The sequence below is a fragment of the Protopterus annectens genome, chromosome 11.part0 (assembly GCF_019279795.1).
Source record: "Protopterus annectens isolate FY-2018-M chromosome 11.part0, PAN1.0, whole genome shotgun sequence".
NCBI classification, from domain to species: Eukaryota; Metazoa; Chordata; order Ceratodontiformes; family Protopteridae; genus Protopterus; species Protopterus annectens.
Window position 1 is genome coordinate 1489859684 of NC_056745.1, and position 72089 is coordinate 1489931772.

General features: G+C 39.3%; 1 protein-coding gene across 1 annotated transcript; it reads left to right on the forward strand.

Annotated features, from left to right (window-relative positions):
• Window positions 1–26678: 26678 nt before the first annotated feature.
• Window positions 26679–40946, forward strand: LOC122815931 (secreted frizzled-related protein 2-like). The gene is made up of 4 exons (XM_044088798.1): window positions 26679–26872; window positions 31473–31642; window positions 32343–32435; window positions 40639–40946. Exons 1-4 carry the CDS (start codon window positions 26694–26696, stop codon window positions 40944–40946), a joined length of 750 nt encoding a protein of 249 aa, XP_043944733.1. The 5' UTR covers window positions 26679–26693.
• The last annotated feature ends 31143 nt before the right edge of the window (window positions 40947–72089 follow it).

Consider the following 72089-nt stretch of genomic DNA (forward strand, 5'->3'; position numbering starts at 1 on the left):
TTTAGGGCATGTCATTCTAAGACAGTCCCTAAAATAATGAGAATAATTATGGGTACTTGTGTCTGGTAACTCGGTTTTAGGGCATGTCATTCTAAGACAGTCCCTAAAATAATGAGAATAATTATGGGTACTTGTGTCTGGTAATTCTCAGTTTTAGGGCATGTCATTCTAAGACAGTCCCTAAAATAATGAGAATAATTATGGGTACTTGTGTCTGGTAACTCGGTTTTAGGGCATGTCATTCTAAGACAGTCCCTAAAATAATGAGAATAATTATGGGTACTTGTGTCTGGTAACTCGGTTTTAGGGCATGTCATTCTAAGACAGTCCCTAAAATAATGAGAATAAATATGGGTACTTGTGTCTGGTAATTCTCAGTTTTAGGGCATGTCATTCTAAGACAGTCCCTAAAATAATGAGAATAATTATGGGTACTTGTGTCTGGTAATTCTCAGTTTTAGGGCATGTCATTCTAAGACAGTCCCTAAAATAATGAGAATAATTATGGGTACTTGTGTCTGGTAACTCGGTTTTAGGGCATGTCATTCTAAGACAGTCCCTAAAATAATGAGAATAATTATGGGTACTTGTGTCTGGTAACTCTCAGTTTTAGGGCATGTCATTCTAAGACAGTCCCTAAAATAATGAGAATAATTATGGGTACTTGTGTCTGGTAATTCTCAGTTTTAGGGCATGTCATTCTAAGACAGTCCCTAAAATAATGAGAATAATTATGGGTACTTGTGTCTGGTAATTCTCAGTTTTAGGGCATGTCATTCTAAGACAGTCCCTAAAATAATGAGAATAATTATGGGTACTTGTGTCTGGTAATTCTCAGTTTTAGGGCATGTCATTCTAAGACAGTCCCTAAAATAATGAGAATAATTATGGGTACTTGTGTCTGGTAATTCTCAGTTTTAGGGCATGTCATTCTAAGACAGTCCCTAAAATAATGAGAATAATTATGGGTACTTGTGTCTGGTAATTCAGTTTTAGGGCATGTCATTCTAAGACAGTCCCTAAAATAATGAGAATAATTATGGGTACTTGTGTCTGGTAACTCTCGGTTTTAGGGCATGTCATTCTAAGACAGTCCCTAAAAATAATGAGAATAATTATGGGTACTTGTGTCTGGTAACTCTCGGTTTTAGGGCATGTCATTCTAAGACAGTCCCTAAAATAATGAGAATAATTATGGGTACTTGTGTCTGGTAACTCTCAGTTTTAGGGCATGTCATTCTAAGACAGTCCCTAAAATAATGAGAATAATTATGGGTACTTGTGTCTGGTAATTCTCAGTTTTAGGGCATGTCATTCTAAGACAGTCCCTAAAATAATGAGAATAATTATGGGTACTTGTGTCTGGTAACTCTCAGTTTTAGGGCATGTCATTCTAAGACAGTCCCTAAAATAATGAGAATAATTATGGGTACTTGTGTCTGGTAACTCTCAGTTTTAGGGCATGTCATTCTAAGACAGTCCCTAAAATAATGAGAATAATTATGGGTACTTGTGTCTGGTAATTCTCAGTTTTAGGGCATGTCATTCTAAGACAGTCCCTAAAATAATGAGAATAATTATGGGTACTTGTGTCTGGTAATTCTCAGTTTTAGGGCATGTCATTCTAAGACAGTCCCTAAAAATAATGAGAATAATTATGGGTACTTGTGTCTGGTAACTCTCGGTTTTAGGGCATGTCATTCTAAGACAGTCCCTAAAATAATGAGAATAATTATGGGTACTTGTGTCTGGTAACTCTCGGTTTTAGGGCATGTCATTCTAAGACAGTCCCTAAAATAATGAGAATAATTATGGGTACTTGTGTCTGGTAATTCTCAGTTTTAGGGCATGTCATTCTAAGACAGTCCCTAAAATAATGAGAATAATTATGGGTACTTGTGTCTGGTAACTCTCGGTTTTAGGGCATGTCATTCTAAGACAGTCCCTAAAATAATGAGAATAATTATGGGTACTTGTGTCTGGTAATTCTCGGTTTTAGGGCATGTCATTCTAAGACAGTCCCTAAAATAATGAGAATAATTATGGGTACTTGTGTCTGGTAATTCTCAGTTTTAGGGCATGTCATTCTAAGACAGTCCCTAAAATAATGAGAATAATTATGGGTACTTGTGTCTGGTAATTCTCAGTTTTAGGGCATGTCATTCTAAGACAGTCCCTAAAATAATGAGAATAATTATGGGTACTTGTGTCTGGTAACTCTCGGTTTTAGGGCATGTCATTCTAAGACAGTCCCTAAAATAATGAGAATAATTATGGGTACTTGTGTCTGGTAACTCTCGGTTTTAGGGCATGTCATTCTAAGACAGTCCCTAAAATAATGAGAATAATTATGGGTACTTGTGTCTGGTAACTCTCGGTTTTAGGGCATGTCATTCTAAGACAGTCCCTAAAATAATGAGAATAATTATGGGTACTTGTGTCTGGTAATTCTCAGTTTTAGGGCATGTCATTCTAAGACAGTCCCTAAAATAATGAGAATAATTATGGGTACTTGTGTCTGGTAATTATCAGTTTTAGGGCATGTCATTCGAAGACAGTCCCTAAAATAATGAGAATAATTATGGGTACTTGTGTCTGGTAATTCTCAGTTTTAGGGCATGTCATTCTAAGACAGTCCCTAAAATAATGAGAATAATTATGGGTACTTGTGTCTGGTAATTATCAGTTTTAGGGCATGTCATTCTAAGACAGTCCCTAAAATAATGAGAATAATTATGGGTACTTGTGTCTGGTAATTCTCAGTTTTAGGGCATGTCATTCTAAGACAGTCCCTAAAATAATGAGAATAATTATGGGTACTTGTGTCTGGTAATTCTCAGTTTTAGGGCATGTCATTCTAAGACAGTCCCTAAAATAATGAGAATAATTATGGGTACTTGTGTCTGGTAATTCTCAGTTTTAGGGCATGTCATTCTAAGACAGTCCCTAAAATAATGAGAATAATTATGGGTACTTGTGTCTGGTAACTCTCGGTTTTAGGGCATGTCATTCTAAGACAGTCCCTAAAATAATGAGAATAATTATGGTACTTGTGTCTGGTAACTCTCAGTTTTAGGGCATGTCATTCTAAGACAGTCCCTAAAATAATGAGAATAATTATGGGTACTTGTGTCTGGTAACTCTCGGTTTTAGGGCATGTCATTCTAAGACAGTCCCTAAAATAATGAGAATAATTATGGGTACTTGTGTCTGGTAATTCTCAGTTTTAGGGCATGTCATTCTAAGACAGTCCCTAAAATAATGAGAATAATTATGGGTACTTGTGTCTGGTAACTCTCAGTTTTAGGGCATGTCATTCTAAGACAGTCCCTAAAATAATGAGAATAATTATGGGTACTTGTGTCTGGTAATCTCAGTTTTAGGGCATGTCATTCTAAGACAGTCCCTAAAATAATGAGAATAATTATGGGTACTTGTGTCTGGTAATTATCAGTTTTAGGGCATGTCATTCTAAGACAGTCCCTAAAATAATGAGAATAATTATGGGTACTTGTGTCTGGTAATTCTCAGTTTTAGGGCATGTCATTCTAAGACAGTCCCTAAAATAATGAGAATAATTATGGGTACTTGTGTCTGGTAATTCTCGGTTTTAGGGCATGTCATTCTAAGACAGTCCCTAAAATAATGAGAATAATTATGGGTACTTGTGTCTGGTAATTCTCAGTTTTAGGGCATGTCATTCTAAGACAGTCCCTAAAATAATGAGAATAATTATGGGTACTTGTGTCTGGTAACTCGGTTTTAGGGCATGTTATTCTAAGACAGTCCCTAAAATAATGAGAATAATTATGGGTACTTGTGTCTGGTAACTCTCGGTTTTAGGGCATGTCATTCTAAGACAGTCCCTAAAATAATGAGAATAATTATGGGTACTTGTGTCTGGTAACTCTCGGTTTTAGGGCATGTCATTCTAAGACAGTCCCTAAAATAATGAGAATAATTATGGGTACTTGTGTCTGGTAATTATCAGTTTTAGGGCATGTCATTCGAAGACAGTCCCTAAAATAATGAGAATAATTATGGGTACTTGTGTCTGGTAACTCTCAGTTTTAGGGCATGTCATTCTAAGACAGTCCCTAAAATAATGAGAATAATTATGGGTACTTGTGTCTGGTAATTATCAGTTTTAGGGCATGTCATTCTAAGACAGTCCCTAAAATAATGAGAATAATTATGGGTACTTGTGTCTGGTAATTCTCAGTTTTAGGGCATGTCATTCTAAGACAGTCCCTAAAATAATGAGAATAATTATGGGTACTTGTGTCTGGTAATTCTCAGTTTTAGGGCATGTCATTCTAAGACAGTCCCTAAAATAATGAGAATAATTATGGGTACTTGTGTCTGGTAATTCTCGGTTTTAGGGCATGTCATTCTAAGACAGTCCCTAAAATAATGAGAATAATTATGGGTACTTGTGTCTGGTAATTCTCAGTTTTAGGGCATGTCATTCTAAGACAGTCCCTAAAATAATGAGAATAATTATGCGTACTTGTGTCTGGTAATTCTCACTTTTAGGGCATGTCATTCTAAGACAGTCCCTAAAATAATGAGAATAATTATGGGTACTTGTGTCTGGTAACTCTCGTTTTAGGGCATGTCATTCTAAGACAGTCCCTAAAATAATGAGAATAATTATGGGTACTTGTGTCTGGTAACCTCAGTTTTAGGGCATGTCATTCTAAGACAGTCCCTAAAATAATGAGAATAATTATGGTACTTGTGTCTGGTAACTCTCGGTTTTAGGGCATGTCATTCTAAGACAGTCCCTAAAATAATGAGAATAATTATGGGTACTTGTGTCTGGTAATTCTCAGTTTTAGGGCATGTCATTCTAAGACAGTCCCTAAAATAATGAGAATAATTATGGGTACTTGTGTCTGGTAACTCTCGGTTTTAGGGCATGTCATTCTAAGACAGTCCCTAAAATAATGAGAATAATTATGGGTACTTGTGTCTGGTAACTCAGTTTTAGGGCATGTCATTCTAAGACAGTCCCTAAAATAATGAGAATAATTATGGGTACTTGTGTCTGGTAATTCTCAGTTTTAGGGCATGTCATTCTAAGACAGTCCCTAAAATAATGAGAATAATTATGGGTACTTGTGTCTGGTAATTCTCAGTTTTAGGGCATGTCATTCTAAGACAGTCCCTAAAATAATGAGAATAATTATAGGTACTTGTGTCTGGTAACTCGGTTTTAGGGCATGTCATTCTAAGACAGTCCCTAAAATAATGAGAATAATTATGGGTACTTGTGTCTGGTAATCTCAGTTTTAGGGCATGTCATTCTAAGACAGTCCCTAAAATAATGAGAATAATTATGGGTACTTGTGTCTGGTAACTCTCGGTTTTAGGGCATGTCATTCTAAGACAGTCCCTAAAATAATGAGAATAATTATGGGTACTTGTGTCTGGTAACTCTCGGTTTTAGGGCATGTCATTCTAAGACAGTCCCTAAAATAATGAGAATAATTATGGGTACTTGTGTCTGGTAACTCGGTTTTAGGGCATGTCATTCTAAGACAGTCCCTAAAATAATGAGAATAATTATGGGTACTTGTGTCTGGTAATTCTCAGTTTTAGGGCATGTCATTCTAAGACAGTCCCTAAAATAATGAGAATAATTATGGGTACTTGTGTCTGGTAATTCTCAGTTTTAGGGCATGTCATTCTAAGACAGTCCCTAAAATAATGAGAATAATTATGGGTACTTGTGTCTGGTAACTCTCGGTTTTAGGGCATGTCATTCTAAGACAGTCCCTAAAATAATGAGAATAATTATGGGTACTTGTGTCTGGTAATTATCAGTTTTAGGGCATGTCATTCTAAGACAGTCCCTAAAATAATGAGAATAATTATGGGTACTTGTGTCTGGTAATTCTCAGTTTTAGGGCATGTCATTCTAAGACAGTCCCTAAAATAATGAGAATAATTATGGGTACTTGTGTCTGGTAATTCTCAGTTTTAGGGCATGTCATTCTAAGACAGTCCCTAAAATAATGAGAATAATTATGCGACTTGTGTCTGGTAACTCTCAGTTTTAGGGCATGTCATTCTAAAACAGTCTCTAAAATAATGAGAATAATTATGGGTACTTGTGTTTGGTAATTCTCAGTTTTAGGGCATGTCATTCTAAGACAGTCCCTAAAATAATGAGAATAATTATGGGTACTTGTGTCTGGTAATTATCAGTTTTAGGGCATGTCATTCTAAGACAGTCCCGAAAATAATGAGAATAATTATGGGTACTTGTGTCTGGTAACTCTCGGTTTTAGGGCATGTCATTCTAAGACAGTCCCTAAAATAATGAGAATAATTATGGGTACTTGTGTCAGGTAACTCTCGGTTTTAGGGCATGTCATTCTAAGACAGTCCCTAAAATAATGAGAATAATTATGGGTACTTGTGTCTGGTAATTCTCAGTTTTAGGGCATGTCATTCTAAGACAGTCCCTAAAATAATGAGAATAATTATGGGTACTTGTGTCTGGTAACTCTCGGTTTTAGGGCATGTCATTCTAAGACAGTCCCTAAAATAATGAGAATAATTATGGGTACTTGTGTCTGGTAACTCTCGGTTTTAGGGCATGTCATTCTAAGACAGTCCCTAAAATAATGAGAATAATTATGGGTACTTGCGTCTGGTAACTCTCGGTTTTAGGGCATGTCATTCTAAGACAGTCCCTAAAATAATGAGAATAATTATGGGTACTTGTGTCTGGTAATTATCAGTTTTAGGGCATGTCATTCGAAGACAGTCCCTAAAATAATGAGAATAATTATGGGTACTTGTGTCTGGTAACTCTCGGTTTTAGGGCATGTCATTCTAAGACAGTCCCTAAAATAATGAGAATAATTATGGGTACTTGTGTCTGGTAATTATCAGTTTTAGGGCATGTCATTCTAAGACAGTCCCTAAAATAATGAGAATAATTATGGGTACTTGTGTCTGGTAATTCTCAGTTTTAGGGCATGTCATTCTAAGACAGTCCCTAAAATAATGAGAAAAATTATGGGTACTTTTGTCTGGTAATTCTCAGTTTTAGGGCATGTCATTCTAAGACAGTCCCTAAAACAATGAGAATAATTATGGGTACTAGGTGTCTAATAATTCAGTTTTAGGGCATGTCATTCTAAGACAGTCCCTAAAATAATGAGAATAATTATGGGTACTTGTGTCTGGTAGTTCTCAGTTTTAGGGCATGTCATTCTAAGGCAGTCCCTAAAATAATGAGAATAATTATGGGTACTTGTGTCTGGTAGCTCTCAGTTTTAGGGCATGTCATTCTAAGACAGTCCCTAAAATAATGAGAATAATTATGGGTACGTGTGTCTGGTAACTCTCGGTTTTAGGGCATGTCATTCTAAGACAGTCCCTAAAATAATGAGAATAATTATGGGTAATTGTGTCTGGTAACTCTCAGTTTTAGGGCATGTCATTCTAAGACAGTCGCTAAAATAATGAGAATAATTATGGGTACTTGTGTCTGGTAACTCTCGGTTTTAGGGCATGTCATTCTAAGACAGTCCCTAAAATAATGAGAATAATTATGGGTACTTGTGTCTGGTAATTCTCAGTTTTAGGGCATGTCATTCTAAGACAGTCCCTAAAATAATGAGAATAATTATGGGTACGTGTATTTGGTAACTCTCGGTTTTAGGGCATGTCATTCTAAGACAGTCCCTAAAATAATGAGAATAATTATGGGCACTTGTGTCTGGTAACTCTCGGTTTTAGGGCATGTCATTCTAAGACAGTCCCTAAAATAATGAGAATAATTATGGGTACTTGTGTCTGGTAATTCTCAGTTTTAGGGCATGTCATTCTAAGACAGTCCCTAAAATAATGAGAATAATTATGGGTACTTGTGTCTGGTAATTCTCAGTTTTAGGGCATGTCATTCTAAGACAGTCCCTAAAATAATGAGAATAATTATAGTTACTTGTGTCTGGTAACTCTCGGTTTTAGGGCATGTCATTCTAAGACAGCCCTAAAATAATGAGAATAATTATGGGTACTTGTGTCTGGTAACTCTCGGTTTTAGGGCATGTCATTCTAAGACAGTCCCTAAAATAATGAGAATAATTATGAGTACTTGTGTCTGGTAACTCTCAGTTTTAGGGCATGTCATTCTAAGACAGTCCCTAAAATAATGAGAATAATTATGGGTACTTGTGTCTGGTAACTCTCGGTTTTAGGGCATGTCATTCTAAGACAGTCCCTAAAATAATGAGAATAATTATGGGTACTTGTGTCTGGTAACTCTCAGTTTTAGGGCATGTCATTCTAAGACAGTCCCTAAAATAATGAGAATAATTATGGGTACTTGTGTCTGGTAACTCTCGGTTTTAGGGCATGTCATTCTAAGACAGTCCCTAAAATAATGAGAATAATTATGGGTACTTGTGTCTGGTAATTATCAGTTTTAGGGCATGTCATTCTAAGACAGTCCCTAAAATAATGAGAATAATTATGGGTACTTGTGTCTGGTAACTCTCGGTTTTAGGGCATGTCATTCTAAGACAGTCCCTAAAATAATGAGAATAATTATGGGTACTTATGTCTGGTAATTCTCAGTTTTAAAGCATGTCATTCTAAGACAGTCCCTAAAATAATGAGAATAATTATGGGTACTTGTGTCTGGTAACTCTCGGTTTTAGGGCATGTCATTCTAAGACAGTCCCTAAAATAATGAGAATAATTATGGGTACTTGTGTCTGGTAATTATCAGTTTTAGGGCATGTCATTCTAAGAAAGTCCCTAAAACAATGAGAATAATTATGGGTACTTGTGTCTGGTAATTCTCAGTTTTAGGGCATGTCATTCTAAGACAGTCCCTAAAATAATGAGAATAATTATGCGTACTTGTGTCTGGTAACTCTCAGTTTTAGGGCATGTCATTCTAAAACAGTCTCTAAAATAATGAGAATAATTATGGGTACTTGTGTTTGGTAATTCTCAGTTTTAGGGCATGTCATTCTAAGACAGTCCCTAAAATAATGAGAATAATTATGGGTACTTGTGTCTGGTAATTATCAGTTTTAGGGCATGTCATTCTAAGACAGTCCCTAAAATAATGAGAATAATTATGGGTACTTGTGTCTGGTAACTCTCGGTTTTAGGGCATGTCATTCTAAGACAGTCCCTAAAATAATGAGAATAATTATGGGTACTTGTGTCAGGTAACTCTCGGTTTTAGGGCATGTCATTCTAAGACAGTCCCTAAAATAATGAGAATAATTATGGGTACTTGTGTCTGGTAATTCTCGGTTTTAGGGCATGTCATTCTAAGACAGTCCCTAAAATAATGAGAATAATTATGGGTACTTGTGTCTGGTAACTCTCGGTTTTAGGGCATGTCATTCTAAGACAGTCCCTAAAATAATGAGAATAATTATGGGTACTTGTGCCTGGTAACTCTCGGTTTTAGGGCATGTCATTCTAAGACAGTCCCTAAAATAATGAGAATAATTATGGGTACTTGTGTCTGGTAACTCTCGGTTTTAGGGCATGTCATTCTAAGACAGTCCCTAAAATAATGAGAATAATTATGGGTACTTGGGTCTGGTAATTATCAGTTTTAGGGCATGTCATTCGAAGACAGTCCCTAAAATAATGAGAATAATTATGGGTACTTGTGTCTGGTAACTCTCGGTTTTAGGGCATGTCATTCTAAGACAGTCCCTAAAATAATGAGAATAATTATGGGTACTTGTGTCTGGTAATTATCAGTTTTAGGGCATGTCATTCTAAGACAGTCCCTAAAATAATGAGAATAATTATGGGTACTTGTGTCTGGTAATTCTCAGTTTTAGGGCATGTCATTCTAAGACAGTCCCTAAAATAATGAGAATAATTATGGGTACTTGTGTCTGGTAATTCTCAGTTTTAGGGCATGTCATTCTAAGACAGTCCCTAAAACAATGAGAATAATTATGGGTACTTGTGTCTGGTAATTCTCAGTTTTAGGGCATGTCATTCTAAGACAGTCCCTAAAATAATGAGAATAATTATGGGTACTTGTGTTTGGTAATTCTCGGTTTTAGGGCATGTCATTCTAAGATAGTCCCTAAAATAATGAGAATAATTATGGGTACTTGTGTCTGGTAACTCTCAGTTTTAGGGCATGTCATTCTAAGACAGTCCCTAAAATAATGAGAATAATTATGGGTACTTGTGTCTGGTAACTCTCGGTTTTAAGGCATGTCATTCTAAGACAGTCCCTAAAATAATGAGAATAATTATGGGTAATTGTGTCTGGTAACTCTCAGTTTTAGGGCATGTCATTCTAAGACAGTCCCTAAAATAATGAGAATAATTATGGGTACTTGTGTCTGGTAACTCTCGGTTTTAGGGCATGTCATTCTAAGACAGTCCCTAAAATAATGAGAATAATTATGGGTACTTGTGTCTGGTAACTCTCGGTTTTAGGGCATGTCATTCTAAGACAGTCCCTAAAATAATGAGAATAATTATGGGTACTTGTGTCTGGTAATTCTCAGTTTTAGGGCATGTCATTCTAAGACAGTCCCTAAAATAATGAAAATAATTATGGGTACTTGTATCTGGTAACTCTCGGTTTTAGGGCATGTCATTCTAAGACAGTCCCTAAAATAATGAGAATATTTATGGGTACTTGTGTCTGGTAACTCTCGGTTTTAGGGCATGTCATTCTAAGACAGTCCCTAAAATAATGAGAATAATTATGGGTACTTGTGTCTGGTAATTCTCAGTTTTAGGGCATGTCCTTCTAAGACAGTACCTAAAATAATGAGAATAATTATGGGTACTTGTGTCTGGTAATTCTCAGTTTTAGGGCATGTCATTCTAAGACAGTCCCTAAAATAATGAGAATAATTATAGGTACTTGTGTCTGGTAACTCTCGGTTTTAGGGCATGTCATTCTAAGACAGTCCCTAAAATAATGAGAATAATTATGGGTACTTGTGTCTGGTAACTCGGTTTTAGGGCATGTCATTCTAAGACAGTCCCTAAAATAATGAGAATAATTATGGGTACTTGTGTCTGGTAACTCTCGGTTTTAGGGCATGTCATTCTAAGACAGTCCCTAAAATAAAGAGAATAATTACGGGTACTTGTGTCTGGTAACTCTCAGTTATAGGGCATGTCATTCTAAGACAGTCCCTAAAATAATGAGAATAATTATGGGTACTTGTGTCTGGTAACTCTCGGTTTTAGGGCATGTCATTCTAAGACAGTCCCTAAAATAATGAGAATAATTATGGGTACTTGTGTCTGGTAACTCTCGGTTTTAGGGCATGTCATTCTAAGACAGTCCCTAAAATAATGAGAGTAATTATGGGTACTTATGTCTGGTAACTCTCTGTTTTAGGGCATGTCATTCTAAGACAGTCCCTAAAATAATGAGAATAATTATGGGTACTTGTGTCTGGTAACTCTCGGTTTTAGGGCATGTCATTCTAAGACAGTCCCTAAAATAATGAGAATAATTATGGGTACTTGTGTCTGGTAACTCTCAGTTTTAGGGCATGTCATTCTAAGACAGTCCCTAAAATAATGAGAATAATTATGGGTACTTGTGTCTGGTAATTCTCAGTTTTAGGTTATGTCATTCTAAGACAGTCCCTAAAATAATGAGAATAATTATAGGTACTTGTGTCTGGTAACTCTCGGTTTTAGGGCATGTCATTCTAAGACAGTCCCTAAAATAATGAGAATAATTATGGGTGCTTGTGTCTGGTAACTCTCGGTTTTAGGGCATGTCATTCTAAGACAGTCCCTAAAATAATGAGAATAATTATGGGTACTTGTGTCTGGTAACTCTCGGTTTTAGGGCATGTCATTCTAAGACAGTCCCTAAAATAAAGAGAATAATTATGGGTACTTGTGTCTGGTAACTCTCAGTTTTAGGGCATGTCATTCTAAGACAGTCCCTAAAATAATGAGAATAATTATGGGTACTTGTGTCTGGTAACTCGGTTTTAGGGCATGTCATTCTAAGACAGTCCCTAAAATAATGAGAATAATTATGGGTACTTGTGTCTGGTAACTCTCGGTTTTAGGGCATGTCATTCTAAGACAGTCCCTAAAATAATGAGAGTAATTATGGGTACTTATGTCTGGTAACTCTCTGTTTTAGGGCATGTCATTCTAAGACAGTCCCTAAAATAATGAGAATAATTATGGGTACTTGTGTCTGGTAACTCTCGGTTTTAGGGCATGTCATTCTAAGACAGTCCCTAAAATAATGAGAATAATTATGGGTACTTGTGTCTGGTAACTCAGTTTTAGGGCATGTCATTCTAAGACAGTCCCTAAAATAATGAGAATAATTATGGGTACTTGTGTCTGGTAACTCTCGGTTTTAGGGCATGTCATTCTAAGACAGTCCCTAAAATAATGAGAATAATTATGGGTACTTGTGTCTGGTAACTCTCGGTTTTAGGGCATGTCATTCTAAGACAGTCCCTAAAACAATGAGAATAATTATGGGTACTTGTGTCTGGTAATTCTAGTTTTAGGGCATGTCATTCTAAGACAGTCCCTAAAATAATGAGAATAATTATGGGTACTTGTGTCTGGTAATTCTAGTTTTAGGGCATGTCATTCTAAGACAGTCCCTAAAATAATGAGAATAATTATGGGTACTTGTGTTTGGTAATTCTCAGTTTTAGGGCATGTCATACTAAGACAGTCCCTAAAATAATGAGAATAATTATGGGTACTTGTGTCTGGTAATTCTCAGATTTAGGGCATGTCATTCTAAGACAGTCCCTAAAATAATGAGAATAATTATGGGTACTTGTGTCTGGTAACTCTCAGTTTTAGGGCATGTCATTCTAAGACAGTCCCTAAAATAATGAGAATAATTATGGGTACTTGTGTCTGGTAACTCGGTTTTAGGGCATGTCATTCTAAGACAGTCCCTAAAATAATGAGAATAATTATGGGTACTTGTGTCTGGTAATTCCCAGTTTTAGGGCATGTCATTCTAAGACAGTCCCAAAAATAATGAGAATAATTATGGGTACTTGTGTCTGGTAACTCTCAGTTTTAGGGCATGTCATTCTAAGACAGTCCCTAAAATAATGAGAATAATTATGGGTACTTGTGTCTGGTAACTCTCAGTTTTAGGGCATGTCATTCTAAGACAGTCCCTAAAATAATGAGAATAATTATGGGTACTTGTGTCTGGTAACTCTCGGTTTTAGGGCATGTCATTCTAAGACAGTCCCTAAAATAATGAGAATAATTATGGGTACTTGTGTCTGGTAATTCTCAGTTTTAGGGCATGTCATTCTAAGACAGTCCCTAAAATAATGAGAATAATTATGGGTACTTGTGTCTGGTAATTCTCAGTTTTAGGGCATGTCATTCTAAGACAGTCCCTAAAATAATGAGAATAATTATAGGTACTTGTGTCTGGTAACTCGGTTTTAGGGCATGTCATTCTAAGACAGTCCCTAAAATAATGAGAATAATTATGGGTACTTGTGTCTGGTAACTCTCGGTTTTAGGGCATGTCATTCTAAGACAGTCCCTAAAATAATGAGAATAATTATGGGTACTTGTGTCTGGTAACTCTCGGTTTTAGGGCATGTCATTCTAAGACAGTCCCTAAAATAATGAGAATAATTATGGGTACTTGTGTCTGGTAACTCTCGGTTTTAGGGCATGTCATTCTAAGACAGTCCCTAAAATAATGAGAGTAATTATGGGTACTTATGTCTGGTAACTCTCTGTTTTAGGGCATGTCATTCTAAGACAGTCCCTAAAATAATGAGAATAATTATGGGTACTTGTGTCTGGTAACTCTCGGTTTTAGGGCAAGTCATTCTAAGACAGTCCCTAAAATAATGAGAATAATTATGGGTACTTGTGTCTGGTAACTCTCAGTTTTAGGGCATGTCATTCTAAGACAGTCCCTAAAATAATGAGAATAATTATGGGTACTTGTGTCTGGTAATTCTCAGTTTTAGGGCATGTCATTCTAAGACAGTCCCTAAAATAATGAGAATAATTATAGGTACTTGTGTCTGGTAACTCTCGGTTTTAGGGCATGTCATTCTAAGACAGTCCCTAAAATAATGAGAATAATTATGGGTGCTTGTGTCTGGTAACTCTCGGTTTTAGGGCATGTCATTCTAAGACAGTCCCTAAAATAATGAGAATAATTATGGGTACTTGTGTCTGGTAACTCTCGGTTTTAGGGCATGTCATTCTAAGACAGTCCCTAAAATAAAGAGAATAATTATGGGTACTTGTGTCTGGTAACTCTCAGTTTTAGGGCATGTCATTCTAAGACAGTCCCTAAAATAATGAGAATAATTATGGGTACTTGTGTCTGGTAACTCTCGGTTTTAGGGCATGTCATTCTAAGACAGTCCCTAAAATAATGAGAATAATTATGGGTACTTGTGTCTGGTAACTCTCGGTTTTAGGGCATGTCATTCTAAGACAGTCCCTAAAATAATGAGAGTAATTATGGGTACTTATGTCTGGTAACTCTCTGTTTTAGGGCATGTCATTCTAAGACAGTCCCTAAAATAATGAGAATAATTATGGGTACTTGTGTCTGGTAACTCGGTTTTAGGGCATGTCATTCTAAGACAGTCCCTAAAATAATGAGAATAATTATGGGTACTTGTGTCTGGTAACTCTCAGTTTTAGGGCATGTCATTCTAAGACAGTCCCTAAAATAATGAGAATAATTATGGGTACTTGTGTCTGGTAACTCTCGGTTTTAGGGCATGTCATTCTAAGACAGTCCCTAAAATAATCAGAATAATTATGGGTACTTGTGTCTGGTAACTCTCGGTTTTAGGGCATGTCATTCTAAGACAGTCCCTAAAACAATGAGAATAATTATGGGTACTTGTGTCTGGTAATTCTAGTTTTAGGGCATGTCATTCTAAGACAGTCCCTAAAATAATGAGAATAATTATGGGTACTTGTGTCTGGTAATTCTAGTTTTAGGGCATGTCATTCTAAGACAGTCCCTAAAATAATGAGAATAATTATGGGTACTTGTGTTTGGTAATTCTCAGTTTTAGGGCATGTCATACTAAGACAGTCCCTAAAATAATGAGAATAATTATGGGTACTTGTGTCTGGTAATTCTCAGTTTTAGGGCATGTCATTCTAAGACAGTCCCTAAAATAATGAGAATAATTATGGGTACTTGTGTCTGGTAACTCTCAGTTTTAGGGCATGTCATTCTAAGACAGTCCCTAAAATAATGAGAATAATTATGGGTACTTGTGTCTGGTAACTCTCGGTTTTAGGGCATGTCATTCTAAGACAGTCCCTAAAATAATGAGAATAATTATGGGTACTTGTGTCTGGTAATTCCCAGTTTTAGGGCATGTCATTCTAAGACAGTCCCAAAAATAATGAGAATAATTATGGGTACTTGTGTCTGGTAACTCTCAGTTTTAGGGCATGTCATTCTAAGACAGTCCCTAAAATAATGAGAATAATTATGGGTACTTGTGTCTGGTAACTCTCAGTTTTAGGGCATGTCATTCTAAGACAGTCCCTAAAATAATGAGAATAATTATGGGTACTTGTGTCTGGTAACTCTCGGTTTTAGGGCATGTCATTCTAAGACAGTCCCTAAAATAATGAGAATAATTATGGGTACTTGTGTCTGGTAATTCTCAGTTTTAGGGCATGTCATTCTAAGACAGTCCCTAAAATAATGAGAATAATTATGGGTACTTGTGTCTGGTAATTCTCAGTTTTAGGGCATGTCATTCTAAGACAGTCCCTAAAATAATGAGAATAATTATAGGTACTTGTGTCTGGTAACTCGGTTTTAGGGCATGTCATTCTAAGACAGTCCCTAAAATAATGAGAATAATTATGGGTACTTGTGTCTGGTAACTCTCGGTTTTAGGGCATGTCATTCTAAGACAGTCCCTAAAATAATGAGAATAATTATGGGTACTTGTGTCTGGTAATTCTCAGTTTTAGGGCATCTCATTCTAAGACAGTCCCTAAAATAATGAGAATAATTATGGGTACTTGTGTCTGGTAACTCTCGGTTTTAGGGCATGTCATTCTAAGACAGTCCCTAAAATAATGAGAATAATTATGGGTACTTGTGTCTGGTAATTCTCAGTTTTAGGGCATGTCATTCTAAGACAGTCCCTAAAATAATGAGAATAATTGTGGGTACTTGTGTCTGGTAACTCTCGGTTTTAGTGCATGTCATTCTAAGACAGTCCCTAAAATAATGAGAATAATTATGGGTACTTGTGTCTGGTATCTCTCGGTTTTAGGGCATGTCATTCTAAGACAGTCCCTAAAATAATGAGAATAAATATGGGTACTGGTGTCTGGTAACTCTCGGTTTTAGGGCATGTCATTCTAAGACAGTCCCTAAAATAATGAGAATAAATATGGGTACTTGTGTCTGGTAACTCTCGGTTTTAGGGCATGTCATTCTAAGACAGTCCCTAAAATAATGAGAATAATTATGGGTACTTGTGTCTGGTAACTCTCAGTTTTAGGGCGTGCCATAGACTAACAGAGACAATCACTGATGTAATGGCAAATGTTATGGAGAAGTTGTTTGGAAAGTTATCAGTTTTGGGTCCTGGTAGTCAGTAATGGAAAGAGTCTCTGATACAATGGAAGACTGGTTTGGTTCAGTAATATCAGTTTTGGGGCCAGGCGGTCAGTCGTTAATGGAGGTAGAATCACTGACATAATGGACAGTAATTATAAGGACTTATGTCCACTATTTATCAGCTGTGAATTAGTATGAGAATAATGGCTGTGACTTGCCAACAGTAACCAAAAGTTGTAAACAGTCTTGTGTAAACCGTATGGGGTATATATAAATGTATATGTCTATATATCAAGGGATAGTGACAAAGAACTAAATAGTACAACCAGGGTCTTCAAACCTATCTCCATGTTCCAGTATCTTCTCTGAAAATTATACCTTTAAGCAGTTAGCACAAATGTTAAACTGCACCTGTATGTCCATTGTACTGTATGCTTCCGAGTCATTAAATAAAGCAGCAAACATATGTCTAGATGTCTCACCCCCCACACACATACACATACACACATATTTTCTAAGAATGATCCTACATTTCTAATGAGAAGGATATTTTTCAGTCACTGAACTGATTGTAGGAGTTGCTAAGAAGTATATAATGCACTTCTGCCATTTAGTCAACATTTGCTTAACAGGCAGTTCTTCTGTCCTTCAGTTGTCAATTTGCCATGAGACACTGAATTAAATACTTCACTGAAGTCCAGGTACAAAACACTTACCTGTTCCTTGTAGAAGGTCCTTGAAACTCAAAAATCCATCATGTTGCTGTCACATGACTTTCTTATGCCAAGCTAATATCACCAGCCAACCTAAAGTCCTTTGTTTGTCCTAAGGAAAAGGCACAAGTCTTTATTATATATTTGTGCATATCATGAATAAACTGCCTAGTCTGTAACATTCTGGTTCATCTTTGGAAGGCACATTCTGAAAATGTATCACATCCTCTACCCTTGAGATGTATAACCCCAGAGATATGGTACTAGGAGATGGCAGTCACTCCTGAGCACCTGATATTAATAAGGTTTGACCCCCAAAAGCATTTGTTGTATCTTTGCTGGGCACTGATACCACAGACAATGATATTCAGATGCAAGTGCTGATTATCAATGCATGTATTTAACACAAGCTGCTATTACAAGTGTTTGGTAATTTGGGAAATGCTTAGAAAAGCTCATGATTTGGCTAGAAAGATGAGATTCTGGATAAATACAGAACAAGAACTGAAGAAAAACTCTGGTCTTACTGTAGTCTGCATGTCTAAAACCAATCCCATCGTGCCATTTGCATGGCTTTTAACTTATTTTATCTTTCAGCCAACTTCATGTTTTTAAGTTCTCTGCTACTGCTGGCTCCTGCAAACCAGATAAATCTCAGTACTGCTGTGTTTTACGTAATGTTTCTGCCCACATCATAAAATTTACAGCCTCTCAGCCACTAGGCTGATAACGCTGCAGACTGCATGGAAGTTGAGTAAGGCTGACAGCTCAAGACAGGCTTGACAGATAAATGAATGCTAATTTCTATGTTTTTGAAGTTCCCACATGGTAACAGAAAACCATCAACACTGATTAAGAAGAATGAAAAATGTGACGTCACCACCGCATGCAGCATTCATAATGCAGGACAAACAGAACTTAATACAATTGTGTAGGAAGATATAAACAGTAAGTGTTATTGTAAGCCGTGCATATTCTGAAGCTGACTATTGGGCTCTACCTTATTAACTAAAGTTATACTCCTGTATTTTTTTATTTTTATTATTTCTTTACAAAGTAAATAAATAGGACCCCTTTTCAATCATGACTCAGACCATTTAGGCAAATGCAATGAATAAAAGAGACGTCTGCATAAACAGAATAAGACAATGACTATATGTTAGTGTTTAATTCTGTGCAACACTTCAACAAATGGAGAAAGCAGTAAACCTTGAAATTTATACCAAATGATACTAAATTATATAAAGTAAGTTAAGCAGAAAGTAAAGAAATAGTAAAGACTTAACAGTCTGGCTAGCTCAGTGGTACATAGTGATGGATCCCTGGCTTTGACTCTGGACACCCAGGTTGGAGTATTTGCCCAGTCCCTGCAGAGTCAAGTGGAAGGGAGATAAGCAATATTATGTTGAATTGTCTATCTGGGGGGGTAACACCTAGGGATACAGTCTGCACTGGAGGCTAGAAGATCCAGTCCTACATTAAAGTATGGAGAATGCATCAGCAGATTTTCAATTGACAACCGTTTCACACAGATGTTACAGCTAGCTGAGAATGGGGCAGTGGGACTGAGGGTAGGGTTTAATGAAACGATCCAAATCACCCATGCATAACAGCTCACCTCAGCCTGACTCTCACTCCAGACAGAAATTAAATTTGGCTAAGGTAAATCAATAGGAAAATGAAAGAGTTAACAGTCTGAGGAAGGGACTTGATTGATTGTTAGGATGGGGTGGGCTAAAAAATAGCAAAAAAAATGTCAAGCCCCAACCCTGTCATTTTTAAAATGCTTAATAAACTTTTTGAATAATTATGCAACTTTTTTTTAGTTTTTATGATACACCCCGATTGATGATGTTTCTTTATGATTTTTAAGCCTTGCCCCAATCCAGGAAAGATAAAGGAAGCTTAGCCTCGAACCACGGACATTGTTGTTAATTATAATGCACCCTATATAGAATCAAACAATTCCTAACCAATAACACAAAAGCCACTATCACTAGAACCCACCTACTCACCTACATTCCTTTATGCTTCATCCATACTCACCAATCTAAAGAAAATAAAATTTAGGAAAACTAGAAGCTTGCTACAAAAGAATAACAAAATTCACTACAGATTCTACATGTTGATCCCACCACTGCTTAGCTCTGAAACAGCTCACCTGGTTAGAATTACCTCATCTCTTGTATTATATCCAGCTCACAATGGCTCATAGAATTCTATACCAACCTGAAAAAAACACCCTCCAAAACCTACTACAACCTTATTCCAATAATCATGGCATACATTCCTCTAATAAATCACTATTACAAATAAAACACCCTCCAAAACTTACTACAACATTATTCCAATAATCATGGCATACATTCCTCTAATAAATCACTATTAGAAATATCCAAGGTAATAATACTGCAGGGGGCGTTCTTTACTCAAATCACATAGCCAAAAGCCGGAACACATTCCCTCAGACTATCAGATCTACAACTAACTCTGCCCAGTTTAAAAAAATACTCAAAAGCTGTTTATTCAATAATTGTTTCTGCCCCTGCCACAGCCCTGGCTAGTCATATTAATTCTTCCATACTGCCCTATCTTTCTGTTCTGTTCTATTACTGTTAAAGGCTTTTCCATCTAACCTTTCATTTTTCTACTCTGATACTCTACAAACTGAGATTTGTTATTATTTATTTGTCATTTGTTAACTGGGTTAGTCCAACTGAGTCAAAGGCCCATTTTCAGTGGAGACCCCAGGAGAAAAGCTCAAAAAAATGTGAAACATTACATAAATACAAGACTGTACAAAGCTACATAGAATGCTCTAAAGTACAGAGATAGGTTTAAGTAACAGAAGATGAAATACCTCTGTAAGTCTACAACAACAAGTCAATATCCATGTTGGCATTACAGAAAACCATCTAGAGAGGCAACGTAGCATTGAATTGTTCCTATTTACATATAATAAAATATATGTACAATGAAGCAGCTGATAGCTGATACCTAATAGAAATTTTTCAATCTATATAACTAAAATATATAAGTTTTAAGGTTTGGACTTGATTAAGTATTGTTTTTGCTTGTTGTTTCCCTGAAACGCTAATTCCGCCTAAAACGCGGCTTTTCAGCGCTTCTGTGGATCCCTAGTGATATCTGCATTGCTTACTGTACTTATTTCTTTGTTGCACTTGAAAAAAGTTGCTGTTTATCGTTTTTGCATTTACGTTACCTGTAACACAGTCGCAGGCTACACACTCAAGTGCGCTAGCCTCCTCTGTGTATTTAAAGTAATTTAAGCTCTACATTTCTGTTGTTTCCGAAAAAAAAAAAAAAATTCCTTGTTTTCCTGCCTTTCTGAACTAGTCTGGTCCAGTTTTCTGGCTTTGCTGAATCCAGGACTGTGGTAAAGGTTCCTGTGTTGCCCATATCATACTTCGATAGTTAGGTGCCTTCCTTGTTCACTGTGAGAGAGGGAACTCTGAGCAGCCTATCTGTCCCTGTAGGAGTGGTCCCAGCTCAGAAACGTGTAGCTCATTGGCTATTTTGGGCTAATTTCTATCCTTTTTGATCTCCCTGGTATAAAAACCACTTAGCGCGGTTTTGCACGGGTTTGCGCACCGCGCAGCACTGTTTAGCTGCGGTTAAACTATCCCAGGCTCCACGAAGTCTGCACTTCAGTTTTTCCCTTGAAACTTGAAACACTTCAATCCAGCACTAGAAATAAGGCAATTTAAGACTGGCACTTACTAAAACTAGCACTAGCTTACAGCTTGCACTTCAGCCCTATACTCAGGAAGTATAAGGCTATTTACTCATCCAATCAGCAATACAGTCCCAACCATCTATTCAGGCATGTTCAAGGGACAGCTTCAGGTGTGCTCTCCGGTCCAGCTGATGAATCTGGGCATCATGAGACAATGTTACAATTGCCTCATGTACACAGACACCCCCCTCCTCCTCCCAACCAACACAAACATATGTGAGAGATGCAGCTACACAGCCAAACTGGAGGCTAAGCTCTCTCAACCCACGACTGGATCAACCAGTCACAAGGAGAAGGGCAACACTAGCACCACATTACCAGACTCACATAGACCAGCCATAGCTGCACCAGAAAACAACTCTCAGAAACACGCAAAAACATACTCGGAGGCTCTAAATAAGAACCTGCCTAAACAACAGAGACCTCCTAAGCATACACCCAAGCAACCCAGAAACCAGGTAACACATACGTCACAACATCAGTGTGCCAAGCAAAAACAGCCCCTAAGGCTAAATAACACTCCTAACACACTAGTAATAGGTGATTCTATCATCAGGCACACAGACGTCCCATTCACTAGACTGAACAAGGAGAAGGTTACCGTAAGCTGCCTGTCGGGTGCCAGAATCTGCCACATAACATGTGCACTCAGGTCATTCCACAAGTACAAATATGACTCTGTCATTGTACATGTTGGCGTAAATGACCTGAGACGTACCTCCCTGGACTACATGAGAAGAGACATGGAGGAGCTCTCTGACCATGTAGCCCAGGCTGGTATGACTCTGACTCTGAGTAGCATCCTGCCCTCACCCAAAATGATGCCAGCATACGAAGAAAAAATGATCAGTTTCAACAATTGGTTAAACTACTGGTGTCATTCAAAGGGGATCCAGTACTTGTCAGCCTGGGATGACATGGTTGACAAGCCAGAGATGGCTTGCACCTGTCGCCCCTGGGCTTTTGAATACTGACCAAGACTCTTGCCGCCCCAATACTGCCTTTTTTAGGCAAGGCTCAAAAGACAAACCCGCCTCCATAAACAACAATAATAAACAAAAACTGAGAGTAATGCTGCTCAATGCCAGAAGTCTAAACCTCAAACTGCACGCACTCAAGGCTCTCCTTAGTATGGAAGAAATCAACGTATGTGCAGTGACAGAAACCTGGTTCAAGGCTCCAGAGAGCACCCCAGCACTACCAGGCTATAACTCCTACCATGCCTTTAGGTCCCAAAACCAGGACTGGAACAAAAAAGGAGGGGGTGTGTCCATATTCATCAAGAACACCCACACCTCCAGGTTAGTAGCACAGCACGCGGAATCTGAGACCATCCAAGTGCAACTGACAGTGGGTAAATTGACTGTTCAATTTATAGCTTGCTACAGATCTCCCACCTTGTCTCAGGACCATCATGTAGCATTCCTGAGAACATTAGAAAGTATGAAGATTCTACCCAACACCATGCTACTGGGTGACTTCAACTATCCAAACATTGACTGGGAAAACTACTCAAGCTCAAAAGCCCTAGCCCAATGCCTCCTTGAGTTTATAAACTCAAACGCCCTTGAACAGCTGGTCACCACTCCCACAAGAGATGACAACATACTGGACCTGGTCATCACCAACACGGGGGAACCTATGTTCCACACCTGAGGTAAACTCATCATTGGTAAGATCAGATCACAAACTAATCACACTGGACATCCACATCCGCCCCCCCCCAGTCAAGGAAATCAAGGTAAAAAACTTCTCTAAAGCCAACTTCACACTCCTCAAGACTGAGGTGGGAAGTTTCAAAGCTCCCAATCAAATGGAAAATGATGACCTAACGGCAGAATCCTTTACAAGTGCATTCTATGAACACCTTCAAGAATGCATGGACCGAGCCATCCCAAGTAAAACTAAGACCAACTCCTCAAAAAAGAGGAAGCCAGTCTGGTGGACCCCAGCCATAAATAAACTTTACAACAGAAGGAGGAAACTCCTGCAAGATAGAACAAAATCCCAAAATAAGAAGGCATCTCTGATTAACATCAGTAAAAAACTGCACTCCCTCATTAAATCATCCAAGGCCAACTTCGAAAGAAAAATAGCCAATGACTCTAAGGATAACCACAAGACCTTCTTTAACTATGTCATGAGTTTAGGGGCAAACTCTCAGATATGCTCCGAGCTAGTGCATAATGACTATAAATACACTGAACCAACCGACATTGCCAACACCCTGGCTGACAAGTTCAGTGCAAACTTCACCCCCCACTCCACCAAAGGGGCTAGCACCCATCCCAAAAGAATGTGGCGCTCCAGATATCTCAGACACACAAGTAAAGACAGCCATTGCAAAGGCCAAAAATACAGCATCAATGGGACCAGATGCTATCCCAGGTTGTGTCTTACACAAGCTTCAAAATGAACTAACCCCCCCATCTCAAATCACTATTCAAACTCAGCCTATCTACAAGCTATGTACCCAAAGAATGGCGTACAGCAACATTCGTACCACTCCACAAAGGTGGTGCCACAACTGACCCTGGGAACTATCGCCCTATAAGCTTGACTAGCTTGGTCTGCAAAGCCATGGAACGCATTATCATGGAGCTCGTTAACAGGGATATTGGGAACCTCCAGACACTGGACCCCACCCAGTTCGGCTTTGTTAAAGGCAGATCTTGCCTCCTGAACTTGGTCGACTTCTTCAAAAAAGTTACCAAGACCATAGATGAAGGGAAGGTGGTCCACACAGCATATCTGGACCTTGCTAAGGTGTACGACACCATCCCACACTCAGGAATCATAGACAAACTCACCAGCTTAAATATCAACCCCCATGTCACGAGATAGGTTTCCAATTGGCTCTCAGACGGAACCCACATGGTAAGAGTGGCAGATGCCATGTCTGACTCTAAACCAGTCACAAGTGGAGTCCCACAGGGCTCAGTCCTGGGACCCCTCCTGTTCGGTATATATTTCTCCAAAGTACAGGCAAAGGTGGAGGGACTGTAGCTAACCAAGTTCGCAGATGACTGTAAATTGGGTGCAATAATTGACTCTCAAGCTGACACAGACATCCTGCAAAAGGGTCTCACAGAGACAAACACCTGGTGTCAAAGTCACGGTCTCAAGCTAAATGCCAAAAAATGCATAGTAATCCCATTTGGGAAAAACAAAGTACCTACAAACTACCACATAGATGGGAATCCACTAAGTACAGAAGAAGTAATTAGGGACCTGGGTACCCAAGTAGATAGCATGTTCTCCTTTGATAACCACATAGCCAAAATGGTCAGGAAATCCTTCTATGTGGCACACCTTATCACAAAGGGTTTCTCATCCAGATCCAAGGAGGTGATTGTGCCCCTTTACTCCTCACTCATTAGGCCCATAATAGAGTACAATGCCCCATTTGGGATGTACCTCACTAGACACCTGCAACAACTAGAAAGACCACAGAAATACCTCACTAAGAGGATTAAGGGCCTTAAACAATTACCCTATGAAGCACGACTAAAAAACTCCAGCTCTTCTCAGTCACTTACCGTCTGCTCAGAGGTGACCTATGCCTGACCTATAGGGCCATGTCAAACCCTGAACTAATGGACATGCTTCACCTCAAAAAAACGAGATCCCTCAGAACCACTCGTTCTAGCGACTTGAACCTATGTACAACAATAAACAGGACATGCTGGAGGAATAGATTCCTGTCCCAGCGACTCCCCTCACTCTGGAATAGAATCCCAATCCATATTCGACAGAGCTCCTCCATCTTGATGAGTGGATGGGTAATCGTAAGTTCTACCTGGGATCACTTCAGGAGCCCTGTTGACAGAGGCCCAGGTTACTAATCTAATGGTGGGGGGTGAAAGCCATCACTCTGTGGCTAGGCTTATAAATGCCCATGGGCAGATAGCCTAGTACTTACCTATGAACCTATGAACCTATTAAGGCAGGTAGAATGGGGGGAGAGGTTAGGTAGGAACAGAGCTTCAGTTTGCAAGGTAGTTTTTCAGTTCATTTTTGAAGCTGTTAGTGTATTTAATATTTCAAATATTTGGGGGGAGTTTGTTCCAGGCTTGGGACACAGTGTTTTTTTAAAGTAGTTTGCCTGTTTTTATTAGGTTTGTATATGTCAAGGAGTTGATTGGAGCTAGGGACAGTACAAGTAGAACTGTAGAGGGACACTAGAGAGGAGAGGGAAGGACATGCTGAGGGTTTATTTAGTAAGGAGTGAGTGGTTTGTAGCTGGGATAGAAGCTGTACTTGGGGGGTATCAACTATTGCTATTCCACAACTCAGTTGTACTCAAACCTTTCTTGTTAATCTAATAATTCCCATGACTATATTATTGACACTGTAATTTCTGTTAGAATTTTTGTAGATAAGGAACAGTGGCATGTGTGCATGTATTTTGCTTTTTTTCTACATATCCATGTATTAAGCTTTGAATTACTTGTATCTATGTAGCATGTGCCTCATTTTGCTTTACATCTATGTCATTTTTGTATTTTGTCTGTGGAGCTTTTTCTCCCCAGGCCGCTGCTGAAAATGTGTTTTTGCCCAGTCAGATTTTCCCGGTAAACAAATGTCAAATAAATAAATAAATAAATATAACAGATTGGAAAATCACATTCCTAGGTATGCGTGTTTCATACACACCTATATAGATTTAGTTATCAATTAATTTCCAGTGTTTGATGGTATAAACTTGATCAGTACATACATTTAAATTAAAAAAACAGAAAAATAGCAACAACTTAATTTAGTTAGCAAAGAGATGTTCTGAGTTCTGTGCTGATTTCTACAAGAAGATAATTCCTAATAAAGTAATAGCATGATATGTCATACATAGCTACATAATTTAGAACTATTTAAAGCAAGACAGACATTACACAAAAGGGTCTCTGCAGGATGAGAATGGTGCCTGCATCTTCATACATGTCAATGCCCTGGATAAATAAAAGGTTTGCCTATAATGTAGACATAGGTTTAAAGACGTTGGCCAATTATACCAGCCACACATTCTGACTTGATAGCCCCTGTTATTGTGTTATTTCTGTCAGATCAGCATTATCGTCTTAACAAAGAAAACAAATTGCCCTTGGAGTCAGTATGTCTAGTACAGACAAACACCTAATTTTACTTTAATGTTGTTTGAACCATAAGAGGAAAAAAAATCTTTCTTCCACAAGAATGTTACAAGCCATTATCCATACTTTGAAAAAGATTTTTTTTTTTTTTTGTTAAGCAAAACATTTATCTGTAAAATACTTAGTTCTACCTTCCTTGTGGCAGGTCATTGGTAATTAATGTGTCTGTGTCTCCACCTTCCTAGTTACCACAACAATCACTTGTCTGGGTAATGACAGAGGGCCTGCCTCAAGTAGTTTGTCAAAGTAGTGATAATGACCAGGGGCAATGTGTCAATGCATATATAAACCCATGAGCAAACATCCTTTTACTGCATACACTCTCACTTGGACTGAGCACTTTCTGTGACATTACAGACCTTCTGAAGACTAAGGTTCTCTTCTGAACTCTAGCCATGAATTTTGCAGCGGTTTTTGTTATTTTCTTCATTGGGGTCACAGGATTGATAGAAAGCTTTGATTTTGGACTGACAACAAAGTGTGTAACTATACCAAAAGAGATGAGAATGTGTCATGGGGCTGGTTACTCTGAGATGAGGCTCCCAAACCTGATGGGACATGCTACCCTGGAAGATGTTATTCCAAAGTCTGCTGAGTGGATCCGTCTTTTACAAACTGGCTGTCACCCCCAAGTACGAACTTTCTTGTGTTCTCTGTTTGCACCAGTCTGCTTGGATAGGTAAGTTGTTTTAATTTTGTCTGAAAACAAATCTAAAGACTGAACTATACAATAATCACCCCCAAGATCCATTTTGGAGAAATTTGCAGTGCATTTTTGAATTTGTTTGGTATTGATTTAATCAAGTAGAAGTGTAAAGTAAGATTCCCCTACCAATTTCAAAAAAATTACATTTTATAAGTGACTGTAGTTCTTTCCAAGTTGACATGCATGCCATTTTTTATCCCTAATTATGTTTTATATACATTTTCAGCAAATGGTTTAAAGAAAATGTGGTATGATGAAGCTAATAGAACTAATAAAACTGCTTACCTATTTGTTGCTTATACTAAACGCCTAGATTTTATTTCTATTTTTTCCTGCTGTGTCATTCTCAAGTCAAACAAAGTGCCATGTTTTGGTGCAGGTACATATACATTTTTTTTTTTTTTTTTTTTTGCTGTTCTGAACTGTCAATTTTTGGGGGTCTATTTTCTTTGCTGAAAATGTATATACAATTTATTTATTTGTTTATTTATTGCTTACATCTGATTAATGAGAAAGCCCAAATGGGTAGATGCCCATTTTTAGCAGAGACCCATAGAGAAAAGCTGCAAAGTATTACAAAAACATTTTTAAAACAATAATTTTTCAAACTTCAAAAATAACACTAACACTTCTACAGTTTAGGTAATATAAATATACAAAAAGTAATTTGCTGTGACTGAAAATACTGCAGTCTTTAAAGCAAATAGTGTGTGTGTGAAAAATCAACAGTTACATGGTAATTGAATTTTTGAATTGCATATATTTATACAATGTTTCTCTGAACTTTATTCATGTAGCAGTTCTTGGACAATAATATTATAATGGTAGGTTTTTACTGTTCCCTAAATGTACTTCTAATTTTTTATGTACACATCAAAATGGTTTACCTTAGATGTGTTTTGTTTAACTCTTGTGATGAATGTGCTTCTGTCCTATGAACGTTACTTTATAGTTGCTCTCAGAGAGAGAGAGACTTTTATAGTTGCTCTCGGAGAGAGAAGTGGTATTTCTTTTGGTAGGTTTTGTTACTCTTTCCTAAATGAATTCCTAATGTGTTTTGTGTTGGGTGGGGTTTGGCTGGGTCTTGTTGCTGCGCGTCCGAGGGGGGGGGGGGTACTGTTATAAAACATAGCCTTTATGTATAGTTTTAACAAAATAGTTTAATGAAAACCTATAAGCACAAATATTAATTTGCTATTTAAAATGACAATACTGAAAAGTGTAGCGGTAAGCACATTATTTGTGCACTGTATTTTCTTATAATAAAGCTCTGTATGCTATCTAATGTCTCCTGCCTTTAATTGTGTCTTACCATGTGAATTGTGTAGCCCTATTAGGGAACACCATGAACCATTGTACATACTCACTTTATTTTTTATTCTTTGTTGTAAATGTTGTTTTTATACTTTTATATTTTATATTTTTTAAATGTTAGCTTTGTATTTGTCTAATTGGAGCTTTTCTCCCAGGGCCTGCACTGGACATATATCCAGTCGGGACTATCCCGGTAAACAAATGTAAAATAAAATAAAGTAAACAAATAAATAAACTAATGAACTTAGATAGATAGATTCTTTCTATCTATCTGTCTGTCTGTCTGTCTATCTATCTATCTATAAAGCTGTTCTGACAGAAAAGTGCTACTCTACTGACAATTTCCCCCTTTTTCAGTATTTTTAACTTGGTTATATACTTCGCTATTTTTAATGCTGGACTATGTGATATTATTTGCACTTACCTGCATTGGCAGTCTGCCAAAGAGCTCAAATATGATGATGGTGGTGAGAGCTTATACTGTCTTGCATGAATTTAATATTAATAATATTTTACCATTTGTTTTATTTTAATGTAATTTGAATGTTTATGTGACATTTTCCATAATGACATTTTCAAGGACCCCTTCACAGCTAGGCTGGAGTTGAGGGGATCATCTGTTTCGTGCATATAAATGGTATTAAATGGTATTTGCTAAATGAGAATAATACAGTTAGTGGGGTTCTGTTATGGTATGAGCTTAATAAATCAAGAAGCATTGTGTATCATATTCCCAGTATACAATATGGATAATTATGATTTACTAGCTCTCTTACCTGGATCTACCGTCCCTCCTCTTCTCACGTAGTCTTGTTCCTTTTCTTAGAAACAACTGACCTAGTCCTTCTAGATACTTTTACTTACATCCTCAGTATTTTATTAAGGAGACTACTTTTACTCATATACTGTATAATTCAGCTCCTCCCTTTTCTTTATGACTAGTTGTTTACTATTATATTGTCTAACTCAGCTGCTATCTTTTTCTACATGATGTATTGCAGCTACATTTGTATTGTACTAACTGTACCTGTATATTTAGCACTATGCTATGAACAAACAACCTCTGTCATTATTCTCTGTTCTGTACCTGCAATGTTTCATTGTATATACATTAATTTTTTGTACAAGTTATTTTATTTTGCTTCCTCGGAGCTTATCTCCCCGGGCCTCCACTGAAAATGGACATATATCCAGTTAGACTGGCCCGGTCAACAAATGCAAAATAAGTAAATAAATTAAATTACCTCCCTATCCTTTACATGTGAAAGTTTTCACAGACTAGAAATTGTCCAAATGCAGCCTCATTCTAAATTATTTCACAGTATAAAGCTTAACAAATTGATGCACAGGTTAACCTGTATAAAGAGAAATGAGTGCTATACCTCAAAGTTTCAGCAAAACCCAGTATGCAACCTATACTATGTTCCCTTCCCAAATTATATTATGCTCTTAGTTCATTTAATAAAACTCAAACTGTAAAAATATAACTGTAAAATACGTGCTAGAAAATAATCAAATAGAAATAGTAGGTCGTTTACAGTTAAAAATGGAATATCCTTTATTGAAAATCCTTTATTGAAGCACACAAACTTAACCTGTACCAGTCCCCTGAGATAAATATCGTAATAGGGTTTCCCTTGTTGTCTTTTTCCTTTGGCTTTCTTAATAGCCACAACTTTACATCAGTATTTCATCACTGTATTTTGTACAGTATCCTGGTCCCTTAGCGTAGCCTTGGCTCCTCTTTACACAGGACAAGTCCCTATTTGAGCAGTTATGTCCTGCTGCTCAGAGGTGATCTGTGCCTGACATACAAGGCCATGTCCAACCCGGAATTAATGGACATGCTCCACCTCAAAAATTCCAAATCCACCAGAGCCACGAGAGCAAGAGACTTAAACCTCAACACGGATATAAATAGGACATGCTGGAGGGACAGATTCATCACCCAGAGACTCCCTACACTATGGAACAGAATCCCAGTCCATGTGAGGCAGAGCCCCTCACTGACTCTGTTCAAGAGAAATCTTGACGAGTGGATGGGAGATCGTAGGTTTACCCCGGGAATCATTTCTGTGTCACTGCTGGACAGAGGCACAGCAAACTAATGGGTATAGTATTCTCATCCTAAGGGGTGGTGAAAGCCACACACACTCTGGCTAGGCTTATAAATGCCCTAGGGCAGATAGCCTAGTATGAACCTATGAAAAAATACTGTCTCTGGAGTTTTTTGAGACAAAAAAAAATATTTCTCAAGTTTCCTCTGATAGTTGCATAAAACAATTGTTTGTATCTGAAACACCTTAATACAAGAGTAAGCTTTTGTTATGAAAGTGAACTCCAGCCTTTTGTATTGATTTAAGTACAATATGGTCTGCAAAAGCCCTAGTCCCTTATTATATCCATCCTCCAAATATATGCAGATGTATTGCGCCTCTGTTTTCATCTAGATATATTGCATCTCTGTTTTAAGTTAATATTTCTTTTTAGTAAAGAAGATTTTTGGCCTGCTTAATTTTTTTTCTATACATTGTGGTTGTAGCTCAGTGGAAATTGCATTATTTTTACTTCTTTATTTATTGGCTAACCTCCTTACCTTTCTAACCTCTCTCATAGACCTAGACTATCTGCACCCAGCCTCATACTCTATGCCTCTCTCATCCTGCCTGGATAATTTTTCTTTAATATCTTAAGTTACTTAGTGAATTATACCTATTCATTTGCTATTCTACCTGCTGTATTTTGTAAGAATACACATTGACTATAATGCAAAATTATTTTTCTTTGTTATTTCAATATGTAATGTAACTTTGTATTGTGATAATTCAATATGTGATGTAACTTTATGGATCTTTTCTCCCTGAGCCTCCACTGAAAACGGGTTCTCGAGCCCAGTGGACCTCCCCGGTCACCAAACTGGAATAAATAAATAAATAAATTAGCCTTTCATCCATACTTATTTTTTATTTATTCATTTGTTTTTCTTTCATTCGTATTTCTTAAGTAAGTGGGTTGGTCATACGAGTCTTTTCAGCCATGGCTCATTAGGCGGAGGACATGTGTACATTAACATGGAACATTGAGCAGTGCATTGATCAAAGCTTTTTTAACAAACATTGGTACATTTAACAAACACTGTAAGTAATGGAGAGTCAGCATGGTATTTGAAGACAAAACATTGCTCAGTCTATATGTGAAGCTTGTCTGTATATCGTAAAACTTTTTCTCATTAACGTAGCTTGCATTTTTCTGTCCTTAGCTTCATTCAGCCCTGTCGAAGCATGTGCACTGCGGTTCGTGACAGCTGTGTCCCAATCTTGGCTTGTCGTGGTCATTCGTGGCCCAAAGAACTGGACTGCGAGAGATTCCCTTCTGATGAGGACTTGTGTTTTGCATCTAATACCAAACACAATGGTGTTTATTATAAATGTAGGTTTCAGATAATTGTATCATGTAAACTTAAGGGACATTGACTAAAGAATGGCATTTAGAGCGTAAATATACATGCGTGTAGAAGATGACTTCTATAACTTTATTCTTCAGCTTGTATACATTCATAACAAAAATCACGGTAATTTTGTCCACTTTTAAATATAGAGCATTTAGAGAGCATTGTATGAGACCTACCACTCAATTGTCCAGACTTTTGCAGAATGTCCAGATTTTTGCCTTATAGTTTTGATCTGTTTGTCATAAAATAAAATTTGTGGTTTCCTGGCAAATCACTGGGATGATCTGAGGACTGAAAAGTTATTAAATAACAATGTACATTTGACTTTTAGACTTCAAATCCTTCAGAAAATATATGTTAACAGTGACCCTGTTACTTTAGCAACTTTCTAAGTTTATGAGCCAGTATTAAAAATCTGTCCCTATTTTTGGACCTCTGTCCCCCCATTTTGTCAGGCTTTGTCCAGATTTCTTGCACTAAGAGGTTGAGAGGTATAGTCTGAGAAGTGTAAAAATGTTGTCAGTTCTTAGTAGTTTGCATTCTGAAATTGAAGCAATAACATGTCTTTAAGATGATGAGCTTGGAATACTTTAAAACATTCTGTAAGAAGGTAGCATTTATGAGGCCGTCTGTAACAGTTCCATCTTCTAAAGTCTTTTGTCATGATGTATTTTGCAGTTTTTCCCAAACCTACATGCCAAGATTGCCCTGCAGTTGAGGAACCATTTTCTTACAAGCAAGTCCTGGACACTTTTTGTAACAACAATTTTGGTAAGTAAAGGCAAAAGAATGCACGTTTTGTATTTTATCATGAATTATTTAGCAGTAACACGTGTAAGATTGTAGAAACCTTTTGATATTAGCAGCTTCATGCTGTTTATGTATTTCGTTGACTTAATGAGGTTATACAAAGGCCCCTTTTAAAGGAGTGACCTAGGAAAGCAGAACTTCAAAATCAAAAGTGATTGTCTGGAGTAACAAATTAATTTAAAACGGCATGTTTTTTTTCAAAGGAGACTGAACTAGGGATTGTAAATTCATTGCAAGATAAGTAGGCAATGCATATTCAACCTAGAGAGCATCAGGAAGCCAGGACTGAACTCTAGGGCATGAACAAAATGGTAACACTTACCAGTCTGGCACCTTGAGACATACTATGTTAATGGGTTCCCAGTTATTCGCTGCTAATTCCTGAAATTCTGGTTTCATTTCTATGTTGGAAGAGATCTGTTGATTTGTTCTTTTATTCAAGATGGTGTAGTTTAGTAATTATGTGAGAGTTTGCAATGTAAAATTTGCGTTCTTTGGCATGGACTAGAACCAGGATACTCACCATATTCAAAATTCACAAATGTTTGAAATGGCTTTGCAACCCAAAATAATGTACACAATTTCCTAGTATCTTGACTTCTCTGGAATTCATAGAAAGAATAATAATATGTTTGTAACTATCAGAACAGCAAACTTTATTAAATCGGCAGAGAAAGAAGAGGCCAAAGTATAGGAGAATGAAGTCGAAAGAATTACTGAACAACAGGTGGGGTGAACAGAAAGTAGGTCATAGAAGGACTCCAATAAATGACAAAGTATGAATGAGGGTGAAAAAAGTTAACTATAGAATGAGTAATGGAGATTGGGAAGCAAGGACAGACCAAGGACAGAAAGCAGGTAAGGGAGGAGCAGGGACAGAAGACAGGTAAGGGAGGAGCAGGGACAGAAGGCAGGTAAGGGGGAGCAGGGACAGAAGGCAGGTAAGGGAGGAGCAGGGACAGAAGGCAGGTAAGGGAGGAGCAGGGACAGAAGGCAGGTAAGGGAGGAGCAGGGACAGAAGACAGGTAAGGGAGGGCAGGGACAGAAGGCAGGTAAGGGAGGAGCAGGGACAGAAGACAGGTAAGGGAGGAGCAGGAACAGAAGGCAGGTAAGGGAGGGCAGGGACAGAAGGCTTGTGACACTTTTGTTTGGTTAAGTAACAGTACTAAATATTGCTGCAATAAAAGTTTGATGACCAATTGTAAAGATGTGCTTCAAGAAAAGTTGCTGTAAGTTATTGGGATCTAAAGACTAGGGGAAACTTGGCAATTTGTTATCAACACTTTTAAAGCACCATAATCAGATGGAAGTCACTGACTATTCATAATCAGATGGAAGTTTCTGAATATTGTTAAGTGCCAAGTATACAAGTGGAATCCTAAATGGTGTCTGTAGGGGGTACACTTCCCCACACACATGTAATCTGAAAGGGTGTCTGTGGGGGGGTACAGTTTCCCACACCAGAGGTGCAGGGGGTTACTGCCTATCATGCTGTTTGCATTATAACCTGCCTTAAGTTAACATTGGCTGTCTTGCATACATCTAATTAGCTGAGAATTTTCCATTTACACCCATCTCCTTAAAAATTCCTCTGCCACACTTCCCGCAAATTCTGCAAAACTACCCACTTCCCAGCTAGAAGCTGCTTCCTTTAGATTCTTTCATTTATCGCTTCCCTGCAGTTACTCCTTTTCAGCTCTAATTCTGTGTTCTTGGTTGTAGAGATGTGTGGTGCAAATGCAAATGTTTGTGCATCTTGTTATTTTGGTGTCTGTGCATATGTGTGTATACTCATGCACTATTGTGTGCGTAATGTGTGTACTTGTGCAGTATTGTGTGCATAATGTATGTACTCGTGCAGTGTTGTTTGCATATGTGTGTATACTCCTACACTATTGTGTGCGAAATCTGTGTACTCATGCGGTGTTGTGTGCATAATGTGTGTACTCGTGCAGTATTGTGTGTGTAATGTGTGTACTCATGCAGCTTTGTGTGCGTAATGTGTGTACTTGTACAGTGTTGTGTGCGTAATGGGTGTACTTGTGCAGTATTGTGTGCGTAATGTGTGTACTCGTGCAGTGTTGTGTGCGTAATGTGTGTACTCATGCAGTTTTGTTTGCCTGTGGTGTAGACTGCAGTAGCACAATTACATCATTTTGCAAGGTAATTGTGGTGTAAACAGAAAAGTTAGAGAATGCAGTAGTAAAATCTATGCAGAAGTAATAAAAAAGACTGTTATCACAAGCACTCAGAAAATGTTTTACCAGATTTAGAATGAGAGGCCTTACTTGGCATTAGGTTGTACAGCTTACATCAAAAGTAAATTGGAAAGATTACTGAAAGTACAAACTAGAGAATGTAGTTGTGATTGTGTTATGAGCAGTATGCATTAGGAATGCAAATCACATTTTTCAAGAGCACACAATCCAATGTCAATAAATAAATAAATAAATAGCGCTATAGGAAGATTTTGAAGAGCAATGGTATGTAACGGTGTTACAAATGGAAGGTAGTTTTTACAACGCAAAAAAATCGAAGATATAACGTGCGGCACCCAGTAGCTGTGATCACAAAACACGTTCTGCTCTGTGATGTAATTCAAAATCACATATTTAATAACAGTGTAACCTCAAATAGTTAAATATAAACATGTATAATAGTGATAAAACTGCGAGGCATTTTATAGAAGAGCATTGCACTTGCAAAAACTAGTGCAATCCTGGCATAAAGTGCAGTACAAAGTGTCAGTTGGTGCAATGCATAAGGCTGCAGTTAAAACTAAGTCCATAAGGGCTGTATTACATGGCATTACTCCTGGCATGTAACTGTGCGACAGGAACTGCATACAGTGAAAGTGTCATTTCTCTGTTGTTGCATATAAAATAGGGCAAACATTTAGCCAATTGAGCTCATAGTCTGGTATGAAATAACACTATTTTAAATGATTTCCATAAGTCAATGCTCTCACAGTTAGTGTAATAAGTAACCAAGCATGCAGCAGCAGTATATGTATGCAAATCCAGTGATTTGTATCTCTTCGGACTACTGACTCGGGTGCTTCATTTCCTGTGGTCATGAGACTTGGCTTTTGCCATACCTCACAGAATGTCCACATTTTGCTTTATGTTTATGGTCTGTTTCTTATAGAATTTGGCACTGGCAAATGATTGAGGATCAGAGCCACTAAATAATAACAAATATCTGAGTTTCAGTTTTTATATCCTTCAGAACATGCATGATACTGCAAAACCTGTTGTCCTGCACATTTAGTTTATAAAGCTAGTGTTTAAAATCTGTCCCTATTTTTGGACCTTTGTCCCTCCCATTACTTTTGGCTTGGTGCTAAGACTGAGAGACATATCCTTTACTGATTACATATGTAACAGAGGATAGTACTGATTTCGTATACATGTAATGCTAGACATATTCTGCATCACTTTTAGGCTAGTTATCCTTTGTATATGCTGTGTGACTGTCACGTAACAAGATTTTATTTTATTTATTTTACATTTGTTCATAGGTTCATAGGTTCATAGGTAGGTACTAGGCTATTGGCCTTAGGGCCTATATAAGCCTAGCCAAAAAATGTACCCTGGCTTTCGCCACCCAAGAAAATTATTTTCCTGTGCCCCTGTCGAGCAGAGCCACAGAAGTGATCCCCGGGGTGAATTTCCCATTTCCCATCCAATTATCAAGATTTTTCTTGAAGAGTGCTAATGAGGAGCTCTGTTTGACATAGATAGGTAGTCTGTTCCAGAGTATGGGAAGTCTCTGGGACAGGAATCTATCCCTCCAGCATGTTCTGTTTATTGTGGTGACAAGGTTAGGGTCCCTAGCTCTTAGGGATTGGGATTTCTTTAAGTGGATCATGTCCAACAGCTCTGGGTTTGACATAGCTTTGTATGTTAGGCAGAGATCACCTCTGAGTAGGCCATATGCGATGGAGTAAAGCTGGAGTTTTTTGAGATGGTCTGCATAGGGCATCTGCTTGAGGCCAGTAATCCTCTTTGTGAGGTATTTCTGTGGTCTTTCCAGTTGTTGTAGATGTCTTGTGAGGTACATACCAAAAGGGGCGTTGTACTCTATAATGGGTCTAATGAGTGATGAGTAGAGGGGAACAATGACCTCTTTTTTTCTGGATGAGAAACCTTTTGTGATGAGGTGAGCCACATAGAAGGATTTCCTGACCACTGTGGTGATGTGATTATAAAAGGAGAGACTACTGTCCACCTGCGTCCCAAGGTCTCATCACATTTTTGGCATTAAGTAGACTACCAGCTATGTGGTAGTTCATGGGTACAGAGTTTTTACCAAAGGGGATGACAATACACTTTTTGGCATTGAGCTTCAGGCCATGGCTTTGACACCAGGTATCTGTCTCAGTGAGGCCCTTTTGTAGTTTGTCCACATCATTAGGAGTTTTGATTATGGCTCCTAGTTTGCAGTCATCTGCAAACTTTGTTAGCCAAAGACCTTCTGTGTTAGCCTGCACTTCAGAGAAGTAGATACCAAACAGGAGAGGACCCAGGACTGAACTCTGTGGTACTCCACTTGTCACTGGTCTGAAGTCAGATTTGGAATCCGCTGCTTTCACAGTGTGGGTTCTGTCCGTGAGCCAGTTGGCAACCCATCTTGTGCCATAGGGATTTATACCTAGTTTAGTGAACTTATCTATAATTCCAGAGTGGAGGATGGTGTCGAAAGCCTTGGCGTGATCTAGATAAGCTGTGTGAACCATTTTACCCTCATCTATGGCTTTGGTGACTGCTTCAAAGAAGTCAATCAGGTTTAGGAGACATGATCTGCCTTTTACAAATCCAAACTGGGTAGGGTCCAGAGTTTGGAGATTACCAATGTCTTTGTTTATAAGTTCCACGATGATACATTCCATGGCCTTGCAGACCAGGCTCGTCAGGCTAATGGGGCGGTAGTTCCCGGGGTCCGTCGTGGCTCCCCCTTTGTGGAGTGGGATAACCATCATGGTGCGCCATTCAGTGGGTACAAAGCCTGAGGTGAGGCTATAATTGAACATGGTACTTAGGTAGGGTGCCAGTTCATTTGGTAGTTCATGTAGAACGCAGCCTGGGATATTGTCAGGTCCCATGGATGCTGTGTTCTTGGCTTTGGAGAGTGTGTTTTATACCTGTGCAGCCGTGATTATAGGAACTTTGCATTCTTCTGGTATAGAGATGGGCCCTCTAGGGGGTGAGAGGGGGGTAAAGTTTGCACTGAACCTATCTGCTAGGATGTTGGCAATACCGGGAAAGTCCAACTGGACTAGATCCATTTACAGTGGAGGCCCGGGGAGAAAAGCTCCACAATTATAACAATAATGCATGTTTTATACAGAATTATAACAATAATACATGTTTTAAACAGAATTATAAGAACATGCTAGCAGTGGAGAACACCAATAGATCTTTACATGTGGGAATTTATAGACAGACAAGACATAATAGATATTTACATGTAGGAACTTTTAGACAAACAAGACATATTCAAACAACATTATTCACATTTTCAGGGTAGAAATACGAAAACACGCAGAATATATGTCAGCAGTGATCATGGTTGGTGAGCTACTGACTAGCGATAGTTTGACTAACTGTGTTAGTACGTTAGAGCATTACAGTGAAGTCATTAGAAGACATCATTGTCAATGGAGGGTGAGAGGTACAAAGCATTTATTTTTATGTAATACATGGACATAACCAGGTATTCAGTAGGTGTGCTTTTGGGGTGTTTTTAAAGTGTGAGGTAGAGGAGCTTGCTATTATTGAAAAGGGGAGGGTATTCCAATTTTTAGCAACTGTGTGGGAGAATAGTGCTTTTCCTGCAGTATTATTAGCTCTAGAGATACTGAGGAGTGATTTGTCATTAGAGCGGAGGGGGTGATTTGCTGTGTATTGAGTTAGCAGTTGCCCTAGTGATGGGGTTTTATCACGATATTTTAGAATGTTGTACGTAATGGCTAGCTGATGGAAATTGAGAAGTTGTGGAAATTCTAACCATTGTAGGTCTCTTACAGTGGTGTGTTCTGAAGGAGGTGTTGTTAGCAAACTTGGCAATCTTATTATAGCATGAGTCAAGTTTATCCAGGTCTGTTTTTCTGATATGGGTAAGAATAGGTGCTGCATACATTAGTGTGGACAATAGGTGAGTTTGTGCTAGGGTGATTCTAGCTTGATCTGAGGGGACTTTTTTGAGCCTGTAGAGTGTACCCATTTTTTTGTGAACCTTTTTGATAGTTTGGGATATATAGACATCAAAGTGAAGGTTTTGGATTAAAGTGCATAAAGTTGCATTTATGCTGTAAACTGTTAAGTATCTGTTGTAGTCATTTGAAATCACTGAATCATGATGCAGTATAAACTGTAGTGTGCACTGGAATGAGGACCTTCATTTTGCCCCAACCTATTCAGTTTTGCCATGTCTTGGGAGTGTTCCCCTATCACAATGTCCTGTGCTGCAACTTTTGGTGCACAACTTTTGTTTCATCTACAGTTTTCAATGGCAAGTGTTTCCCCTTAAGTTGTTGTTGTGTCTTTCAGCTTTTCCTGGTTAGGGGTTGCCACAGCAGAACTCCGGTCCGCTAATGATTGGCAGTAGATTTTTACATGCCGAGTTGCCAGCTCTGACGCACAACCTTCAACAAAGGTACACCCATTCAAGCATGTCTTCACACAGAAGATGCTTTAGCTGAGAATCGAACAGGAAAATGTCTTACTGTGAGGCGATAATGCTACCGCAGCACCACCACTGCAGTTAAGTGTTTCCCCTTAAGTGCTTCATCCTTATTTCCTCCACAGGCTAACAGTTTGTAAGTAAAGATGGACAGTTTGTCCTTATTTCCTCCGCAGGCTAACAGTTTGTAAGTAAAGATGGACAGTTTGTCCTTATTTTCTCCGCAGGCTAGCAGTTTGTAAGTAAAGATGGACAGTTTGTCCTTATTACCTCCACAGGCTAACAGTTTGTAAGTAAAGATGGACAGTTTGTCCTTATTTCCTCCGCAGGCTAACAGTTTGTAAGTAAAGATGGACAGTTTGTCCTTATTTCCTCCGCAGGCTAACAGTTTGTAAGTAAAGATGGACAGTTCTATTGACTTTTAATCCCATCATTACTGAGGTCAAAACATTCCTTTCTCATTAACTATTTGAGCCATCGATTCACATTTCCACTGGGACCACGTAATGTACCAGCCAATAGCAGGATGCGTACTAAATGCTTGTAATAACCTGCACTGGGACCACGTAATGTACCAGCCAATAGCAGGATGCATACTAAATGCTTGTAGTAACCTGCACAAACCCTTATTTTTTATCTAGCTGACCATTCTATTAGGCAAAGTAGAAAGAAGGGTTAAAAACCTGACAGTGTAGTGTTTATAAACTGGTACACTGCCAGTGTGGATATGACCTGAGCTCGTTATGCAGCATGCCACACAGAGATTTTACCAGTGCTGTGTCTATAAGTGATGCTGTGATAGTTTTAAACATGACAGTGTAGTGTTTTATAAACTGGCACACTGCCAGTGTGGATATGACCAGAGTTCGTTATGCAGCATGCCACACAGAGATTTTACCAGTGCTGTGTCTATAAGTGATGCTGTGATAGTTTTATTGGTAAGTACTGCTGATGCCATAGCTTTTATGGCTTCTGTTTTCTTTTAGCAAACCAGCACATTTTTTCTGCCATCATAGTTTTTGCAAGTGTCAAATGTGGGTCTAGTTCACATTGTCGTAAGCCGACAATATCGAATACGATATTGTCGGCACGACAATGTCAAAAGTCCAGAACATCGCGCAAGTAAATGGAAATCTCTATAAGGGGGAGATTTCCATTTACCTCAATGTAGTGCGGTCTCTGAGTTGGTATATTTAAGAAGGGGGGTGTGAGGGGTGCAGGGGGACTTGCCTCCCTGCCTACGCTAGTTAAGTTTTTTTTTATTGATTTATTCTTTGTTTACGTTATTCGAAATTTTACTACTTTGATCAATAAAGTTCGACTTTTTTTAATTCGATGTAGTAAAATTTCGATAACATGATATAGACGCCTCAAATGCTAATGACTCAAAACTTAATGATTCAAAACTGCATATATAAGAGTTTGCATGTATCGGGTTTAATAAAAAAATGTTCATGCAATTGTTTCTTTCTATCCATAGCAGTAAAAGTTAAACTGGTGAAGAAGCAGGCGGCCTCACATCAGCTGGAATACGAAGTAGAAGGAAGAGTAGAATTTATCAAGCAGGGATTACTCATGCCGTTCGATACACGCAACTTGATTCAGCAGTGGTTGATGATCAATGACCAGTGTGCCCAGCAGCTAGGTCATTTAAACCGTTCAGTGTTTTACGTGATTGTAGGAGATGTATATGAACGAAAGGTGACATTCAACCGAATCTATAACTGGCAAAGAAAAGATGGCCAGCTGACAACAGCCACACGCAAATGGAGACAACATAAATGTTAGAAGCATTTCCTGGCCTCAGACTGTTACACTACTCTGTATACCATATGCACTCTTGTAAATATTATTTTTATATCATCACCTTGTAAATAGAAATGTATTATACATGAAAATGTAAAAATAAAGTTTTATTGTATATATGTTTATACTAGCATGCTCCACTTTTTCTGGTCTTTAGTTTTGCTTGTCTGATTTTATTTTGGAATAAAAGTGAGAATCTCCTACAATGGAATATAGATAACGTGAACAGGGAGGTTGTGGCCCTGAAATCATGGCTAACTGATTGAAAAAGTATAGGTGACGTTGGATTGTCTTTAACATTTTCTTGGTTAACATTGTGTAACATGTTTAAGGTAAAATGCATCACTTGCAGATTTAAGGAGTTTTCAGTACGCACAAGATGGGAGTGAAAGCAACGTGAGTGGACTTGGCAAGCTAAGAGCAACAGATAAAATGCATAGCAGCTTTGCTTTGACTTGGGCATAGCCAGCTTTAGGTACCAGCAAACCCTGCGGTCGCTGGGGGATCCCTGTTCCTGGGGGTCCCCCAACCACAGCAAGTTTATGTTATCTAGATATTTTGTAACATGTCTGTCAAACGAAAGAAACTAGTACAGCAATCTTGTATATTTAATAAACCAGGTGGGTAATAACTCTTATTTATATCTCCTTTAAAATTCAAACATATTTCAGGTTAAAGTAACAGTGTTTTATGAAGCAACAACTTTCACAATTCCATTAAATATTTCATCACTGACATAGTGCCCCTGGCTTAGTTAAACCTTGCTGGTGGACATTTTTTCCACTAAAACTAACAATGTAGCCAGCTTTTGATACCTGAAATACCTGTGGCTGCAAGGGGGCCCCATTAATCATCCTTGACTATGTGGGAGCCCCATAAAAGCTGCAGCTGGTTGGGGAAAAAACAAGGGGAAGTGTATTAATTTCCTGATTATGTTCTTTAGCCTGAACAGGTTGTGATATGACCCTGTGAGGATAAAGCTGATAATGAACATCAGCAGGGTAAGCACTAGAGAGATCAGCAGCCCTGAGTGACTGATCTCGGTGCAAACTGTGGATGTTAAGAAGAACCGATGGTTCCAATTTTCAGGGATGGTTTTCTCTTTCAGGGAGTTTTATAAATACTAGCAGAACACCAGAGACTATAACTCTCAACTTCTTTGCTGAAAAATTCACCACAATAACATTAATAGAATAAAGGTTCAAAATCAGGAACATGTTTTAAATATTAGTCTAATTCAATTAAAACGTTAATAAAATAACACTTTTTGCATCAATATGCATCTCTTTGGTACAATAAGTGTAAAACTCTGATGTCTGGATGTATAGACTGTAATCTTGAGTGATTTACAAGCAAATCAAACTGTTTACAAAGGGCAGAGCAAAATTATGAGCAAAATCAGGGAAAACCTGTGAAATCAGGGACTGTGACAGGTTTGCATTACTCCTCACTGAATCAGGGAAGGTCTGTGAAATCAGGGACTGTGACAGGTTTGCATTACACCTCACTGAATCAGGGAAGGTCTGTGAAATCGGGGACTGTGACAGGTTTGCATTACTCCTCACTGAGGTAAATAAAAGTGACTTACCCCTGCTGCTGTTTGAGGATTACTAAGTGGGAGACACTGATCTGGTGTGTCAGCACCAGTGTTGCACAGTGTATTGTTATTTGCTGAAATAGGTACAAAACTAGTATGGATTATGCGTGTGTGTGTGTGTGTGTGTGTGTGTGTGTGTGTGTGTGTGTGTGTGTGTGTGTGTGTGTGTGTGTGTGTGTGTGTGTGTGTGTGTGTGTGTGTGTGTGTGTGTGTGTGTGTGTGTGTGTGTGTGTGTGTGTGTGTGTGTGTGTGTGTGTGTGTGTGTGTGTGTGTGTGTGTGTGTGTGTGTGTGTGTGTGTGTGTGTGTGTGTGTGTGTGTGTGTGTGTGTGTGTGTGTGTGTGTGTGCGTGTGTGTGTGCGTGTGTGTCTGTATGTGTGCATGTGTGTCTGTGTGTGTCTGTGTGTGTGTGTGCTTGTGTGTGTGTGTGTGTGTGTGTGTGTGTGTGTGTGTGTGTGTGTGTGTGTGTGTGTGTGTAAATTATCATTGATTTTTATTTGTGCACACACCCAATAATGCCAGGACACATACATTATTTCTCTGGGTATTGGTAAAAAATACATCGGCATGTAATTATATTTCAAAGGTAAGGCATAAAATATATCACAGAACATTCAGACACCTAGATCTTCAAAGAATCTGGGGCCCCCAAACCCTAGACTCTATAAATTGATACAGGGGGCTCTCTTAGTCATCCTTCACTGTGTGGGGACCCCAAAAAAGCTGCTGCTGGTTGGGGAAAAATGAGGAGGAAAAATAAACAATTTTGTGATTATGTTGTTTAACCTGAACATGCTAGAATATGACCCTGTCAAGATAAAGCTGATAACGGCCTCTTCTCTCAACTGCACCCATTCGAAAACCAACCCTGCTCGGATATGTGTGTGTACAGAAAGCTGCTGTAGGGTGTGTGTGTGTGTGTGTGTGTGTGTGTGTGTGTGTGTGTGTGTGTGTGTGTGTGTGTGTGTGTGTGTGTGTGTGTGTGTGTGTGTAGGAGGGATTGTGTGGTTATTTTTTTTCATTTTCATTACAGTCAGACCTTAGAGGTCATTTTAGTTTGTATTTGGGCTGAAGACAGTGTGGTCATTGTTTCTTACTTTTCTCACAGACCTCAGAGGTGTACAGAGAAGGTTACTATAGCTTGTGTAGGGCCAGTGTGCTATTTAGCAGCATCAAAGTAGAATGCATTACTATAATCATTATATTTCTCACGTTCCCGTTCCTTACAATCAATCACACTTCAGGCAGGTGGCTTGCCTTTGCCAGTTTGGGTTGAGGAGTGAGGAGGTATGCTATATTTATGTCAGCAGTCACTTGAAATACATGATTGTGATCATTTGAATCTCTGCTTTCATCCCAGTCTAACACCAGAGGGATGCACAAGCAGTCTTTTTTTTTTTTTAGAGGGAGGAATTTCACAGATAGGGCCTGTGTATCCAGACAGCAACTGGCTTGTTAGTTTATTGTGAGCTACTATTGTGTCATCTTTGAACATTAAGCCTTGGGTACATCTTATGTGTTCCTTGAAAGAAAAAAACATAAGCCTGAAATTCTTTTCTTACCCATATTTTTGTTTATGTTACCAATGGAGTAAAAGGCTGAGAAAATGCTCTAATACATCCCCAAACATCTATAGCCCTGGCTTGTTTGAGTAACTTCCTAAATGTTTATTATTGTGCTGCCTTGGTCAGGAAAGGTGTGTTGAAAGGATGCAAGGAAAACTAAAGTTGAACAGCAACATAATTTCCTTCGTTAATATTAATTTCTGTTCCAAGTCTTCAATAGAAGAAAAGTTTGAGTAAAAAATAAAAAAAAATTAAAATGCACTTCACAGCATAGAGGAAGTCATGGCTTCTTTAAAAAAAAAGCTGAAGAGTAAGACAATCTGAGAAGGACAAAAAAAGTAATGTGTATGGTAGGGGGAGCCCAAGATGGGTGTGTGTATGTGGAGGGGGGGTTCAAACAGTAGGCCTAGGGTGCCATTTTGCCAAAGTCCAGACTTGTACAAAGAATTGCTGCAATGTGTCATTGCTGTAACTAAATGCCAGTAACTGTAAATGTTCTTATGTGGCATGGGCCAGCATAGGATGGTACACAGTCCTGCTGTAATGAAAGAGTATTGTAGCTACAGGTCAGTCTGTGTGTACTACTCCTAAAAGTTTTCAGAATGAACTAAAAGGTTGCTTAGGAAGGGTGACAGTGACAAGGTGATACGTAGACTGCAAGTGCGTAGGGGTCCCCCAATTTGACATCTGCTGGGGGCCCCCAAAATGCTAAGACTGGCCCTGGACTTGGGAGTACAGAGTATGTATTTGTCAAATATAACAGGTATGGGCAGTGGAAAAGGAACCTTCCACAAAAATATGAATTTTCTGGGACAGTCCTGCACAGGAATGCAAACCTGCTAGTGTCATCTGTGCTGCTAACTTATGCACCTACTCTAAATGTCCAGATTTTAGTTTGAGATCACTGTATCCCATATTTATCCAACTCTGTTTTCACCTTTGTATTATCATGATTCCACTGCCAGTGCATGTAATTGATCCATGAGTAGATATAGTCGCAGTGTAATTGATCCATGACTAGATATAGTCCCAGTGTAATTGATCCATGACTAGATACAGTCCCAGTGTAATTGATCCAGGACTAGATATAGTCCCAGTGTAATTGATCCATGACTAGATATAATCCCAGTGTAATTGATCCATGACTAGATATAGTCCCAGTGTAATTGATCCATGACTAGATATAGTCCCAGTGTGAAAGGAAAAGTAAGTTGATAGGCACTTACCTTAATACTCCAGACAACATAGCCAGCCTAAAGGCATAGGCCAACTAGGTGGTCGCCTAGGGCGCCGCTCTAGCAGGGGTGCTTTTCCGGTATTTATTTGTTGCAGGTAGACCAGGATGGGGGCATCGGGTAGTATAGTGGGGGGCACCGTGGAGCCCTTTTGCCTAGGGCACCAGTTGACCTAAGACCGCTCCTGCCAGACAACAAAACGTCAGGGGTGACTTAAAAATTAAGGTGATTTATAATGGTGAGTGGAAAAGTTAAGCTGATCTGGTAATGTAGAGCTTCTGAAAAGTAGTACAAATGCTTGCATCCATACCGAAAAGTACACAATCTACAAAGCAAAAAAAAATAAAAAATCCAGGGATGAGGAACAGTAGCACACATTAAGGAAAGGAAATATTATTCACAATAAAAAAACAAAAGTGGAAGAAGTCCATGATAGAGTGGCACATGGCACAGAAAAGTTCAGTGCGATTAAGTTTTACAAGCTGGTTGTGCTTCGTTATTTTTCTTAAATACAGTTCAACCTTTTCCCCTTTTAAAAAAAAAGCATGTTTTTCAGCTGTGACTCAAACCCCATTTTTTGCCATTTCGCTACAGTCATTGTTCTTGGTCCTGTGTACACTAGAGGTTCTCAGCTGGTTCTATATCTTTTTTATGAATCTGTGCTACGTAGCAAACAGCTGAAAGCTGAATACTTGGCTAACTGCCATGAAGGCCCATTTTAAACCTAGCCAATATCCTGAGGTCAGAATCAAGGCCTGTAATTTGTGTTTAGGAGGTGAAAACTGTAAACATTATGTCAAACTCACCCAAATGTTCCTCTTTGCTTGCCCATTCTTACTTAATTTTAGGACCCCTGATCTTTAAAAACGTACAACTTGCACATGTCACTTGTGATGTGACTATTGTTGTCATTCCTGACTTTCTATTATTAGTTTATTTGTTTCTTAATTAGGTTAATAGGTTAAGTTTAAATTAGTTGTCATGGACCTGTGTGTGTGTGTGTGTGTGTGTGTGTGTGTGTGTGTGTGTGTGTGTGTGTGTGTGTGTGTGTGTGTGTGTGTGTGTGTGTGTGTGTGTGTGTGTGTGTGTGAGTACATATATATATACACCAATGGCACCTCGGCGTTCCTGAAAATCTACTGCCAATCATTAGTGGACCGGAGTTCCGCTGTGGCAACCCCTAACCGGGAAAAGCCAAAAGAACAACAACAATACACAAACACACACACACACACACACACACACACACACACACACACACACACACACACACACACACACACACACACACACACATCTATCTATCTATCTATATATATATATATATATATATATATATATATATATATATATATATATATATATATATATATATATATATATATATATATTTATGTATATATATATATATATATATATATATATATATATATATATATATATATATATATATATATATATATATATATATATATATATATATATACATAATATAATAATAATATCATAATATAATAATATATAATAATATAAATAATATTTGTTCTGCTACTACAGAATGGTTGCAATATGTTTTTTAAAAAGGGGTACCTATCTGATTTATGGATAAGTTTTGACTGTAGCCAGTTATGAGTCAATTAGGATGTTCTTCTTTAAGAACACTCTTTGCATTCAATCGCACAGATGCTTCTGTGTCTGTGCAAGCAATGATTTACGTCTTCATCTTCTGCTCCCGTGTGGAATTTGAATTCCAGAAGATGTTTGGACTGTGAATGAAGGTGCAAGTGAGAAGTACGTGTGTGCGTGTCTGTGTTTAAGTGTTAAGAGTTTTAAGAGGTGTGTGTGGATGTTAGAAGGAGGTAAGTAGGGGTGTGTATGCATGCATGTAAGAAGTAGGTAGGTATGGTAGGTGTGTGTTTGTGTGTGTTTAAGAAGTAGGCAGATCTGTGTATGTTTGTAAAAGGGAGATAGGAGTGTGTGTTTGTAAGAGGGAGGGGTACTTACATATTATCACAACCAGGTTATTTATCTTGCTTTGACCCCAATTTATTGAGGTAAGCAACAGAGGTGTGTGTGTGTGTGTGTGTGTGTGTGTGTGTGTGTGTGTGTGTGTGTGTGTGTGTGTGTGTGTGTGTGTGTGTGTGTGTGTGTGAGATGCTGCATATATATATATATATATATATATATATATATATATATATATATATATGGGTTCCGTTCAGAATTTTGAAGCTCAAAACTTCATATTTCATATGATTGAAGATCGTATGTTCAAAGTTTCAAAACTTCGAAATCCTGAACAGAGATCGGCGTACAGTGCGGACTGGGAAATTTCCCTTGTCCTTGCTGTAGTGCGATCTCAGAGTTGGTATATTTAAGTTGCGGGGGGTGCAGCCCCCTACGGGGGTGCAGGAGGGCTTTCCCCCTGTATACACATGTTTTAGTGTGTTGGGTGGTGTTTTTGGAGGGTTCACAAATTCGAGATGCCAAGATGTCGAGATTCTGAACTCAATATTCTGTAACTTGAAATTCTGGGATTTCGAAATTTTGTAGTGAACTATATATATATATATATATATATATATATATATATATATATATATATATATATTCATAACATCAAAGGCTTTTACAATCCTGTTATCAAAACAACCAATTACATTAATAAATAGAGACACAAACCCCAACATAATGTTCTTACATCTCACATTATTAAGTAAGAATTTTTCTGTGTTTTTCCATAACATAAAAAATATACGTAAAAGTAAAAAGTATCAGGATAATCTGAGACGTTATGAAAAGTCTGAACATTTAAAAGTTATGATTGACCACCGACAGAAAAAATGTGTTAAGTACTGTGGAACGATGCAGTAACATTGCCTTTATTCAAAAACAAAACGAAAAAAAAAAATGTACATTTCAAAACATTACAGTCAAAAACAAACTTAGCTGGCCAAATTGTAGCACTAATACTCAATTCACATGTAACTAACTGCTGCTTTGTATTTGATCTGCATCATCACAGCCCTCCGATTCAGTCAGGGTTCGAACCCAAAGTGCAAATAAAGACTCACAAGCCTCTTTACATACAATTCTCAGCATGTTTCTCAGGAGTGGCAGTTTCATCTGCTTGTCGGTTTTGCAATTATTCAGACGCTGTATGTTCTGTTCTTTTACACATTTTGAGAGATTTGTCACCTGGTTATGTTAATACGTATGTACCAAGGGAGGTAGGGGTGTGTGTGTGTGTGTGTATTTGTAAGGGAGAGATAGGTGTGTGTGTGTGTGTGTGTGTGTGTGTGTGTGTGTGTGTGTGTGTGTGTGTGTGTGTGTGTGTGTGTAAGAAAGGGGGGGTAGGAGTGTGGGTGTGTTGGGGGTCATACCTCTCAATTATCCAGATTTTTGCCTCATATTTTTATTTTGTTCCTCATAAAATTTTTTTGACAAATCACTAGGATGAGCTAAGGAGTAAAGTTACTAAATAATGACGTATTTGAGTTTCAGACTTCATATCCTTTAGAAAATGCATTCTAATACAAATCCTGTTATTCTAGCAACTTTCTAAATGTGCCCCTAGTTTTGGGCCTTTGTCCCCAACATTATAAAAGGCTTTGTCCAGATTCCTTGCGCTAAGAGATTGAGAGGTTTGGTGAGTATATGTGTGTGTGCGTGTGTGTGTGTGTGTGTGTGTGTGTGTGTGTGTGTGTGTGTGTGTGTGTGTGTGTGTGTGTGTGTGTGTGTGTATAAGAGGGGGGTAGCATACCCCTCAGCTGTCCAGGTTTTTGCAGAATGTCAAGAGTTTTGCCCCATATTCCTCCTAAGAAGGAATGAAGTTGCTAAATAATGACAGAAATTTGAGTTTTAGATGTTATATCTTTTCAAAAAATGCATACTAACACAAAAATCCTGTTGTTCTAACATTTTTCTAAGCTCATGAGAGCAATATTTATAATCCATCCCTATTTATCTCAGGCTTTGTCCAGATTTCTTGCACTAAGAGGTTGAGGTGCGTGTGTGAGAGAGAGTGAAATGCCCTATTTAGAATTAACAGGTGGAATTTATTTTCAAGTGCATTTTCAAGGAATTGTGAGCTTCAAGGGAAGAGAAGTTTACTGCTGCTCATGCTAAGTCTGTTTAATATGTGCAACTGTTTTGTTTAGCAAATGGTATCACTGTTGTGGTATAGACTTTTAAAGCAGTGTTAGTCTCAGATGACTCCAAAGCAAGTACAAGTATGACTCCGTCATTGTCCATGCTGGTGTGAATGACTTGAGACGTACCTCCCTGGACTACATGAAAAGAGACATAGAGGAGCTCTCTGACCATGTAGCCCAGGCTGGTATGACCCTGACCTTGAGTAGCATATTGCCCTCACCAAGAATGATGCCACAGTATAAAGACAAAATGATCAGTTTCAACAATTGGCTAAAGTATTGGTGTCATTCAAAGGGGATCCAGTGTCTGTCAGCCTGGGATGACATGCTCGACAAGCCACGTTGCTTCGCTAGGGACAGCTTGCACCTGTCACCCTTAGGCTTTCGTATACTGGCCAAGGCTCTTGCCACCCCCATAGTGCCTTTTTTAGGCAAGGCTCAAAGTACAAACCCACCTCCATAGACAACCCAAGGATAAAAAAACTAAAGGTAATGCTACTCAATGCCAGAAGTCTAAACCTCAAAATGCACGCACCCGAGGCTCTCCTCATTATGGAGAAAATCGATGTCTATGCAGTAACAGAAACCTGGTTCAAGGCTCCTGAGAGCACCCCAGCACTACCAGGTTATAACTCATACCATGCGTTTAGGCCCCAAAACTTGGACCGAAGCACAAAAGGAGGGGGAGTATCTATATTCTTCAAAGATACCTACACCTCCAGGTTAGTGGCACTGCACGAAGCATCGGAAACCATCCATGTGCAACTAACAGCAGGCAAAACTGCCTTTCAGTTTGTAGCCTGCTACAGAACACCCTCCCTATTATAGGAACCCCACTTGGCATTCCTGAGAACACTGGAGAATATGAAGGTCTCTCCAAACACTATGTTATTGGGTGACTGCAACTACCCAAACATTGACTGGGAGAACTACTCAAGCCCAAAAACCCTCGCCCAACGGTTCCTTGAATTTATAAACTCTAACGCAATGGAACAACTGGTCACCACTCCCAAAAGAGGGAACAACATATTGGACCTGGTCATCACCAACATGGGGACTCTATGTTCCACACCAGAGGTAAACCCCTCATTGGTAAGATCAGACCATAAACAAATTTCCCTGGACATCCATATCCCGTCCCCACCCCCAGCCAAGGAAATCACTGTAAAGAATTTCTCAAAAGCCAACTTTGCACTTCTCAAGACTGAGGTGGAATCCTTCAAAGCCTCTGGGCCAGAGGATAATACAGCTCAATCCGCAGAATCCTTTACAAATGCATTCCATGAGCACCTGCAGGAATGCATGGATCGTGCTATCCCAAATAAAACCAAGACTCACTCCTCCAAAAACAGGAGACCGGTCTGGTGGACCCCAGCCATAAATAAGCTATACAACAGAAGGAGGAAGCTACTACATGACAGAGCAAAATCCCAAAAAGGGAAGGCATCTCTGATCAGTATTAGCAAGAAACTTCGATCCCTCATAAAATCATCAAAGGCCAGTTTCGAAAGAAAAATTGCCCTAGACACTAAAGATAATCACAAGGCCTTCTTTAGTTATGTCGGGAACATGGGCGGAAACTCCCAGATATGCTCTGAATTGTTGCATAATGGTACAAAATATACCGAACCTACAGACATAGCCAACATCCTGGCAGACAGATTCAGTGCAAATTTCTCCCCCGCTTCCCCCCCAAAGGAGCAAATGCCTATCCCAACTGAATGTAATCTCCCTGACATCACAGATGCACAGGTGAAAGCTGCCCTCTCCAAAGCAAAAAACACAGCATCTATGGGACCGGACGGTGTCCCAGGCTGTGTCTTACATGAGCTCCAAGAAGAACTGAACCCTCACATTAAGTCACTGTTTAAACTTAGCCTTACTACAGGATATGTACCCAAAGAATGGCGTACAGCTACAGTGGTCCCACTCCACAAAGCTGGTGCCACAATGGACCATGGAAACTATCCCCCCATAAGCCTGACTAGTCTGGTCTATAAAGCTATGGAGCGTATTATCATGGAACTCATAAACAAAGACATTGGGAGCCTCCAGACACTGGACCCTACCCAATTCCGCTTTGTTGAGGGCAGATCTTGCCTCTTAAAGCTAGTTGATTTCTTTGAAACAGTTACCAAAGCCATAGATGAAGGCAAGGTAGTCCACACAGCCTACCTGGACCTCACAAAAGCCTTCGACACAATACCCCACTCGGGCATCATAAATAAGCTTACCAGCTTAAATATCAACCCCTATATCAGAAGATGGGTTGCAAACTGGCTCAGAGATAGAACCCACATGGTCAGAATCGCAGGTGCCATGTCCGAATCCAAACCAGTTACAAGTGGCGTCCCACAGGGCTCAGTTCTGGGACCTCTCTTGTTCGGTATATACTTCTCTGAGGTTCAAGCTAACACAGGGGGATTATGGCTGACAAAGTTCGCAGATGACTGCAAACTGGGGGCCATAATCGAATCTCCAGCTGACACAAGCATCCTCCAAAAGGGTCTCACAGAGATGGATGCTTGGTGCCAGAGCCACGGCCTCAAGCTAAATGCTAAAAAGTGCATAGTCATCCCCTTTGGGAAAAACAAGGTGCCCACAAATTACCACATAGGTGGTAATCCATTAAGTATGGAAGAAGTAATTATAGATTTGGGGACCAACGTAGATAGTAATCTCTCCTTTGATAATCACGTTGCCAAAGTGGTTAGAAAGACCTTCTATATAGCCCGCCTTATCATGAAAGGGTTCACATCTAGATCAAGAGAGGTCATTGTGCCCCACTACTCGTCACTCATCAGGCCCATAATTGAATACAATGCCCCTTTTGGGATGTACCTTACCTGACACCTGCAGCAACTGGAGAGACCCCAAACGTACCTCACCAAAAGGATCATGGGCTACAAACAGATGTCCTATGCAGCTCAACTAAAGAAACTCCAGCTCTACTCAGTTGCTTACCGCCTACTCAGAGGCAATCTATGCCTGATGTACAAAGCCATGTCAAACCCAGAATTAATGGACATGCTCCACCTCAAAAAATCCAAGTCCCTTAGAGCTACACACTCCAGGGACCTAAACCTCAGCACAAAAATAAATAGGACATGCTGGAGGGACAGATTCATTTTCCAGAGGCTCCCCTCACTCTGGAATAGAATCCCAATTCATGTTAGACATAGCCCCTCGCTGACCCTCTTCAAGCGAAATCTGGACGCGTGGATGGGAAATCGCAAATTCACCCCTGGGATCTCTTCTGTGTCCCTACTAGACAGAGGCACAGTAAACTAATCTTAAAAGGGTACCTTCTGTGACCTACTTTACAGAGGCACAGTAGGCTAATCTAATAGGGAGGCGGAAGCCAAATACACTCTGGCTAGGCTTATAAATGCCCTAGGGCAGATAGCCTAGTATCTACCTATGAACCTATGTTAGTAGCACAGCAGGTTGCATACTTGCACCCTAATGTAGAGGGCTGTAGGTTCTACTCCCACAGCATGTAGTTTTGTATTTTACGGAGGTGTGGTGCTGCACTCCTGAGTATGTCCTCTTTTGGATGAGATACCTAGTAACTATGAACCTCTTTTTCATCTTGCCACCCATTCCCTATTGCAGTGTCCAGCTTACCATTTTGTAATGTAAGTTGTTTTCTGGCAACAACCTCATCATCAGTTTCAGATCTCTTTAATGTGGAATTATTCGGGTGACTTTTATTCTGCAGAGATTGTGCATATTAATTGATATTGGTGGATTGTAATGATAGAAGTTTGAGTGGCTTTTTATGGCTGAAATGTTCTGAATTGGGCAGTTTCTCATTATTGATTCATATGTTTTGTTTCATTGCTTACTGGAAAAATGTTCAAAACTATAAATTTAAAACACACTCTAATAAGTGGCGCTGTATTATACAATGGATATAATTCAGTTATTATATATTATAATTAATACAGTCAGGAAGGTGAATCAAAGAACTTTTGCATGGTTCTAAAAATGTGTGCAAGGGGCCTCTGTTTTGAAAACAGCCCAAAGGTAAACTTTTAACCTGCCACTGGCCAGATGCATTTTCTTTGAATGTGGGTTTCATTGCTGTTTCAGTGAATGAGAGTTTCAAAGGTAGAGAGGTTTTAATGCTAAGTCTGTTTTCATTGTAAGACTATTATTTTGTTTAGGTTTAGCAGATGTCTATCAGTGTCTGTGGTATAAAATTTGAAATAAAAGTTGTAAATTAAATCCAAATATATGCCAGACTGAGAGTTTTGAACAGTGTTTATATCAACTGAGGAGAAATAGCTAAGTAATGGGACACTGTAATGGTTGTGTGTGTGTGGGGAGGGGGCTCTGGGTTTGCACCCCCTGCACAAAATCCTGCAGGCTTCCCTGGTTAGAAGTTAATAATGATATACAAAAATGTATTAAGTGCAAGAAGGACAAAGACACCTGCAAGTATGGTACAGGTAAATTGTGCATAGTTTACCAGCAGGGGTACAGACCTAAATTTACTAACTGTAAACATAATTTATGGAGCTAAAGTGCACTATATGTACGATTCCAAAGGGCTTGTTTATATTGGTATGTGTTTAGCACGTGCAAGTTTTTATGTGGGAAAAACTACTAGAAAACTTTCATGATGTATTTATGAACATACGTATGCTATAAAAATTAAAAGATGAAACTGATGCCATTTATAAATATTCACATGAATATATAAATTAAAAAAATCTTCTTTGTTTCTGGGGATGTTGATCATGTGATAAAGGAGTCGAGGGGTAGAGATTTGGCTAATACACTGAAAAGGAAATACTTACACTACCGATTTTTTTAAAGCAGATACAACTCCAGGACTAAATGATCATTAAACATTAAATGTGTAGTGGGAGGCCACACTTTGAGGTGAGGATTTGCCGAGTGTATTTTGTGCTTTTCATCTGTCGTATTTAGTTTCTTATAGTCATGGAACATAGTTTTAAATTATTAAATATTTTTGTCATGCAGTGACATGATTTATTAGTCATATTATTTGCCATGCAGTGACATGATTTATTAGTCATATTATTTGTCATGCAGTGACATGATTTATTAGTCATATTATTTTTGTAGTTACAGGAGTTGTTAGTGAGCTGTTTCCTGTAGTCCAGGGTTTGATTCTTTCAGACATCATTTGCTCACTCTTGCAGACGGTGCTCTAGGCAGTTGAAGAATTAGGCTAGATTCCTCAGTGATCTGCTGGACTACATGCGTAGTAACTACCCATAAACTTATTAATACTAACCCCCATCAGTGAGTGCCAAGTGCCTCATACTAACCCCATCAGTGAGTGCCGAGTGCCTCATACTAACCCCTATCAATGAGTGCCGAGTGCCTCATACTAACCCCCATCAATGAGTGTCGAGTGCCTCATACTAACTGCCATCAGTGAGTGCCAAGTGCCTCATACTAACCCCATCAGTGAGTGCCGAGTGCCTCATACTAACCCCCGTCAATAATTGCCGAGTGCCTCATACTAACCCCCATCAATGAGCGCCGAGTGCCGAGTGCCTCATACTAACCCCCATCAATGAGTGCCGAGTGCCTCATACTAACCCCCATCAGTGAGTGCCGAGTGCCTCATACTAACTGCCATCAGTGAGTGCCGAGTGCCTCATACTAACCCCCATCAATGAGTGCCGAGTGCCTCATACTAACCCCTATCAATGAGTGCCGAGTGCCTCATACTAACCCCCATCAATGAGTGCCGAGTACCTCATACTAACCCCCATCAATGAGTGCCGAGTGCCTCATACTAACCCCCATCAATGAGTGCCGAGTGCCTCATACTAACCCCTATCAATGAGTGCCAAGTGCCTCATACTAACCCCCATCAATGAGTGCCGAGTACCTCATACTAACCCCCATTAATGAGTGCCGAGTGCCTCATACTAACCCCATCAATGAGTGCCGAGTGCCTCATACTAACCCCTATCAATGAGTGCCAAGTGCCTCATACTAACCCCCATCAATGAGTGCCAAGTGCCTCATACTAACCCCCATCGATGAGTGCCGAGTACCTCATACTAACCCCTATCAGTGAGTGCCGAGTGCCCATACAAACCCTCGTCAATGAGTGCTGAGTGCCTGTGATTGCTTTTCTAGTTGTAGTGGGTGGTGGCTGCTGTGAAAGAAAAAAACCCACAAATATATGAACACCTCCAGCTCCAGTTTACCTACCCAAGAAATAGAATATGTGAGATTCCAGCAATACAAATCATCCCCCAAGGATGTCTTATATTGCTGACATTTTCAACCCCAAGAAGCGTGGATAATCTCCCTGTTGGTGCTTTTCCATAATCATAGATAAGGAGCTAAAAAGAAAAAAATCAACTTCAGATGAAGGCCTGTTGTGTTTAATATATAACAGCTTGGTGCTGTCTTTCCTACACTTTCTTAAACATCTTTAAGACCTTGTATCAAACAGCTATGCTACCTCCTTCAGACAGTTGCTAACACACATACAGCAAGCAATCTTTGATATCATTTAACTCATTTTGATCAATAATCCATTTTTGGTGGCTGTCCTGAAGATTGTTTTTCTCTGCAAGTGTTATCAGACTTCCTCTCTGGATTCTAACCGTGCTTTCATTGACACCGCACATGAGTTATTTAGTAAGTAGTAGCTTTCAGTGACACTGAACTTGAGTTATTTAGTAAGTAGTAGCTTTCAGTGACACCGCACTTGAGTTATTTAGTAAGTAGTAGCTTTCAGTGACACCGCACTTGAGTTATTTAGTAAGTAGTAGCTTTCAGTGACACCGCACTTGAGTTATTTAGTAAGTAGTAGCTTTCAGTGACACCGCACTTGAGTTATTTAGTAAGTAGTAGCTTTCAGTGACACCGCACTTGAGTTATTTAGTAAGTAGTAGCTTTCAGTGACACCGCTTGAGTTATTTAGTAAGTAGTAGCTTTCAGTGACACCGCACTTGAGTTATTTAGTAAGTAGTAGCTTTCAGTGACACCGCACTTGAGTTATTTAGTAAGTAGTAGCTTTCAGTGACACCACACTTGAGTTATTTAGTAAGTAGTAGCTTTCAGTGACACAGCACTTGAGTTATTTAGTAAGTAGTAGCTTTCAGTGACACCGCACTTGAGTTATTTAGTAAGTAGTAGCTTTCAGTGACACCGCACTTGAGTTATTTAGTAAGTAGTAGCTTTCATTGATGCCACACGAGTTATAAGTAGTAGCAATGCATACAGTAAGTACAGTAGACTTTGGTAGGCAATGATGTATTTGAACAGCAGAAGCATGAGGCAGTAACAGCAGGAACTGATTAAAGATTATGTTCATAGGTTCATAGGTTCATAGGTTCATACTAGGCTATCTACCCTAGGGCATTTATAAGCCTAGCCAGAGTGTGTTTGGCTTTCGCCACCCATTTTAAATTAATTTTGCTATGCCCTTTTTCGAGGTTAGTATACTGTGCCTCTGTCTAACAGTGACACAGAAGTGATACCCAGGGTAAACCTACAATCTCCCATCCACTCATCAAGATTCTTCTTGAAGAGAGTCAATGAAGTACTCTGCCTAACCTGGACTGGGATTTTATTCCAGCGTGAAGGGAGCCTCTGGGTTATGAATCTGTCCCTCCAGCATGTCCTATTTATTTCAGTGCTGAGGTTCAAGTCTCTCGAGTGCGTAGCTCGATGGGATTTGGATTTTCTGAGGTGCAGCATGTCCATTAATTCCGGGTTGGACATGGCTTTATATGTCAGGCACAGATCACCTCTGAGCAGGTGGTATGCCACTGAGTAGAGCTGGAGTTTCTTTAACCGGGCAGCATATGGCATCTGTTTGAGCCCTTTGATCCTCTTGGTGGGGTACTTTTGGGGTCTTTCCAGTTGCTGCAGGTGTCTAGTAAGGTACATCCCAAAAGGGGCTTGGCCACGTGGTTGTCAAATGAGAGATTGCTATCAACTTGGGTCCCCAGGTCCCTAATTACTTCTTCTGTACTTAATGGATTACCACCTATGTGGTAATTTGTGGGCACTTTGTTTTTGCCAAAGGGGAAGACTATACACTTTTTTGCGTTTAGCTTGAGGCCATGGCTCTGGCACCAGTTGTCTGTTTCTATGAGGCCCTTTTGGAGGATGCTTGTGTCAGCTGGAGAGTCGATTATGGTGCCCAGTTTGCAGTCATCTGCGAACTTGGTCAGCCACAGTCCTTCTGTGTTGGCCTGTACCTCCGAGAAATATATACCGAACAAGACAGGTCTCAGGACTGAGCCTTGTGGGATGCCACTTGTAACTAGTTTGGAGTCTGACATGGCTCCAGCAATTCTAAACATGTGGGTTCTGTCCTTGAGCCAGTTTGCAACCCATCTAGTGACATAGGGGTTTATATTTAAGCTGGTGAGCTTATCTATAATGCCCGAGTGGGGTATTGTATTGAAGACTTTTGCGAGGTCCAGGTAGGCTGTGTGGACCACCTTCCCCTCGTCAATGGCCTTGGTGACTGTTTCAAAGAAATTGACCAGGTTTAAGAGGCAGGATCTGCCCTTAACAAAGCCGAACTGGGTAGGATCTAGTGTCTGTAGGTCCCCAATATCTTTATTTATGAGGTCCATGATGATCCTTTCCATAGCTTTGCAGACCAAGCTAGTCAGGCTTATGGGGTGATAGTTTCCAGGATCCGTTGAGGCACCACCTTTGTGGAGAGGGACCACTGTTGCTGTACGCCACTCTTTGGGTACATATCCTGTAGTAAGGCTGAGATTGAACAGTAGTTTTATGTTTGGGTTTAGCTCTTCTTGGAATTCATGTAGGACACAGCCCGGGACACCGTCTGGTCCCATTGATGCTGTGTTTTTTAGTTTGGAGAGGGCGTCTCTTACCTGAGCATCTGAGATGTCAGGGGGGCAGCACTCTGCTGTGTAACAGTAGGTGAAGTTTCAGGGGGGTGGATTGCAATTACAAAAGTGGTTACTGTTAAGGTATGATTTAAGGAGATTTTTATATGTAGAAGTGTGGTTTTAAGTCAAGGGGCAGGATGTTCCATGTTTTTATGACTTCATTAGGGAAGAGAGAATTGCCAGAGTTATTTTTGCATGGGGTTATATTGATCAGAACTTTATTACTGGAGCATAATTGTTGGTTTGAGTTGTAAAAGTTTAGGAGACTGTCTGATAAATTTCCTTTATATAAAAAAGAATACAGAGCTATGTCAGACCAAACAGCATACCCTCTGTGCTGTAGGTGAATATACCCAAGCGAATCATTTTCAAGTTTGAATTATAAATGTATAAATATTACAGTTACCACAGGGGTATACACCTTTCTGTGTGAAAACAATATAATATTATGTTGTCATAAACGTTAGTTTTATCCTTAGTTAAGTTGCTAATCTCATGCCTGCAGCATACAAACTGAAAGAAAATTAAGGACAATTATCACTTCATTTAACTTAACATTCCTTTGTCAGGGACAAAGCAAGAGCTGTGTCAGTTATCCTTTTGTGATGAAGGAATTTCACAGATATTTCAGTAGCAGACAGACTCACACAGACAACAAATTCGCTAGTTTCCCTTTCACATACCAGAGGAACAGGACATGAATGTAGTGCTTTTCTACCTTTTCTAAGATCACAGAAATAAATGCACAAGACTGAGAGGTTTGAACGATGTGCCTTGTTATAATGTCCCACATTCAAGTGTTAACTGTAATTCAGCTATTAAATATAAATCGGCTAATATCAATCACGTAGGTTCATAGGTGCTTACTGGGCTATTAAGTTGTGAGATCTTAACAATCCTTACACTGCATTTATTGGTAATTATTAGCCCTTATATTTTGCAAAATGAATCTCCAGCCACGCCTCACAAGTATATGCTGGGTGCTTACATGTCTCCCTTACCCATGAGAACCATTGGTGCTAAACCATGAGTGATTTTGCAGTTACCCATCCATAGCTCCAAGTTAAATTTTAATAGAGTAGCAGAAATAATTTGGTTTATGTGGAGGTGAAGCCAGTTCAATAGAAGTGGTATTCTCTGTGATACATACCTATCCATTCAGTATGTTCTGTTAATCTTACAAAAGAGACTGAGGTCCCTTGAGTTGGTATTTTACGATACTATTGCACTTCCAAATGAGTAAAGGTCTGATAGAACAGGGTCTGTTGAGGCTCTGTACATGAAGCAGATGTCATCTCTCAATAGGCAGTCTGATGTTGTTCGTCTTTCGGCTTTTCCCGGTTAGGGGTCACCACAGCGGAACTCTGGTCCGCTAATGATTGGTAGTAGATTTTTTACGGGTGCCAAGGTGCCAGCTCGACGTCCAACCTTCAGTGAAGGCACGCCCATTCTATGCATGTCTTTCGAAGCCACTAGACCGTGGGGAGGACATGCAGACTACACACAGAAGGCACTGCAGCCGAGAAGTCTGATACGGAAAAGAAAGACAAAGCTTTGAGATGGTCAGCATAGCTTTTTTTATTTAAGGCCTTGATTTTTTAGAGAGGAAGTGTTGTAGTCATTTGAGCTGTGACAAATATTTGTACAGGAACACACCAAAAGTGGTATTATACTCAATAATTGGCTTAATGAGTGATGAGTACAGAGAAACAGTAATGTCCGGAGATCAGAGTGCCATAGCCTTCACTATAAGCTGTGTGGTGAAAAAAGACTTTCTTACAATAGTGGATATGTGGAGATTAAAGGGCAGTTCATTATAAACATAGATTCACCAATCTCTTACTGCAGAATCAGTTTTCAGAGGGATATTATCAATGTAATAGTTGCAAAGCGAATCATGCTAACCAAAGGATACAACTGTACATTTCTTGGCATTTACTTTCAGTTCATGGCTTTGGCGCAAATTATTTGTCTGGGGCAAGCCCTTTTGTAGGATTATGGTGTCCTCTGGGAAATTTGTGATGGCACCAAAGTTTGCAGTAGTCTACAAGCTTGGTCAGACACAATCTCTTGGCATTAGCTTTGAACTCTGAGAAGTAAATGCCAAAGTGGCACAAGGACTGAGCTCTGGGACCCTCCACAAGTGACAGGTCTTTTGGAGGAGGTAGAGACACCTGCCTTTTCTTCATGTGTTTTATTTTTGAGCCAATTTACTGTCCTGCAAGTTACATAGAGGTTAACATTTTATTGGGAGTGTTTATCCATGATGCCTGAGTGTGAGATGTTATTGAACACCTTTGCAAAATCCAGATAGGCAGTGTGTACTGATTTGCCATCATCCATAGCTTCATAGGTTCATAGATGTGTACTAGGCTAATGGCCCTGGAGCCTTTACAAGCCTAGCCCATAGGAGTGCCCTGGTATCATGCCACCCAACATTAGTTCCCAGTGCCTCTATCAAGCAGAGCCACTGGAGTGATCCTTGGGGTGAACTTTCTATTTCTCATCCATTCATCAAGATTTCTCTTGAAGAGGGCCAGTGAGGTGCTCTGCTTGACATGCATGGGAAGTCTATTCCAGAGCAAGGCCATGGTTTTGACACCAGTCATTGGTTGCAGTGTGACCTTTCTTTAGGATGTCTACATCACTTGGGGAGTTAATAATGGCTCCCATTGCCTTAGTGACTTCTTGAAGACATCAGACAGGTTAAGTAAACAAGGCCTGCCCATGATGAATCCAAATTGGGTTGGGTCTTGAGTCTGTAGGTCACTTATATCCCAGTTTATTAGTTTCATAATTATCCTTTCCATAACCTTGCAAATGAGCCTGGTCAGGCATACGGGTTCTATAATCACCTTGGTCTACTGTAGCTCCACCTTTGTGCAAGGGAATGGCAGTTGCTGTTCTCCATTCATCTGGCGGAAAGCCTGTTTAAAGGCTAATGTTGAATAGCCTCAGAGTAGTGTGGTATGGTATCTGGCCACATAGACACAGGGTACTTGGCTTTAGATGGTGTCTTGAGATCTTGTCCTTGGGAGATTTAAAGAGGGATGGACATAGATATTAGCATTTGATCCGAAAATATTGGAGAGGAGAGGCAGATAAAGTTGGAGCTGAATGTGTCCACGAGGTGATTGTCTATGTCTTCTGGGTCTGCATATGTGATATTATTTACTATTAGCTCTGCTCAGTGCCGGGCATTGTTTCTGAGAGTTCTAACATAGTTAAAGAAGGCTTTGTGGTTTTCTTTCACCTGGACGGCTGTTTTTACCTAATATCCGGCTTTGGTTGATTTAATCAGGATTTGAAGTTCCTTGTTTAGTTTAACAAGAGTGCTTTTTGCTTTCTGAGAGCTAGATTTATTTTTGCATGGAATGAGCATTTTCTTTTGTTATCGAGTCTGTTCAAATTAGGGTTCCACCATATGGGGTTATTTTTAAATTTTGTATTGAATGGGACAGGTGCATCTAGGAGGCTATTTACATGCGGATAGAACTTGGCAATAAAGGCTTCTGCATAAACAGTGGAACCATCAAAGGGAAGGGGAGTTTGGATTTAGTCAGGTTACTAGTCAAGTTAGTCAGGTTACTAGTCAGGTTATCACTCAGTTTTAATAGATTAGCCTTTGCATATTCTCTGAATATTGAGGTGTTGGAGAACGCTTCTGGCTTCAGTCTTAAGGTGAATGTGGCTTAAGCATTGGTGTCATTCAAAGGGGATCCAATGCCTGTCAGCCTGGGATGACATGCTCGACAAGCCATGATGCTTCGCTCAGGACGGCTTGCACCTATCACCCCTGGGCTTTCGGATATTGGCAAATGCTCTTGCTACCCCCATAGTGCCTTTTTTAGGCAAGGCTCAAAAGACAAACCCACCTCCATAGGTATCACAAGGGATAAGAAACTAAGAGTAATGCTACTCAACACCAGAAGTCTAAACCTCAAGATGCATGCACTCAGAACTCTCCTTAGCATGGAGAACATCGATATCTGTGAAGTAAAAGAAACTTGGTTCAAGGCTCCCGAGAGCACCCCAGCACTACCAGGTTATACCTCATACCATGCTTTTTGGCCCCAAAACTTGGACCGAACCACAAAAGGAGGGGGAGTATCAATATTCGTCAAAGATACCCACACCTCCAGGTTGGTGGCAAAGCACAAAGCATCAGAGACTATCCATGTGCAACTAACAGTGGGTAAAACTGCCTTCCAGTTTATAGCCTGCTACAGACCACCCTCCCAAACCCAGGAACTCCACTCGGCCTTCCTGAGAACACTGGAAAATATGAAGGTCTCTCCAAACACCATTATATTGGGCGACTTCAACTATCCAAACATAGACTGGGAGCATTACTCTAGCTCCAACACCCTAGCCCAAAGGTTCCTAGAATTTATAAACTCAAATGCTATGGAACAACTTGTTACCACTCCCACAAGAGGGGAAAACATACTGGACCTGATCATCACCAACATGGGGACTCTATGCCCCAGACCAGAAGTGTATCCCTCACTGGTAAGATCAGACCATAAACTAATCTCACTGGATATTCACATCCTGACCCCACCCCCTGCCCAGAAAACCACAGTGAAAAACTTCTCTAAAGCAAAATTCACCCTCCTCAAAACTGAGGTGGAATCCTTCAAAGCCCCCGGGCCTGTGGAAAATATGGCCCAGACCGCAGAATCCTTTATAAACACATTCTATGAACACCTTCAGGAATGCATGGATCATGCAATCCCAAATAAAACCAAGACCCAATCCTCCAAAGGCAGACGTCCTGTCTGGTGGACCCCAGCCATAAACAAACTATACAATAGAAGGAGAAAGCTACTACATGATAGAGCAAAATCCCAAAAAGGGAAGGCATCTCTGATCAGTATTAGCAAAAAACTATGGGCACTCATAAAATCATCTAAGGCCAGCTTCGAGAGAAAAATTGCACGGGACACTAAGGATAATCACAAGGCTTTCTTTAGTTATGTTAGGAACCTGGGAGGGAATTCCCAGATATGCTCAAAATTAGTCCAAAATGACAAAAAATACACCGAACCCACAGACATTGCCAACATCCTAGCTGACAGGTTCAGTGCAAACTTCTCCCCACCCTCCCCACCAAAAGGGCAAATATCTATCCCAGCAGAGTGCTTCCCCCCTGACATCTCAGATGCTCAGGTAAGAGCCGCCCTCTCCAAAGCAAAAAACACAGCATCAATGGGACCAGACAGTGTCCCGGGCTGCATCCTATATGAACTCCAAGAAGAGCTAAACCCAAACATAAAACTACTGTTCAATCTCAGCCTTACTACAGGATATGTACCCAAAGAGTGGGGTACAGCAATGGTGGTCCCTCCCCACAAAGGTGGTGCCTCAACAGATCCTGGAAACTATCGCCCCATAAGCCTGACTAGCTTGGTCTGCAAAGCTATGGAAAGGATCATCATGGACCTTATAAATAAAGATATTGGGGACCTACAGACACTGGATCCTACCCAGTTCAGCTTTGTTAAGGGCAGATCCTGCCTCTTAAACCTGGTCAATTTCTTTGAAACAGTCACCAAGGCCATTGACGAGGGGAAGGTGGTCCACACAGCCTACCCGGACCTCGCAAAAGCCTTTGATACAATACCCCACTCAGGCATTATAGATAAGCTCACCAGCTTAAATATAAAACCCTATGTCACTAGATGGGTTGCAAACTGGCTCAAGGACAGAATCCACATGGTTAGAATTGCTGGAGCCATGTCAGACTCCAAACCAGTTAAAAGTGGCGTCCCACAAGGCTCAGTTCTGGGACCTCTCTTGTTCGGTATATATTTCTCAGAGGTACAGGCCAACACGGAAGGACTGTGGTTGACCAAGTTCACAGATGACTGCAAACTGGGCGCCATAATTGACTCTCCAGCTGACACAAGCATCCTCCAAAAGGGCCTCATAGAAACAGACAACTGGTGCCAGAGCCATGGCCTTAAGCTAAACGCTAAAAAGTGTATAGTCATCCCCTATGGCAAAAACAAAGTGCCCACAAATTACCACATAAGTGGTAATCCATTAAGTACGGAAGAAGTAATTAGGGACCTGGAGACCCAAGTTGATAGCAATCTCTCATTTGACAACCACATGGCCAAAGTGGTTAGAAAAACATTTTATATAGCCCACCTAATCATGAAGGGATTCACATCTAGATCAGGGGAGGTCATCGTGCCTCTTTACTCATCCCTCATCAGGCCCATAATTGAGTACAATGCCCCTTTTGGGATGTACCTTACCAGACACCTGCAGCAACTGGAAAGACCCCAAAAGTACCACACCAAGAGGATCAAAGGGCTCAAACAGATGCCATATGCTGCCCGGTTAAAGAAACTCCAGCTCTACTCAGTGGCATACCGCCTGCTCAGAGGCGATCTGTGCCTGACGTATAAAGCCATGTCCAACCCGGAATTAATGGACATGCTGCACCTCAGAAAATCTAAATCCCATCGAGCTATGCGCTCGAGAGACTTGAACCTCAGCACTGAAATAAATAGGACATGCTGGAGGGACAGATTCATTTCTTTTGACACTCACATTGCTAAAGTGGTTAGAAAGACCTTCTACATTGCCCACCTAATCATGAAGGGATTCACATCCAGATCAAGTGAGGTCATTGTTCCCCTGTACTCTTCACTTATCAGACCAATGATCGAGTACAATGCCCCATTTGGGATGTATCTCACCCGACACCTGCAACAATTGGAGAGACCCCAAAAGTTCCTCACCAAAAGGATAAAGGGACTCCAAAATCTGTCATATGCTGCCAGACTGAAGAAACTCCAGCTCTATTCAGTCGCATACCGCCTGCTCAGAGGTGACCTGTGCCTGACATACAAGGCCATGTCCAACCCGGAATTAATGGACATACTCCACCTCAAAAAATCCAAATCTACCAGATCCACTAGAGCAAGTGACATAAACCAAATCTACCAGATCCACTAGAGCAAGTGACATAAACCTTAGCACAGATATAAATAGGACATGCTGGAGGGATAGATTTGTCACCCAGAGACTCCCTATGCTGTGGAATAAAATCCCGGTCCATGTGAGGCAGAGCACCGCGCTGGCTCTGTTCAAGAGAAATCTTGACCGGTGGATGGGAGATCATAGGTTTACCCCGGGAATCATCTCTGTGTCACTGTTGGACAGAGGCACAACAAACTAATGGGCACAGTATTTTTTAACATAAGGGGTGGCGTAAGCCACAAAACTTTGGGCTAGGCGTATAAATGCCTTAGGGCAGATAGCCTAGTATAAACCTATGAACCTATGAACCTATGAACCTATAACCCAGAGGCTCCCTTCACTCTGGAATAAAATCCCAGTCCAGGTTAGGCAGAGTCCCTCATTGACTCTCTTCAAGAGGAATCTTGATGAGTGGATGGGGGATCGTAGGTTTACCCCGGGTATCACTTCATTGTCACTGTTAGACAGAGGCACAGTATAATAACCTCAAAAAAGGGCATAGCAAAATTAATTTAAAATGGGTGGCGAAAGCCAAACACACTCTGGCTAGGCTTATAAATGCCCTAGGGCAGATAGCCGAGTATGAACCTATGAACCTATGAACTTGTGGTCCAGTTTGACCAGTGAGGAGGTTACAATAAGTGAGGAGCAAAGCTGTCCCACATTGGTAAAGGCCAATACCAGGATGTTATCTCCCCTGGTTATGGTGTGGACTAACTGGTCCAGGGAGCTTGTATTTTTGAAGTCTGGAAATCTCTGGGTATACCTATTTGAGGATGTATAAGTCTCCCAGTTGATGGTGAGATAGCTGAAGTCTACTAAGTCAAACGACTTAATACATAGGGGCTCCATACTGTTTAGGTAGGAGGTATAGGTCATGAGGGACATGGGGTGGGGTCCTGTTGTTAGCTATGATCTGATAAGTGTTTTTGTTTATGGTAAGCTACACATGGAGGAGTTCTAGGTTGTTACATTGTCGAATGAGTCTGGAGATGAGACTTCTTTAGGAATGTAGAGACGCCTTCACCTTTAGTGTCTACTTCTATTGTGGTGGGCCTATACGAGTGATAGGCATTGAAGCCCTCCACTGATGGAGTGCTTTCACTGATCTTAAACCAGGTCTCAGTATTAATGTATGTATGTATGTATGTATGTATGTATGTATGTATGTATGTATGTATGTTAACCAGGTTGGTCCAGCTGAGCCAGAGGCCTGTTTTCAGTGGAGACCCAAGGAGACAAGCTCCAGTTACAAAAACATTAAGGATTACATAGGTAAGAAACTAGAAAGTAGTAAAACCAAGTGACACTCCCAAACATATTACTACTGATTTGATCATAATCAAACATATTTAGATTACCCTAAAAAAAATCGCAATGATTGATCTTTATCACTTGATAAAGATATCTACATTTTCCAGGGTATGTCATGCTTGTAGGGTGTGGAGTTTTATTGTTAAGGCTCCTAGCATTAAGCAGCAGTACCTTAATGTTTTCCTGATTCTGTTTAGTTATGTCGGAAGCTTTAGAAGACTGCCATTACCTAAAAAAATTGGGGACAGAGGAACAGGCCATCCCCGACAAAACAGTTTGGACTGCCTACCACTTCCTCCCCTATTGTACGCCCTTAGAATGGAACCAGAATCTAAGCCACTTACTAGAGTCAACTTTCTTTTGATTGTATTGTTCTGCAAAACATCACTATACCAAAATAGAATTTGACAGCTGTAAATCAAAATGGTAAACTATATTAAAGAATACTAGCTCTCAATGTGTCATTTAGTTAGCAGATGAATAAAAAAACTGAAATAATTCTATGATAATAAGCCTTAAATCTGAGGATAAAAGTTGCTGTCTGTTTATTTTTGAGATAAACTACTTTGCCAGATGCTAGAGAATGAATTGTAAACTATAGTTATAAGAAACAATACAGCAAAGCATGCATCTCAGCTGTACCTCATTATGAAGAGTAGTCTTCATTTTGAGTCTTAAAAATTCTGTGTTCCACACAGTTCTAAAATGAAAAGATTTGATACACATTCAGTTCTGAGAAATTTCTAAATAAATATAACTGTACCTAATACCAAATTATGTTATTTCAATAACAGAACATTAAGTATAAATTAATTTAGCAATAACCCATGACTGTGTGTGAGCATCCCAGAATTTACCCATGGTTGGTGTGATTTGATCATGAAGGAGAAGCTATCAGTAGTACACAGAAAGTGGACATTCTTTGAGACAAGACACACTGTGTGTGAAAGCATGGGTAATTTATATGAACACTATTGAGTGGTTATTGATAAGGTATGTCAGATGGGAGGAGCAGAGAAAGGCAATCTATTTGTGTGCATCAGGTTGCAATACGTCATTCGAGCCATTATGTTTTTCACTTCCATCACAGTCAGGCAACAGATATCTGCTGAAGTGGTTATCTTTTTGTAATGGAAGCATGTGGTATGTGTATAAAAGCAACTGTCCATCAAAGTGGCTTCTGAGAAGCAAAGTGTGTGTGTGGGAGGGCAAGGAGTGGTTGGACATGTGTGAATAAAATACCATAACAGCTTTTTGGATGAGATGTTAAACTGATCCCTCCATCTGCTTGATTTGGTGGTAGCTCAAGTGGATGCAAAAGATCTCATGACACCTTATAAAAAATAATTTGAAAAGTTCCTCATGCCCTGACGAAATGATCCCAGTATGATAAATACCAACTCAGTCAACAAAAGATAAATGAATAAACTTTTGTTTATGGACATTTTATGTTACATTTTCTCAGTCAAAGTAGGTATAGCCTATCAGGATAGGCATATTTGACTGTGACTACAGGTGCAAAGGACTGATACTAATGTCTGTATTTTTTTCTTTGTAAATGTAGTGAAGGCATTTAATATCAAAGCATTCTTACAGAAGATACATATAGAGTTATTTCTCAACAAATATGTACATTTAATTTTGTTACACAAGCAAATAGATACCACATAGACTGATATATACAGCACCACATTCTAAAATTCTGCATTATATGTGGTTTTCACTGGGAAGAGAGTGTTATACGATTTCTCATAATTTTTCAGGTGAAATTACTGTCAGGTAAGAATGTACATGAATTTGTCACAGCATGAAAACTAAAATTCATATACATTTCTGAGGGGAAAGGATGTCCTGTCAAAGAAATATTTCTGTTTTAACTAACAGCTTGCCAGTTAGGTTGGACATTCGGTATTTTTCCTGGCTGAAGTAGAACAAACATTTTTGAGACCATTGATTTTTTTAGTTATGAATTTCTGAGGTCCATCAAGTTGTGTGATGTGTTTAGATAAATACAGGCCCAAACGTGTTACATTCAGTAATGGGTCTGATAAGATATGAGCGAAGGAGAATTAAGACCTCTTTAGAGAGGGTCTATGTCAAACCATCAAATGTTTCCTTCTGCGAACTACTATTCAGTGAGACCAGAGAAGCAAATGTTTAATAAAGTGAACACTTGTTTTAATGAAAATTTACTCATCAAATTACATTAATTGGCCACCTTTTAGCAGAATGATATGTTCTGTGTTATTATGTCAAGACATACTTACAAATAGTTGAGAAACTAATGACGTATATGTTAATCTTTACCAAGTATTTATTTATAGCTGTATGTACTGTAACTGTAAAAATATAATCTATTTATAGAGAGTGTTATATCTAAGTATAACTTCAAATTAAACTGCTAAGTATGACAGTGCGATGGGATATATAGTATTTCACTTGTAAGGTGCTATTTTACTTTCATGTTCAGCGTAGTTAACGATGAATTCTAGTTCACTTACTATTTATATTTAAAGAGTACTATTATACAGTTAAATAATGTTGCATGTATAGCATTTTGAGTGTAGAGAGTGTTTTTTTTGTTACTTTAGTTAATCACTGAGTTTTTGTAACACCTGTGATGTTGGGCAACTATGGCAATTCAACGATGTGAACCTCAGTGACAGCCTTCACTGTATTAAATGTTTGCCCCTATGGTCTCGATGAATAGTAGTTTGAAGAAGGAAACATTCAATGGTTTGACATAAACCCCATTGGATCTAGTGGAGATGCCTGTTTAAATCATTGCTGCTGTGAAGATTTGAATCATTGATGCACAGCAATACAAATCATTGTCTCTGGCTGAACTGCACCCTCTAGTGCTCCTGCATCTTCATGTTACAAACGATCTGACTTGTGCCCATTGCATCAAACACGTAGCTTCTTAATATGTTAAATTGCTGAGTAAGTGGCATTATTTGTTTGATTCAAACACTAACTAATTTCATCGAGTAGCTTAGTGTTATGATCAGACTAATGTCAGTAATGATGTCATGGACTCAGGAAACTTCTTACCCATAATAATGTACTGCCAGGCTCAGGTATCAGCTGTAAATGTGTTAACCAATTATGTGTACTTTTCCAGTCCAGTGACTTTTGCATTGGTTCAACTGTTGACTTTCTAAGGACACTGAAAAAGGAATGCACACAGTTTCAGCACATCAATCAGTTGTATTTATAAGTTATATTCAGCCTTATGTAGGTCAGTTTTGGTGTTGCACACATTAGAATTTGCACAGCCATTAGCTTTGTTTGCTTTAGCCACTTGTAAAACAGTTTTTTTTTCTTGTCATTTCTAGACTTGCATACCTCAAAAGAATGTTTGGCTTGACCACATTTTCTACACTCTCTAGTTCTGCATATATCTACAGCATTCAATAAGTTCATATCTCTTTCTGTTAAAAGGCTGCCACTAGTTTGATATTTTCATACCATAATCTATTCTGTCCCATACTAAAGAATTATGTACTGGCAGCCACGGTGGTGCAATGGTTAGCATTTTCACCTCACAGCAAGAGGATCTCCAGTTTGATTCTTGGCTGAGGTGTCTTCTGTGTGGAGTCTGCACGTCCTCCCTGTGGTCATGTGGGTTTCCTCCTGGTGCTTCAGTTTCCTCTCACATTCCAAATACATGTGTCAGGTGGATTGGACATTCTAAATTGGCCCTAGGTGTGAGTATGTGCATGTGTGTGCCTTCTGTGGAAGATTGGGTGCTGGGCTGGCAACTCAATACTGTAAAACTCCACTGCCAATCATTATGTACATACAGAGAAGGAATGAGGTTTAAAAGAAGGCAGGATGTGAATGAGCTATGTAATGGTTGACTAATAATGACTGCATATGTTAAAAGTGATGTATAATGTTTGCAGCTACAGTTGTGTGGCATGGTCTGAAATATATAATGTTTGCAAATGAGGTTGTGTCACTATGGTTTATTGTCATTTATTCCTTAAGGCAATGCATAAGAGTAAAATGGTGCATACTGCCTTCCTTGACACAGCTAAGCCATTTAATAGAGAAGCTGCAAACATACCTCACAAAGAGGATCCTAGGCCCTAAACATTTATCCTATATGGACAAACCCAAAAAACTGCAACTATTCTCTGTCTCATATTGTCTACTTAGAGGTGATCTCTGCTTGACTTACAAAGCCATGTCTGAACCAGCTCTGTTAGAAATGCTACAGCTAAAGAAATCACAATCCCTCCACACCACACACTCCAGAGACCTCAACCTCATTACCACAATCAACAGAACATGCTGGAGGGGCAGGTTCATTACCCAGAGACTGCCCATGCTATGACATAGACTTCCCATGCATGTCAAGCAGAGCACCTCACTGGCCCTCTTCAAGAGAAATCTTGATGAGTGGATGAGAAATAGAAAACTCACCTCAAGGAATCAATCCAGTGACTCTACTCAACAAAGGCACTAGGAACTAAGGTCAGGTGGCATGATGCCAGGGTAATCCTATGAGCTAGGCTTGTAAAGGCTCCAGGCCCATTAGCCTAGAGCACACCTATGAATCTATGAACCTATGAACATACAATAATTGGCATGTCCACAGAGGTTCTTCACAAAAATTTAGTTCAGTTTAGTTTAGTTCAGTATGCAGATGACTTAACATTAATGTGTGTGGTCTCAACAATAAATAAGCTGCAAGACATTACCAAAAAATCTTTCGCCCCTGTAGAAACCTGGCACAAAGAAAGAAACCTTCTACTAAACACCAAGAAAACTAAGCTAATGCTTTTTACCTCAAAAAGTTACCAAAATCAAAAGCAGTCTTTTACCATAAAGTCAACAAATACTCATTAAAACTGTAACTCACAGTAAACTTCTAGGCATTATAATAGCTGACGGTCTCAAGCACGACCACCACCAGTACTGTTGGCCAACAGGGTGCTGGCGGAAATTGGGCTACTGTTGGCCGAAGGAGGAGAAGAGGCGGAAGGCATGCCCAAAGGCAGGTAAGGGCTAGGACTGTGATAGTGAGGGTCGGAACTTTGAATGTTGGCAGTATGACTGGTATAGGGAGGGAGCTAGCTGATATGATGAACCGAAGGACGGTTGGTATATTGTGTGTGCAAGAGACCAGATGGAAGTGGAGTAAGGCTAGGTGTATCGGAGGCAGTTTCAAATTGTTTTATCATGGTGTGGATGGGAGGAGAAATGGTGTAGGCATTATCCTGAAGGAAGAGTATGCTAAGAGTGTTTTGGAGGTGAAAAGAGTGTTGGATAGAGTGATGTTTATGAAGCTGGAAATTGATGGTGTAATGATGAATGTTGTTAGTGCATATGCTCCACAAGTTGGGTGTGCGATGGATGAGAAAGAAAAATTTTGGAGT

Bases quoted from the DNA above. Each gene is read 5' to 3' on its own strand.
- LOC122815931 (XM_044088798.1), top strand. From the start codon at position 26,694: ATGAGAATGTGTCATGGGGCTGGTTACTCTGAGATGAGGCTCCCAAAC. The intron at 31,643-32,342 runs GTAGGTTTCAGA...TGTATTTTGCAG, and splicing joins CAATGGTGTTTATTATAAAT to TTTTTCCCAAACCTACATGC. The intron at 32,436-40,638 runs GTAAGTAAAGGC...TTCTATCCATAG, and splicing joins TTTTTGTAACAACAATTTTG to CAGTAAAAGTTAAACTGGTG.